General features: G+C 38.1%; 3 protein-coding genes and 2 long non-coding RNA genes across 10 annotated transcripts in view; 4 read left to right on the top strand and 1 right to left on the bottom strand.

Moving 5' to 3' along the window:
- Positions 1 to 141, top strand: part of LOC148869563 (uncharacterized) — a 492-nt gene extending 351 nt beyond the window's left edge. The window contains exon 2 of the long non-coding RNA XR_016106861.1: positions 1 to 141. This exon is cut by the window's left edge and continues 21 nt beyond it. This is a non-coding gene — a long non-coding RNA (uncharacterized LOC148869563).
- A 24,182-nt stretch (positions 142 to 24,323) lies between these two features.
- LOC148869562 (RING/U-box superfamily protein) lies at positions 24,324 to 25,916 on the top strand. Of its 4 annotated transcripts, none has more exons than XM_088971352.1 (4): positions 24,324 to 24,620; positions 24,792 to 25,095; positions 25,229 to 25,344; positions 25,481 to 25,916. In XM_088971352.1, the coding sequence occupies exons 2-4, from the start codon at positions 24,928 to 24,930 to the stop codon at positions 25,782 to 25,784; spliced, it is 588 nt and encodes a 195-aa protein (XP_088827478.1). In that variant the 5' UTR covers positions 24,324 to 24,620; positions 24,792 to 24,927; the 3' UTR covers positions 25,785 to 25,916. The 4 variants fall into 4 exon arrangements, with proteins under 4 accessions (XP_088827478.1, XP_088827477.1, XP_088827476.1 ...); XM_088971351.1 differs by having other exon boundaries at positions 24,324 to 24,626; XM_088971350.1 differs by having other exon boundaries at positions 24,327 to 24,620; positions 25,451 to 25,916.
- A 7,448-nt stretch (positions 25,917 to 33,364) lies between these two features.
- On the top strand, positions 33,365 to 35,766 carry LOC148869561 (uncharacterized). The gene is made up of 5 exons (XM_088973973.1): positions 33,365 to 33,908; positions 33,989 to 34,786; positions 34,888 to 34,967; positions 35,066 to 35,137; positions 35,336 to 35,766. Exons 1-5 carry the CDS (start codon positions 33,579 to 33,581, stop codon positions 35,523 to 35,525), a joined length of 1,470 nt encoding a protein of 489 aa, XP_088830099.1. The 5' UTR covers positions 33,365 to 33,578; the 3' UTR covers positions 35,526 to 35,766.
- Positions 35,767 to 46,091: 10,325 nt separating this feature from the next.
- Positions 46,092 to 49,989, top strand: LOC148869560 (sugar transport protein 7-like). Of its 3 annotated transcripts, none has more exons than XM_088973892.1 (5): positions 46,092 to 46,258; positions 46,521 to 47,290; positions 47,673 to 47,992; positions 48,361 to 48,987; positions 49,280 to 49,989. In XM_088973892.1, the coding sequence occupies exons 2-5, from the start codon at positions 46,912 to 46,914 to the stop codon at positions 49,721 to 49,723; spliced, it is 1,770 nt and encodes a 589-aa protein (XP_088830018.1). In that variant the 5' UTR covers positions 46,092 to 46,258; positions 46,521 to 46,911; the 3' UTR covers positions 49,724 to 49,989. The 3 variants fall into 3 exon arrangements, with proteins under 3 accessions (XP_088830018.1, XP_088830019.1, XP_088830020.1); XM_088973894.1 differs by lacking the exon at positions 46,092 to 46,258 and having other exon boundaries at positions 46,635 to 46,881; positions 46,997 to 47,290; XM_088973893.1 differs by lacking the exon at positions 46,092 to 46,258 and having other exon boundaries at positions 46,473 to 47,290.
- A 1,794-nt stretch (positions 49,990 to 51,783) lies between these two features.
- On the bottom strand, positions 51,784 to 53,649 carry LOC148869559 (uncharacterized). The gene is made up of 3 exons (XR_016108241.1): positions 52,890 to 53,649; positions 52,247 to 52,770; positions 51,784 to 52,178 (listed from the first exon to the last, which is right to left on the bottom strand). It is a non-coding gene; the product is annotated as an uncharacterized LOC148869559 (long non-coding RNA).
- Between the last annotated feature and the right edge of the window lie 10,792 nt (positions 53,650 to 64,441).

Genomic DNA, 64,441 nt, shown 5'->3' with positions numbered 1-64,441 from the left:
TTGAATAATTATGGATTCCATCCGGTAAGGACCATTTACTTACTTTTTATCCTTGATGAGAAAACCAGAGGTCATGATTCTTGCCAAGTGATATTTTTCATCTTCTTTGATTGGTATTAATTTAAATATTCAATTGCACTAGTTATTGCCTCTTTGATTTTTTATATAAGTTAAGATTTTGTGACACCAATCATCATTATCGATCATCTTGACGGGATCGGGTGAGCAATTCTTCCTCAACCAGAAATGAGTAATGGATTTCTACCAAAAACAAGAAAAGAAGAGACAAGAAAAAAGAAAATACAGACCCGGACAAAACGCAAAAATCCACATCCATCTGGAAGTTGTCCTAACATAACCAAACATACCAAATAAGGGATTCTAACCATATGAAAGTTGAAGCATTCACATCATTCTGATATAATAGTTACAAATCAAAGAACTTCACTTGGGTTCATTCTACGGCTAATCTCTGCAAAGGTCCTTCCGAAAGCTCCTTTGTTATTGGCGGTGGTGACAAGAAAGTCTCCAAGAAGTCATGCCAACGGCACAATGGCAGTAAAATGAGGATGAAAAGAGATATTGTAGGGAAAATGTTGTTGAGTTCTCGCTCTCTAAGTCTTGGCCAAAGTTACAGAGAGATACCAATGGAGAAGCAAGAGCGACTTTCAATTGGAAAGTCTTCTGTAGTCGCGGGTATTTTATTTCAGTACCCAAGGGCATCTGATTTCAGTACCCATTTTACAAAAAGGGTAAAATAGGTATTTTAAAAACAAATTATGCATCAATTTGACGTTTAAATGAAATGAGGTTTTTGTTGAACTTTTTAAAAATTTAGGAGAGGTTTTTGTCAAAGTGAAACTAGAAGAAAAATTTTTATGATTGTTTCTGAGGTTTTTGCATTTTATCCTAATAATTAATATATACATTTGTTGGTTTATTGGTCTAAATGGGCTCTACCGTTACTTCCTCTTGTATAGGAAAAGGGTAGAGTCTTGCAAATTGGAATAGGAGCCCTTTTAACCTTTTTCCTTATATGATCTCTTTCTTTTTCTTTTTCTTTTTTTTTTTTTGAAAAGAAAGAGAATTGCTGGATGTATAAGTGGGCTTCAGCTCTTCCCTGTGAAAGATAATTGTTGGTTGATTTGGATTCTTTCCCTTGCTCATTTTTTCATTGTTTATTTTTGTTTTCTTATTGTTATCTTTTGTCTTTGATTAAGTGGCTCATTATATCCGAATAGTAGATAATATTCCAGTTGACATATAATCTAATCCACTAGGTTAGTGGCCCATAATCACAAATCTGATGAGAAAGAGTAGTAAGTGATGGAAGTGTGAAGGATCCAAATTTCCTTAAAGCTCAGTTTGAAAAAAGTACAAATGCAAATATACACAGTATAAATATATACAAAATAATACACAATATAATGTTTTTTCCTTCCAAACTCAGCCTAAATGGAATTGCCATGTGGGTCAGAAAACCAGTTGATGAAATATATACATTTAACTTTTGGGTCACTCTGAATAGATGAGTGGTCTCCATTAACAGCAGCACCTTGGGATACACAAGTCCACACTCTACAGGACGCATGGAAGGGTTTAGGTCCTCTGACTTGCCACCCACTATTAAATGGACCTCATTCAAATCCTTTCCTTCAGTCTATCACTTTCAACATGTATATGCTCTCATAGCATTGGCTTTTTTGAGACTTTTGGGAATTTGGAGATGTAATTGTTTTCTAATCAACCGACCGGAGATAGTTAAAAGTACGTACCCGTGCTTATCTAGTCAGGCAAACTTTGGCCTAATTAATCAAGGTGGAAGACATTCAATGGTTCTCTCTTCTTTAAACATCACGTAGACATGTACCAATTTATTAGGGCATTTGGGCCTCTAGGTGTTGCATAGACTAAAATCCCTTATATATTGTTGCTTTTTAGTGTGGACGAGATTGGTGCAGCATGGTCAGAGTTAGGGTCAGGTTAGCCTAGACCCACCCCTAAAAAAGTTGAATTGGGTTGGTTCAGGTTAAGGTTAAGGTTGAAAAATATGACTTTGTATTCGGTTAGATTTGACGCTTTGAGCAGCCTATCAAAACCATAAATGGCTGAATTTGTAGCTATTTTTTAGGCTGTGAGATCAATCATTTTGTCTCACTTGGAAAATGTTGTATGGGACAAGATTGTCTATTTTAATAATAATTTTTTATGATTAAAATGGTCATTTTAATAATAGTTTTTCACCTAAGAAATAAAATGGGTAATTAACTTCCTGAAAAATGAACGGAACTAAAATCTATATTTTCTTTTTTATGTGAAGGGGTGGAAATTTGAAACCCATTGCATAATATAATTGGGAATTCATGGCCTACCTGCCGATGAATGAAGCAAGCAACCCATGGTTCGGCACCGATTACAAATTCTGAGTCCGGGTGTGAATGATCACTAGAGGTGCAACTTGGGGTCTTGGGCAAGCCTAGCCCTAATTTTTACACAGGCTGGGCTCGGGCCAAAGAAGTCAGGCATTTATTTTTCGGATTGGGCCCGAGCCTAGCCCTTAGGTAGCCCGTAGGAATAAAAATGTCATTATTAGGTTACTTATCAAGTAAGCATGGGCTCAATTAATGTGTAACTTTATCCTTCCTTCTTTCTTTCTTTCTTTTTTTTTTTTTTTTTCTCTTTTTCGTTTTATTATTACTTTTTTTTTTTTATTTTCATGGGCTACATTACTACACAATGGGGTAGCCCTGGGGCTCCACCCCTCATCCCCTAAACCCTTTCCACCCCGATAGCAATGGGAATAGATCTTGCGTCTCGTGATAGCATACCAAATAGGCCCCATAATATATTTGCTTGGAGGAATCAACTCATCAAAACCATTTCAACAAGAATTAAGTGATTATGAAGGATTTGGGGAATCAGTGATTTCTTCAAAACACAATCAGAGATTAAATATTATTCATATTAAATATATTATTATTTATATTATTTATATATATCAATATATAATTAAAATATTATTTATATTTTAAATTTTTATTTATTTAAGTAAATTTGTTTATCAAAAAATATTATTAAGTAAAAAATTTCAGGGATTTGGATCCCTACAGGAAATTGGTCCCCGTCTGGGGATGGAGGACAGCATTTGTCTCCTATGGGGATCAAGTCAAGGATGGGGGTTTATTCAAAAAGCAGGATTGGAAACAAGGAATTTGATTCTGCCCTGAATCTACCTTATTGCCATTCCTGTTCTGATTTGAATAGTTGAATGATTTGCCTTTAGGCATAAAAAAAAGGAATTACCCCAAATAATAAAAATCAGGACTAATTAATTCCTTTATAAAGCCCGCGATGTGAGATATTTCACAAAGACTTGGGGAATGCAACTACTTTTGCTATGTTGTGGTTTCAGTGCTGCATAATAGCACAAAATCAAAGCCTTTGATGTATTGTTTCACTCGCCTTTGAATCAGACGAAGCGCCATTGTGGTGGGTAGGAGTGTCAATGGACCGGTTTTGGGTTGGATCCCATCCAAATCAAAATCAATCTGGATAGAGTGGATGGACCAAAAAAACATGTTGAATTGGACCAATCCAAATTTAATGGTCCAAAGTATTTATTGGATCGGTTTAAACCTAATCCATCCATAATGGATTTATTTTAGATTTGATTGCATTAGCAATATCAGGTCCATTGATAGAAGATAATATAGATATCAATGAACTAGGTTTGGGTTGGAACCAATCTATATTAAAACCAATTTGAATAGATTGAATGATTTAGACATTGAATTGGACCAATTCAAAATAATCCAAAGTATTTATTGAATTTGACTGGACCTGGTACACGTACACCTGTGATGACTCGTATTGAATTCAGATTGGATCAAATCCGGTCCAATTGACACCTCCTAATGGTGAGGTCTTAGCAATACATGGAAGACCATGATTCCTGGTTGTAACCCTGCTCTAAAATCATGTGGAATTAGCTGATGTGGCAAATTTAAAAATTGGATTCCACGAATCAATTCCCCCAGTCGAATATTCTCCGTAAGAAAGCCTATGGCCCATATGCTATTCCTGCGACCATAGAGGATGTAAATACATGTCAATTGACAATAATAACCTTCAATAGTAAGCAAGAGACAACCTACTTCGGCCCTACCTCTGCAACAATGACCATGAGCTGAGCTGGCTATTTTCTCAAAAGCTATGAAATGAGGCCCATTTATACCCCATAGAAAAATAGTGGACAACAGCCAAGGGGCCCATGTCTTTTGGATTCTCTCTCTTGGATGGATAAGGCTAATATGAAAACAGATTGAAGTCACTGACGAGGTTAGTGACTCAATGTGGAGTGAGCAGTTACTACCTATAACTAAAATTATATAATACAATTAATTAAAATACTCGTAGTTTACAAATACAATTGAGATTTTGACACAAAAGAAGAATATGCTAGTGCTTGTGTCCTCATCTCATCTCATGGGATAAAAGTCTTGATTGTTTGGTGGTGTTTAACTTTCACACAAGAGCCGCATAGTTAAGGATTTGATTAGTTCCACACGTCACCCATCATGTCATTTTCATGCTTAATGTTCAATAAGCAAAACCCAATCTCCAGCTTATTATATTTTGCTCTTCACCTCACTCACTCACGGGGGGAAACAATAACGAGAGGATATCAAAAGCTAATATTTTCTTCCACCTTCTTCCCCTAGGCTTTTTTTTTTTTTTTAATGGTTTTCAGACCTCTCTTTTCTTTGCTCAGCTATTTTTGGCCCCTGAAAACTACAAAAGATCAATATGCTGAAGGTTCACTGGTTTGACCATGGTTTAAGTCCTTTTGTAAGATTTCTCTGTATTGCGACTGTAATTAACCCCAGTTAACATTTTATAATGATCGGACTCGGGCATTCGGACGTCCAAATTTTGGAAAAACCCAACACGAACCCGCGCAAGTTACATCCATAGTATCCATCGTTTTCATGGAAATCTTAGCTCTAAGGGGCAGTTTTCTGATTAATTGCTTCATTAATTCTACAATTGCTGATTCATCACACATTACTCTAATACATTAATGATTAACCAAAAACAGTTTCTAAAACCCACAAAATGCGGTTGAAAGGTGAGAACCCAGCTAAAATCTGTAACCAAACAACTTTCATATTCTTTTATTGAAGCACCGAATCCATATATTGTCGAAGCACTAATGCACTATATTGATGTATTTAAGTAATTTTCTTTTTTAAATGCAAACCCAAAACCATAAAAAAAGTTTAAGCTGGGTTTTCAGTATTTACTCTACCAAAAAAATCAAAAATAAAAAGCTGTTTTTTTTTCTTTTTTTCTTTTTTCAGTAAGCATGAAGTGTTAAGCTTCACACCCATAGTTTTCCTGCAAACCAACCATCCGGTATTATAGGGCTTGAAAAAATACTATCCAGTATTATAGTACCTAAAACCCCAGAAGAAAAAAACGCGGTATTCAGATTCCCGAGGAAATGGATGCTTAGCCACTATATTCCTCAAAACGATTCTCCACAGTAACGACATTCAGATTCAGAGTCCACACAAGTCGCTACTGTTTGGTGCCAGACTGCCAGTATACCAGACCGCGCATGCTATACTTCTGCGCCTTACAGGCGTATATTAACAAAGTGCGGTAAAAAATAAAGAAACATGAAGAAGAACAAGGGCGAGCAGAGTTTTACAACGGAACTCTGTACAGACAAAATCCTTCCAATGCAAAGATGAATCATACATCAATGAAGAGCAACAAAGGAAACATGAAAAATCAAATAATAAAGAAAGAAGTCCGAGCTCGAAAACCCCAAATCATTCGTCTTCTTTACTTAACTGCAGGCGGTGATTTCACTCGTTACGACCACAGGCGGCAGCACTGTTTTGGTGGTCGACATGGGCGGTGACGCTGGCAACCTCGCCGAGAAGTTCCTTAGGGGAAATTCATCGGCCTGGGTTTCATCGATTCCCTCATCGAAATTGAGGGAGTAGCTTAACGGGTCGTACCTAAAATCCCCCGAGTGTCTCCGGCCTTTACCGATACGAGAGATGAGATTCCGGCACTTCTCTTTGATTTCGGGTAACTCCTGGGTTCTCGATCGCAGCCAGGACGAGGAGGCTCTGATGAGTCTGGGCTTCTCGTCCGGTTCCAAGGCTTCGCGGCGGCCACTTGGGAAGCAACATGAGAGACAGAGCGATGATCGGAGCTTGTGCTTTAGGGAAGAAGATGAATTGCGATGATCGTCTTCCATACAGCAGACGGAGAGAGACACACAGCAAAGAGGGCAAATGTGAAATTATGGGAAGGGATGACCGGTGGGGGAGACAAATTTATATGTTTGTAATGTAAGTGTGGGAGGGGCAACAACAAAAGTGAAAAAGGACGAATATATTTTTGAGTATCTCGATCCTTCTCCACTCTACCCAGTACCCTAACCCTGGGCTGGTGGTGGGCCTCGCAAAACAAGAAACCAAAAGCCATGGGACGTGGTGGGTGAGGGCGGTTTTGGCGCAGTGAATATGTTTTCGGGCCGCTGGTTCGTTTCTCTCCCCGTGGGTTATTTCGTCATTTACTATAAAACTAACCCTGACAGAATATCAGAATAGTTCGTCACTTTGTACAGGAAAGCGAATTTTCACGCCGTCCATCTCTACCCCATAAATTACCACGAGGTTAGTAACCGTAGATGGTTTGGGGCCCAGCTCATCTTCCAAATGGGATCCATATGTGGGTCCCGAAACTCAAAATACGGGGCTGATAGGAAGCTATGGATGGGCCGTAGGCCCAATTACGGTCAAAAGGGGAAAGAAAGGTCTTTATAGAGTGCAGTCTTTGGAGGTAACAAAATCTCTTGTAATATGCCAGAATCTCGGGGAAAAAAATCTAAACGTTCCAATTTGCGTTTACGCATGTAATAGTACCCTTGGTTTTGCATTTAATAACGGTTTTGCCCTTGTTGGAGTTGCTTGGGCCCCGCTTGGTTTGGACTTTGGAGAAGTGTGTGCTGGGTTGAGCTGATTCTCTATTTATTTTTTCATTTTCGTGTTGTTAGTGGGTGGTTGGTTGGTTGGTTATTGGGAGATGCGGTTCCATGCATGACGTCGAAGAGAACAGGATCCAATGAAGGACCAGGTTTTTAGATGAGCCAAATATCTATTATGGGCCAGTTTTTTTTTTTTTTTTTTTTTATGCGGTAGATGAGATGAGTAGTTTAGATAAGGGTTTCAATAAACCCAGGGAATCTTAAGCGTTTTCTTCTCTCTTCATGGTTGATAAGGCAGGTTTCAGTTCAACAGAATTACAGAAAGCAAAATATTGAGCTAGTCTCCACTATGGAAACAGCGAAGTGAGTTTATTTAATGGACGGACTAGGCTAACTCTTAGTAAAGCTGTTGTAGAAGCCCATTTGACTTGCTTTGTATAATTTTTTTTTCTGGGTAGGTTGACTGGGGAAGAAGCCCAAATGACTTGTTTATTGGATTGGTAAATGGAAATGTGTACGTTTAATGGTAGAAAGAAAAAGCAAATGATATGTTTAAGAAGGGGATCATGGGCCATGGTCCATGGACTTGTCAAACTAGTCGTTTAGACTTCAGACAAAGAGCATGTGAGCCATTGCAAGCCGGTTTGTAGGGACCTTTTTGGATTAGAAAATATAAGCAGAGTTAGGTGTGCACAAAAAGACCAAACACATGGCCATTTTTGGACTATCCAGACAATGCCATCTGGCCATTTGACCGAAGTTTCCGCAAAACGAAGGAAATTGAATGATTTCCAAAAAAACTGATTTTGGAAAATAAATACTTCCAAAAATTGGGTATTAATCCCATTGAATATCACTTTTTTTTTTTTTCAAGAAAAACATTTGTTTTCCTCTCTAATATATGTTTGGCATAGATGCTGCAGATACATCACCTTTTTTCGAGAAAACGGTGTTGTTGATGTGTGGGTTAGAAGTAACGTTTTCTAAGAAAATGATATCTTTTTTTTATTTGCAAACGTTGCTACTAGGTATTGTTTCCTGGAGTAACAGCACCATTGTATGTTTGGTATCAATGCTCCAAGAAATGTTTTCAGCACTGGTACCTATTATCCAGTGCCACGTCATTGACATCTCATGTCCCTATTGGCAGCAATGAACTGCAGTTCCAGGAAATGCCAAATTCGGCATTGCTCTAAGCCACACATTCCTGATTTCTAAGGTGTGGATGTGTGGCTTAGAGCACCGTTTTTTTATGGAAAAATGGTTTTATACAAACAGACATTTTTTAGAGTGCCATTTTTTCCGACGTGGCGATGATGTGTTGCTGTTTTCTGGAGTAATGACATCGATACCAAACAGATGCTTAGTTTTCCGTTTTGCAATCAAAATACTACATGAGATCATGTAGGCTTAATTCGCATCTCAGTAAATCATTTTTACTTTGGTAAATGCTGGAAAATACTCATTTATCAATGATCTTTTATTTTTTATAAAATTGTACAATGACTGTTTTAGACATAAAAAAAGTGAATGTTCAATGTATTAGTAATTTTAGGTACGAATGGGTAAATAAATTATCAAAGTTTTACGAGAATATTATTTGCCTAGTTAACGAGTCACTAGGAAATTTTTCTTTTTTCATTGAATGCACTAATATCTCGAAATACTAATACAAATTTATTTCTTTTCCACTGGACTTATCAACTTACCCGCTCTCACTTTATAAAAAACAAACGATGCTGTAATGTATAAAAGGAAAGAAATAATTTCCCCAAATGTAACATTGTGTCAATTTTTTTTTTTTTTTTCAGATTGAAACCCGGAAAATAAGTTATTTTCATAAACGAATTTATAATTCCACTGAGAATTATTTTTTTTTCCTTTCTTTTGATGTTGTGCAACCAAACACCGCCTGTGAGAAAGACGCCAAATATAGGATAATATCATGTCATGTTATTGCTTTTCATTCTCCTGGACATGGAGTTACTGAGTAAGGAATCCTTGACACTCCTTGTTGATTGACTCTTTCCGTAGGATGGACCCACCAATAGTGTGAACAATGGTGTCTGAATATATTCCTCAACGCCCAATAATGATACGCCATGTCGACCTAAATAGCTAATACGTGGGGACATATTACCACGTTTAAGGAGATGACGTGGTGTTGTCATTGGCCGAATATTACGAATAAACTGTAGATGATTTGAACCGGTATCAATGCGCTGACAACTGACAATTGACAAAACGCCACTAGGCTACGGTTGGGATGAAATTGCACTCATGTCAAAGGAAAGAACTTCATGGAAATGTGCCAACCAGCTGGTTAGTAAATTATGTGGCTGTCATAACCAGAGTCTGAACCGAATCCTGCATTTGAGCCTTGGACAGACGACTGAGCGGCCAGGTCTTTGAGGCCGGTTCTATCCATTTGGTCCAGACAAGGTTGATTTGAAGAAATTTAGGCCTGTTCCTGAAGTGTCCTAAAAGGCTGAGAGAGTTTGTGGCCTCTATTGTAAAGGTCTCAGTTTGTACATTTATCGTGTTAACGAGGGAAAACCGTAGCATCAACAATTTTATCCTGCTACACTGTACATTTTAACTGGGAGTCAGGGATCTTTTGCAAGCAAACCACATTGAGGGTTGATTTGGTTTGTAGTTAGAATTGCCATCAGAGTGAGAATCGAAATTAAAATCCTTTAAAATCGCATTGGAAATGGTCTATTCTGATAATTTGTTTGGTTAAGATGGGAATTAGAATAAGATTTGGAATCAATTGAAATGGGATTTCATTCTCAAAGAAGAGGAAGGAATGACCATTATTTTAAATGAGAGAATGTTATTCCATCAAGAATGGAAATGAAATTCCAATTTCTATTCTAATTCTATACCCTTATTTCCATGAACCAAACAGGCCATTAGTTGTACATTGGGAATATACCTTGTAGAGGTAAAATTTAGAGGAAACTTGGGCGGAATTGAGCCATCATTTTTTGTTAAAATTTGAAGAGTCTTGGCCCGAGAGCCTAGACCTAATGCAAGCAAATTCTGTGAATTGGGCATCTTACCTGCGTCCTTAAAGAATGAAAATCGAGTACCTGGCTCTGCCGAAAAGGGTACCCGCATTGAGCCTAGGCATTAGGATTGGGCCCATTCAATTTTTGACGGACACTCAGCCAGAGCTCATCAGGAATTTTCTTTTGTAGTTTTGGGGTGGGGGGGTGTGGGGGGAGTTAAATAAGAAAATGAGGTAGGGAGTAAAAAAACTAGGGTTTGGGGAAAGATATCGGCTTTCATCAGGGCAAGTCCGTGTCTACATCGTTTCAATTGCCTTTTGTAATTTTGTATTGAAAATATTTTTCTATGAAATAAAGTAAATAAGCAGGAAGATATTCCCGATGTAAGATTGTAAAAGCTGCTCGAATGATTCCAAAGGCATGAAAAAAACATATAAATACAGAAACATTTGCAATGCATGGTTTCAAAGGCTACGAAAAGCATATCAGAATAGGACAAAATCTGAATTTAGTGAAATGATTAAGATATGAATGAATATAGCAAGGCTCAAATGACTGTAAACAAAGTTTAAATACAAAAGAGATATATGGTGGAAGAATTAAGACATATACTCCAACTGATATGAATCTCATCGTTACTTAAAAAAATTATCAATTTGTGGAGGTGTCCGAATTTACAAAACCAATTGCCGAAGACTGCCTTAATGATCAATCGATTTGTCTCTATTCTTCTGTTTTTATTTTTAGTTTCTAGTCGACACAGAATAGGTATCAGTCCATGCATGTCCAATTGTCCACTGATACTCATCGATATTATCAACTGATATGGAATGGACCGATACGGACTGACACAGGTGGAATCTAGTAGCAATACTACACGCCAGCCCATTGAGGTGTATCACATCAATATTCTGAACCTTGACCGTGGAAACAGTGGTTTCAATCTTCAGGTACTGAAGCTTTTAAGTTTTAAAACACTCAGACACTAATGAATGGGTACTTCTCTCCTTTTGTTTATATGTTTTGAGATGAAAAAATGATAAATCAAATCACTGGTTCTTATGTATTTGTTGTTTACTTTAATTTTGATTACTTTAGAAGACAAGATGGGAGAATGTTACGATTTTTTTGTTGGGACTCCCTTATTTTTATTAAGGCTCAGTTTGGAAAGAGTAAGGTTTTGCATTATACATATACTTGTATTTGTATTCCTTCCAAATTAAGCCTACAACTTTCTTCCACACCAACTTCTTTGTTTAGTGGGGTTATTGGAAACTTATTGATGAGATCAGATGTTTTGTTTCTAGTTTGAGCTATATAAATAGTAACTATAATGGAGCGCGCATGATATTGGTAAAGCTGCTCTGTAGGTTTTGGTGTTATACCCCTCCTACTTCGCTGTGGGCCTGTGGCACTTTGTATTTTGGATTTTAGTTAATGGTAGTGTTTATTTATTTATTAAATAAAAAAACAGTGTTAATCTGATAAAGCGATAAACCTGTATTGACCATGGATTGGATTCCGGTTGGAGTGGTTTGGGATCAAGTTCGGATTGAGCCAAACCCGTCGGAACCTAACCCGTTAACATTGATACATATGAAAAAAAGAAAGAAAAAGTATAAAAGAAAAGTAAAATCAAGATATCTACAGCACTCGATTGTTGGCCTTTTTAGGGGTGCTCTATAACATAGATGAGAAATTGGGTAGTGTGTGTGGTGTGGATGAAAACAAATCACACTCCAACAAGGTAGTTGTTCTACACCATGGACAAAAATGTGTGGATTGATCCACACCATACCTCCATGGGTGTTCTACAAGGTGTGGCATATTTCAATTTGCACATTTTATTTTATTTCATGTATCTCAACTACAACATTTGAGATAATCTATGTCGTTAATAATTAAAAAATAATATATTATTTTTGGTAATATACACAATAGAAAAATATTATAAATTGCTAAGGATTTTAATAGTTAATAAAAATAATATTAGTAACAATTACTAATATTAAATAACAAATAATGATATTAATATTAATTAAAAATGAGTAGTAAAATTAATGATAACTGATAGTATTAACAACAATTTTAATAATATTTAATAATAATTAATAATATCAATAACAATTAATATTAATTATTAATATTAACAAAAGTAATATTTGAAGCTCAATAATTAATAAAATAGTATTAATATTAATTAATGAACATGAGTAGCAGTGGCGAGTGGTTCAAATAGAGAAGAGTAATATAGCATGAGAATAAACAAATGATGAACACTTACTAGTTACCATCGACGATCTGATGCAGCAGTGGTTGGAGGAGGAGTGGCGAGTGGTTCAAACTAGGTTTGTAAGTAATACCCAAAAATCCAAGGCTTGATCTAACATCCAATCCAATTATCTCATATTCAAATGATGTATTTAGCCCCATCCAATCCTATTAAAATATGAAACCAATTATTATAATATTTATTAATTTTAATATATAAATTTGATATAATTATATTTAAAATTATAAAAAATATATTCTATATATTATATTATATATGAATTTATATATAATAATCTAGTATGTTATATTTATATTAATTTATTATATATAAAAGTTGAAAAATAAATAAAATTTACTTTGTTGGTATTTTAGAAAATTTATAGCAGAGTCGAATTAAATCCGGATCCAATATGAGTTCATTAGGATTTGAATTCGAATCCAAGCCAATTGGATTTAGATGTAGGTTATCAATAATCGGATTGAATGTGGGTTTTATTGCATACGATCTAAGTCTAATCTGATTACAACCATAGCTCAAATAAAGAAGAATAGCAATGATGAGTAGAGAAGAATAACAACAACAAGCTCACAAAGAAGTGTTGCAACGATAAAAAGAAAAGAAATCTTATACTAGGGTTAAACATCCATGTGAAGTATGGGATCGTTATTCCATATACAAAACGGTGTGGTGTAGATGCTTCCATGAGAAAAACCTGTGGATAAGAAAATGGGTTGTGGTATGGATCAATCCACGAGATAGTGTGGATCAATTCACATTACAGCCAACCCAACGCATGACATAGAGGTGGTGTGGATTGAAACTGAATATATCGTTGCCAATCTACACCTTAATCTCCAAGATAGAGAGCTATTATGATGGTGGGGTTTGACCATCTGACTCCAGGCACAATTGAGAGGGTATGTAGGGGTGTCCATTGGACCAGATTTGGTCCAATCTAATCCAATTCAATATGAGTCCATTACAAATAGACCGGGTCCAATCCAATTTGATGAATATTTTGGATCATTTTAGATAGGTCCAATTTAATATCTGAACCATCCAATCTGTTCAAATTAGTTTTAATTTAGATTTGTTTCAATCCAAACCTGATTCATTGACATTTGTGTTCTTATTTTACATCAATAGATCCAATATTAGTTCAACCTGATCCAATTCAATATAAATTCATTGCAGATGAATTAGGCCCAATCCAATCCAATAACTACTTTGGACCATTAAGTCTAAACTGGCCTAATTCAATAAATACTTTGACAAGCCTTTGCAGTAAGCGACGAAGCATTTTGCGACTGATAAACAAATACAAGCCGTTGAGGCATTTATTTTGAGGGCTACAATTAATTGACAAGCAGGTCTGCGAGGAACAGAGTGGTCCAGGCTGAAGCCTGAGAGTGGATCAGGCCATGCAGCAACGAATGCCTCCAACCTTCCCCCTTATTATAATCTATATGTAGTTTAAATATTAAAAGACAAAAGGAATATTTAGTTGGCCTACATTACAATCCAAACGCAGGATGTTTGATAATTCATGAAGCAGGTGCTGAGAAACAGAATGCAGAAGAGGTTCTACATTAAAAAATATCTCAAATTTGGAATCTTTCCAGAATTCAATTTCACTTTCAGCAGTTATGAAAACACTTACGGTCTAGGCCAGATTGAACGGCTGGGTTTGCTGGGCTGAGGCAAAGTTACTTCTGCTCTGGAAAGTGGTTTGCTTATCTAGTCAATCAGAAGTTTTCTTTTAAAACATACCCTGTTTCTGCCATGTGGGATGATGATGTGGCGAATGCACAGCCATCCGTCAGGGGGACTCTCTTGGGTCATCCATGTATTCAATTCCCAATTACTTCAGCCCTTTGCAATTACTCCTACTTATATATTAGCTATCCAAAATTTCAATTTTTTTTTTTTTTTAGCTTAAAGATTGCAACAGATTTTAATAGTTTGTTTTGGATACATGACAGAGTTTTAGTGGGAAGAAATTTGGCCCATGACAAAAGATAGAGGTTAAGCTCAGTTTTGCTTTTCCTTAATACCTCTTTGTTTGGTATTTCTGCTTCTAATGAAGATACTCCTGATTCAAAAATATACTTCTTGTGCAGTTCAATTGCACTAAAATCAGGGGTTAAAACGGGTCGGATTTGGTTCAGCATTATTAAATTTTGAAGGGGCCAAAGGCCAAAAATCTGAACCCTACATAATTTCCATTTAGGTTAGGTTAGTTTTCAATTGTCTCAAGTGTGGCTTAACTAAACTTTGAATATATTACATAGGGAGACCGGAATCTCCATACACACAGGGAATAGAACAAATGGGATGCGGAACCCTACCCAACCTGTCCCACAAATAATATCCCCATGCTCAGATAATGCTGTATTTACTATTTACGGTAAAAAATCATCAACGGGTCAGGTTTGACATGGCTCGACTTCAAACCCAACCCAACTCGAAACCTGATAAGAGCCGATCTTCTGACATGCCTAATTGGTTATGATAGAGATGTTGATATTCGGCCCGGTTGGTGGTTTGGACATGATTTTAGGCCTGTGGAAGTTTGGCTCCAAAATACTAGGCCCATTTTTTAGGCTGAATCTGCGCATTATCAGATTGTATTATATAATAAAAAATAGATAATATGTTTTCTTTTTTTTTTTCAAGTAATAGTGAAATCTCACAATATTTTTAGGTTTTGAGGTTGTTTAATGCAAAAAAATTGGTTTTATTATTAAGTAAAAAGAAAAAAAAACTTCTTGTCCAATTTCAAGCTAGGCTTTCGACTTTATATGAAGACCAGACTTGGTCTCAAAGTTTAAACACATTTTATTAATATAGAGGCTTTAGAGGCAAAGCCTGGCCCAAACACCACTACTCGGCTTGGCCCATGCGGTTGGACTGATACTTTGTGGCTGTGATGGCCATTTTATATATGCTCGAGCAATTGTGACACCTACTGATCCACTGCTCATTGAATCCATGGCATTTCAAGATGAGCTCGGAGTGAACCATTTACCTCTGGAAGGTGACGCAGAAACGATCACCAAGCTTTTGTTGGGGGAATCAGAACTCCCATTGCTAATTGTAAAAGTATTCTGCGTCATTACTTCTTACTCTCTCTATCTGTATGTGACTCCTGAGTCCTGACTTGTTAAACCATCAACCTATAAAATTAGGCTTGTCTGGGCATGTGCCAAATTGAAAAGTGTACCTTAGATTAAGGATGCAATTGAATCGAGCTTTAATCAAATAGTTTAAGTTTGAGTTTAATTAGGTTTGATTCAAGTTTAATTTGAGTTTTGAATTATGAGATAGGCTTATTCGAATTATATTCAAGTAAATTAATAAAAAGTTCGCTTGAAAACTTATGAACTCTATTAATAAAAAAATTGAATTCATTGAATATTTAATTGAATCGATCTTAAACCAGGAAATAAAATTTAAATCGAAATTTAACTCGAACTCGAATTTAGTGTATTTTAGTCAAACCGAAGTAAGACATAAAAGGGTTCAACTTGAGTAGGATGATTGTACCGCTATCTCATATCAGTTGCACTTGAACACCAACATAATTAGTTTTGAAAATCTCACATTCTCAACCAAATTAGACCGGATTCGGCAGGATTCTAGTAGGGTCCACTCATGTTGCATTTCTACCTCATGTCGATGGTGTTCAGAATGGAATGTTTGGAGAAACAACAATAATGGGGGACTAGCTAGGGGCCTTTCCGGGAATTTTTTAATTGAAACAAAACAGAAAGTGAATCCTCCAACGGCTAGAAATTGCCTAAGTATGAAATAATACGGACCGATCAAAATAATCAATCCTTTTCGCTGGAAAAGAACAAACACCCAGTTTGGACATTTCAAAGCAGGTCTTTATAGATTAGGGCCAACGATTATGTTGTGATGAATTCAAGAAAATAATCTATAAAAAATTGCCAAAATGAGTAGATATTTGTTAGGATTCCCTTTACCTATTTGGGGTTATTCTCTTATGTATCTTAACCAATGAAAGATCATATAACATTTTTGCTTTGTATCCCGATTTCCTCTAATCAATCAATTGCTTTTTTGGAAGGAATGAGTGATTCTTAGTAGGGGGACAAATGGGATCCATCCTATTTTGTTGAATTTGGATATAGAAGATCCGATTCAATATATGTTATATTATTTATTTATTTATAAATATATTATTTGTATTACATTTTTGTAAATTTATTATATATGTATATATAATATCAAAATTGTGGAAAAGATATTTGTATTTTTTGTGCTTCTTTGTTTAAATTGTTATATTTTATTTTTCTTTTAAAAAATTATTTATTTTTTTATAAAAAATCTGATTAGATCAAATTAGATTTAAAGACCCGACGGTCTCATTGGATTCAAAGTCAAGTCCATATTTATGAGATTCGATCGAATCTTCTCTCAAAAGTATCAAATCAGATTCAAATATACCCTGATTCAAATCCAATCTGATCTATTTGAATCCCTAATTCTTAATTCCAACCTTCTCAATGTTCATGCCAATCCCCCAATAGTTTAGATGGTCACTTGGTGTGTCTTAGAAAAAGGGACACAGGATCAAATTCACAAAGCTACCACCCACTACTCTTTACGTACCTAGAGTCTACCCATTGTGAATTGCAACCACACATCTATGAAATGTATGACTGCAATTTATGACGGATAGAGTGTGGGTAGAAAAATTGAGTAAGAAATTTGGGTCCAGAGATACAGGCTCTCCATGGCGGTGGTATGAGCAGTGGGCCTCTCGTGTTCATCCTGCTCTGTACCATGTCTTTCCCACATCATAGATTTTCCCATTCTTTTATTTTGTTTAATGATTGTTTCGAGTGGGACCTACTTGATAGTGGATCCTGAGGTCGGAATTATTTCTCTTAAGGTAGGAATGCCGTCAACCATACTTATGCTAAGCATCCTGGATTTTTTTTTTTTTTTATTAGGAAAAACTATGATGCGGGAAAGACATGGTACATGAAGAGTTTTGACCAATGAAAACTCACCCATCAATTTTGATAAATAACATCAGATTGACCATCACATTTATGATTCTAATTGATTGATCAGAAAATTTTTCCCATATCATAATCTAACTCAAAAAATACAACTAAAATTGATAAGGGATTGATATTGCGTACAAGTGCTGATACACCAATTACCAATGTGGATTGCAGTTATGATTAGGGATTGAGGGCACCCTCATTGTAGCCTCGCTCTTGTAGATTTATTCTGTTGAAAAGTGAAAATCCTTAACGAAGAATTTGATAAGTTTATAGAAAAATCTACGATGCCGGAAGGTATAGTAACAGGAGTTTTGACTAATTAAAATCCATCTGCAAATTTTGATAAATGGTATCGATTAATTGGTGATAAGTTTTTTAAGATTTGATGTCTTGTGATATCGTAGTCAAATCTAAGTTGATATATACAGATGATGCCCGCCAAAGAAAGAAGCTTTGATGCTGCCGTTGACATAAATGTCTTGAAAGGTCATATTCATAAATCTATCTGGCTTCCATCCATATAACCTTTATCCTTGCTATATAGTCTATGATATTTGTGGTTTGAATTATGTGTAGTCCTTTTCTTTACCCATAATCAAGGGGTTTAGGGCCAAAATAACTTGCTGTGCACATTTCAGTATGCATTGAAAATATCTTTAATACTTGTCATGAGGACATGCTCTATGAGGTGCCGATGTGTATTCCTTGCAAATTATTTGAACTAAGAATTGGTTAGATGAGATATAATAAGTAGTTCCATTCAGAAAGGATACCCTTATAAGTAAGGCACAAAGAGCACTTTCTCCATAAAGACGTGGTACAATTGAGTGTTGGGTCCGGTATTTACAACGGGTGCTCCTCCTCCTAACAACGGTCAATTCATTAGGATGTACTGTTGGGATGCATGTGTGAATATATATAAGAAAAGCAAACCGACCCACATACGAGGATTGGCTTACAATCCTCGCATGGATGTTGTGTTTGTATTTGATTTATATAATGAAAATGAAAAAAATGGTTAAACACCTAACGTGAGGTGAAGTAGTATAAAATGTTTATACCTGATCAGTTCAACCAATAGAACATGTTCGAACAGCCTTCCAACTTGATCTTAACACCACACACATCTCATATATAGCATGTTCTGGTTTTATGGTGGACCCCAGTTTCATATAAGAAGGGTTTTAGAACGTGCATTTTTTGTTGGTAGAAGATCCAACTCAATCAAACTGGCTAGATTATGATCGGAAGAGTTCAATCGCCTAAATGGTGCCAAAATGAATAGAAAGGCAATACAAACATGCCCTTAAGCCTTTTGATTTTTTGGGGACTGAAGGTAGGTTATGTACACTATAGTTTCCTGATTTTTGAGACTCTCCTATATGCAAGAATGCGTTGCTGTTGCTAGGGGTGGATTTGAGTCTGGCCAAGCCAAATATCTGATTATTTGAGGTCAACAGTCTCGAGTTCGATTCAAGTTAGAGACTTGAACTTGAATTAAATCAACCCAAAAGCTTCTATGTTCAAACTCGACTCGGCTCAAGCTCAAGTATGTGGGCGTTATAAAGAATAATCGCAAGGATCGTCGTTCAAAAGAATGGTAATTCTCTACCTTTCAATGGAGCAAACTGCCCATATATATACAAATACATCAAGAATAAAAATAGCAAGAATAAAAAATAGTAAGACTAAAAATTAACAACTTCCTAAAAGTTCGTATGCACAAAATGTTTTTAAATATCTTACAATATCTCTATTACTCCCCCTCAAGTTGGAGCATGTAGGTCACGTATGCCCAACTTGCGAAGAAGAAAATCAAACTGTCGTCGGCCAAGTGCCTTTGTCAAAATGTCTGCTAACTGATTATAAGTTCGTACATGAGCAGTCTCAATAGTCCGGTCTTGCAATGCATCATGAACAAAGTGACAATCAATCTTTATATGTTTGGTGTGCTCATGAAACAACGAATTAGCTGCAATATAAATAGCGGCATGACTATCACAATGCAATTTCATAGGTTTGGGATGTTCCACCTCAAGGCCACGTAGAACACTCTTCAACCACTTCAGTTCACACGTCGCGGAAGCCAGGGACCTGTACTCTACTTCTGCAGATGAACGTGAGACAGTATGTTGCTTTTTGGTTTTCCAGGAAATAGGAGACCGTCCAAGCATCACAAAGTACACAATCAAAGAGCGCCGTGTCAAAGGACAACTAGCTTAGTCGGAGTCACAATAAGCATACAATCTGAGATCACTGTTGGTGCTCAAAATGATACCCTAGCCTAGATTCCCTTTGAGGTATCGGACCACCTATAGAGCTGCATCCCAATGTTCTTGTCGTGGTTGTTGCATAAATTGAGCCAATATATGCACAGAATAGCAAAGCTGTGGCCGTGTTATAGTAAGATAGATTAATCTCCCGACTAGACGTCGATATTTTTTTGGGTCATCAACCAACTTCTCGTTGGCCAGTGTGAGTCGATGATTTTGTTCCATGGGCAGATGAGCCGGTTTAGCTCCTGGCAATCCTATTTTTGAAATAATATCTTGTGCATACTTTCGTTGATAGAGATAGATGCCCTCATCTCCTCTGGCATCTTCAATGCCAAGAAAATACTTCAGCATCCCAAGGTCCTTCATGTGAAAGCACGACTCAGATACTGCTTGAATTGATGTATCAGCTCTCCATTGTTTCCTCCCACAACAAGATCGTCCACATACACCAAAACACATAGTGTATCATCTCTCCATACGTCTTCAAGGCCATGCCCAATTTGGCAAACCAGTTTCTGGGTGCCTGTTGTAATCCATATAAAGATTTGCGCAAGCGACATACCTTTCCTGAATGTGTAGATGAGAAACCGGGCGTCAATCACATGTACACCTCTTCTGCCAAGTCACCATGCAAAAAAGCATTATGTACATCCATCTGATGAAGCTCCCACTTTCGTGCTGCCGCTATAGCAAAAAACAACCAAACAATTACCATCTTTGCCACTAGATCGAAAGTCTCATTATAATCTATCCCAACATTCTGATTGTTCCCTAAAATCACCAATCTAGCCTTGTGTCTTTCGATCGTTCCATCTGAGTTATACTTGGTCTTGTACACCCGATCGCTTGCTTCCCGGGGGTCAATGGTTCAAGAGTCCAGGTGCCATTACGCTAAAGAGCTTCAATTTCCTCCTTCATTGCTTGTCTCCAATGTGGCTCACAAATTGCTTCTGAAAATTATGTGGGATCTTTCCCTGCAGTTATAGCTGACAAGAACTGTCTATATCTCAAAGAAAAATTAGTACAAGTCACATAACGTGTAATAGGATAAGACACACCTGAGGAGTGGCATGATGTGACATGATCAGCGAGGGGGTCGTTGATGCACTGCGTTGTGTGGCATACATAGTTCTTCAGCTTCTCAGGAGGATGCCTTTTCCTACATCCTTGACCAAGGTTTTCACCTTCACTGTTACTTTCCAAGTTCATGTCGCCCTCTCTCTGTTCATTAAGAACCATACCACTCCCCCTTGCTTCTGGAGTCAAGTCTTCTTCAGGAGTTGGTTCATCATTCGAAGTATCTGCACTATCTAGCTCATGATCATCAAAGCATTGCACATCATCATTACAAATAAATGGTTGTTCGGTCACACCGGTGCTGAGTGATTCAGAGATAGCAACCTTATAAGGAAAAATATGTTCAGAGAATACAACATCACGAGATACAAAGAACTCATTTGTATCTAAGTCATAGAGTCTCCATCCTTTCTTGCCGAAAGGGTACCCAACGAATATGCACCTTCAACTTCGAGAACCAAACTTGTCTTTGTCACGCCTTTGATAATGAGCATGACATAAACATCCAAAAACACGAATATGTTTGTAAGTTGGTTCCTTCCCAAACAACAATTCACAAGGACTCTTTCCATCAAGTAAAGGACTTGGAGTACGGTTAATCAGATATCCTGCAGTCAACACTCATTCACCCCAAAAACTCACCGGTAAATTTGCCTAAAAATGCAAAGCGTGTGCAACAATCAGGATATGGCGATGCTTGCGTTCCACCCTGCCATTTTGTTGAGGTGTCCCAACACATGATGTTTAGTGAATAATGCCATGAATATCACATTAATTACTCAATGCTACAAATTCTGACCCATTATCAGTCCTTATTACCCCAACCTTACTGTCAAATTGGGTCATTACCATGGCACAAAATTTCACAATGTTAGCACTAACTTCACTATTTTCTGCCATCAAATAAATCCACACTGCCCGTGAGTAATCATCAACGATGGTCAAAAAGTATATAGCACAACATGAAGCAGGAGTATGGTATGGTCCCCAAACATTGCAATGAATCAAGGCAAAAGGTGCAGAAGCTTTATTATGGCTCAAAGGAAACACATCACGGGTTTGTTTAGTTCTTAAACAAATATCACATAACTCACTATGTGTTTCTTGACTAGCAATTTTATTTTTAATAGTAGGAAGTAGACTAACAACTCGTTTTGAGGGGAGTCCCATTCGTTTGTGCCACAGTTCATATGAGTCCATCTTCACCAGTATGCATGCACCAGTCCTTGTCACACAGTGCCAAAGATAGACCCCATCACGCTTCTCACCCACACCAATCACTGTCCTCGAAGTGGGGTCCTGCATTACACATAGTTTGTCAGAAAACATGACTATACATTTTAACTCATCAATAAATTGAGACACAGATATCAAATTGCATTCAAGTTGGGAACATATAAAACATGTTTTAAGATCAATCATTTCCCAAGTTGCACTTCTCCTTCTTGTAACACCATCATATTCTTTCCTTCAGGAAGTCCAACGACACAAGGAGGGATTTCATGCATATTCTTCAATAGCTCCAAATTCCCGGTCATATTGTGAGAGCATCCCGAATCTATCAACCACATTTTCTTACCTATCAATTTCTCTGAAGTGGATTCCTTGTGTGAATTGATCATCGCCATTACTGTTGCCCACTGTTCATCATCAAGTCCGGGAAAACCAACTTTATCGCTGGTCTGGACAGCCGCAACAATGGTATTGAGGCCACAACTTCCTTGTGTTTGGACAACAATGGAAACCGTTGTACCAGACCCTCCTCGACCCCTTCCGGCTCCCATGCCTAGACCTCCTCGTCCTCCATGACCACCAGAGCGACCTCCTTTGCCTTCAAACCACCAATCTAGGTAGCCTACAAGCTGAAAACATTCGAGCACCTCATGTCCAATCTTTCCACAGTGAGAGCACATATTCTCATCCTTGTTCATAGCTTTGGTTCTATTTCCAGTTTGGACAGCAAATCCCACAGCCTCTCCTCGTTCTTCACGTGCTCGAGCCACCATTTTGTGCCGTTCCTCTTGCACAATTATTGCATATATTTGATTCAATGAAGGTAAAGGATTTGTACTTAAAATATTTGACCTAACAGTGCCATAAACTACACTGTTAAGGCCCATGAGAAATTGATGAATTTTCTCCTTTTCCTACTCCAACGCTACCTCAGTCGTCGCTCCACACTTGCATCCACTACACGTGCATTGTGGGTTCTTCACATACCCAGCCAACTCCTCCCACATGGTCTTCATCTTCCCATAATATGCGGATACGGTCATGCCTTCTTGTTTGCAATTGGCAAAGTCACTCTTTAATTGGTGAATTCACAGATCATTTCCAATGGCAAATCGTTCCCGAAGATCCTCCCAAAGTTCCTTTGTTGTTTCCATATAGGAGATCGTAGACCAAAGTCTAGGTTCTATGGTATTGAATATCTATGCTACCAACATGGAATTCACACTATACCAATATTCTAATTCGCTGGAATCATCACCAGGTTTCGTCACATTACCTTCAAGAAAAACCAATTTCTTCTTCGCCTGGAACGCATTCTTCATGGCTTTGGCCCATTCATCATAGTTATCGCCTTTCAAGACGATAGGTGTCACGACCAAGCCGGGGTTGTCCTGCGAACCAAGATAGTAAGAAGATTTCGAATCAGCCATATTGTAAGTATGGCTCTGATACCATAAAGAATAATTGCAAGGATCATTGTTCAAAAGAATGATAATTCTGTGCCTTTCAATGGAGCAAACTGCCCATATATATACAAATACATCAATAATAAAAATAGCAAGACTAAAAAATAGTAAGAATAAAAACTAGCAACTTCCTAAAAGTTCATATGCACAAAATCTTTCTAAATATCTTACAATATCTCTATTACGTTAGACTTGATTAGGCTCGCAAGCCTCGTGAACCAAATTTCATTTATTGGGTTGGGTTCGTTTTCCCAATGAGTTTTTCATGAATCGAACTTATATAACTCATAAAAATCTCAATTCATTTCCACTACTCCTGGTTGCTGCCATGACCGGTAGTGACAGCAACAGGAAATAACTCACATGGACCTGACTGGGTTAGATAAAAATCACCTTCTAGCTTCTAACCAGAACCAGGAAAAATGATTTAAACTTCGAACTCTAGTTGGGTTGCAGAGCTGTCTGAACATTTGGTACATTTGAATGTTGGATTTCTGGTGAATTGGTACATTTGAATGTTGATTCTCTAAACATAGTACTGGGTACCTACGGCCCTATTCTGCAAAAGTTCTCTGGTCACATCTCATGTCCCCAATTTTCCCACCAGTGATAAGATTGAGGAAACTTGACCATCTCATTACTTAGGTCATGTTCTAGTACCTTGGACCGACCAACAAGTATACAATCACTTGCATTTTCCCTTTGTTACGAGACACTCGTATTAATTAATTGACTGACAAAAATCATTCCATATGGTCACTGGTACAACGTCACAAACAACAACACTTTACCTAATTAACAATTAGTGGATCATTTCTCATGGATGAACCTAAAATTAAAATACTACAGGACTAACTTGTGAAGAAGAAGACGAGGATCAGGTCAGTCACGTGGCTCATCTTGTACCTTATACGTGGTTAGTGGCTACAGAACCGGTGGAGGGAGAAAGGTGGAGAGAAGTTTCACTCAAGTCCCATTCTATCCCCACCCCCAGTTTTTTTCTTTCTCACATAAACTAGTCTAAGAAACCGTGGAAAGACTACATTCGATTTGAGGAGGGAAAGGGGATGGAGAAGAAAAAGGGGAAACCGTGGAAAGACTACATTCGATTTGAGGAGGGAAAGGGGATGGAGAAGAAAAAGGGGAAACAGTAAAGTGAAAATGATTGAGGAGCTGCCTTTCCTAGCTTTAATGGCATGGTCCCGCTGTTGTCGGCCAGGATCTCAAATGGGTTCTTGTTGTTTTCTTAATTTATTTCACTATTATTCTGGCTTCAGTGTGTTGATCAGATAGTTGTTAGGAGGAGACGATCTTCTTTTTTTCTTTTTTTGTGTGTGTATATTTTCAAATCGGTATCTTTAGTTGATTGCTGAATCATATCTTCCTTTCTCACTTGTTTCAGATATTCTGGAGGGAGAGAGGCATGCAAGGATCATTTCATCTTGATTGCTTTCTTGCTCATCCATATAAACATATAGTGATGTTAGTTTCCTTTTATCTTAGCTTTGCGTAAATTTCTGTCTGGGTTGTCTGTGCCAATGGCTGGAATGCTTCCTGGTGTTGAGTGTGCTCGGAGGAGGCGATTCCATCAAGGAGGAAGCTGGGCGGAGTCACAGGGCATAGCCGGGAACACTCGGACAAGGCGCCCATCTTTCTGTCTGTACACAAGCAGCCATGAAACCCATCTCGTTTCAAGCTCTTCTAAGGTATTGACTCAGAAGAACCCAACTATCACTTCACAGATTTTTCCTTTTATTTTCCTTTCTTCTTTGGTAGTTGGCTAGAAATTTCAGATGATTTCACAAGGTGCTAACAGAGATGAATTAAACACAACGCTAGCAAATAACCAAATCGAACCAGAACCTTTTAGATGAGAAGCTTGACGGAGTGGCCAGAGAAGCCAAGGAGAGATTGGATGAGAGGCTGAGGTCTCAGAGAAAACCAGAAACAAAAAGGTACAGTAGAAAAGTACTGAAGTCCATCGGTCCATGCATGCTAACTTGTACAATCGGTGGCTTGGTTTGGTTGCTTAGCATGATATAACAGTGACAGCCTCCACAGCCGTGGTTTCCTTTTCTCTGTTGAATGCAGACACAGCAGCGGAGAAAGCTTCAAGTGTGAGGATAATGGTCGCAGTTTACGGTCTGTCATATTTGGAGATTTGCAAACATCACTGTTTGGATCGAAGAGGAGCAGCTCGAAGAAGTTTAGTTGGGCCAAGATGGGTTGGAAGTACTCAAAACAGGATGAGTGCACAGTGTGCTTAGAACAGTTCAAGTCCGGCGAAGCCTTGGTGCAGCTTCCCTGCGGCCATAGGTTCCATTCCAGATGCTTGGTGCCATGGCTGGAGAATAATGGTCATTGCCCATGTTGCAGAATGGGAATCTTATCTTAGTATATATACCATGATTTTCTATGAAGATATTCACCATGGTTATCATCAAATGTCAAGTTTTACATGCATGATACTGGTTAATTATTGCGAAATTAACTAATCACACGATTAATTAGAAGTGTTTGATCTAAATACCATCTGTTAGGCGGCATTTAAGACTTAGTACGGAACTAAATCTCTCTCCTCTTGTTTGTATTCCTTTTAATCCTTTTTCATTGTATACTTGGTTGTCCTCATGAACAGACTATCATCTGGGTGGAGAGAGAGAGAGAGAGAGAGAGAGATCCTGAGGACTGGCTCTGTAACTTAGCAGCCAAAATGACAGAGAGAAGAAAGAATTGGAATGAGTGCTCCTAACAGCTCCAAAGATCACTATCTTCTACGTTCTTCTTGTGTAGGAAAGGCCCCTTTTGAATTATTGAATGTAAGCAAATATAATACAACTATACAAGATATTTTGGAATGGGAATATATATAATGCAACGCTACTGGTATTGGTATAACTGCGATTTTTCTGGATCTTACTGGTTTTTACATCACAAGTGATATACTTCATTGGTTGAAATTTCAATTGGGTTTAACTTAATTATAAGGGATTTCCTCCAGAAAGAGCCCCTTTACTGCAGGCATGGCTCTGGTATTGATTTAAATATGGATACTGATGCTTTGAAATGGGAGTCACTGGAAAGGGCCTAGAAAGGGGTGGTTCAGTAGAGCCTGGTTCAATCAGTTATTCAACCCTTGGTCAAGCCAAGAATTTTGCACCTTTCAGTTGAAACAAAAGAAATAAAAATTGGAATAATGTGAGCTCGTAACTACCATTATAGACCTTTGTCTTCTTGTGTCCTCACATCACCACCTAAAGTCGATGAAAGTGGAAAAAATCTTCTTGTTAATCTTTTAGTGGATGAAGTAATTAATATAATTGTATAGTAATCAACTCATCAACTTCAGTTTCAGCCATTAAGGATTAAACAACCACTCTGACAATAACTTTTTGATTAAGAGGCAAACCAATTATAAGCTATTCAGTTCAGCTATTTGTTTTGTTACCGAAAGTCCCCTCTTGGTGGGTTCAGATTCAGCTATTGCATCATTATCCACGCCCTCACATAGATAGAGATGCGATGGAATCCCTGAAACCTGAATTATTGGGGGTTGCCCATCACAAAGTTTTTGATCTTATCTCCATGATTTACCATCATGGATCTAATTTACTATTCAGGTTAAGCCCATGGATCTAAGATGGATCATGATCCAGGTAAACCACAATCCGGTCTGATTAAGATCCTAAACATGTACTTGTTGGTGGATTTTATTAGTGATATATGGGCTTCTTTTGGTTGCATGAAAAAAGACTGTAAGTAAATGACTCCCTGAAAATTGCTGTTTTGCAGCCGCATTTGGTTGCATTTGTTTCTCAGATCCATCTATTTTGCAGTGCGATTTCACTAGCACTGGTAAAGAATGCATGGGAGTGCAAATTCTAGCTTACTTGAGCTTAGGATTTTACTTCAATTTCTTTGCTTTAGGTTTTGTTTTACTTCATCTGCACTTGATTATTTTTAATCCGAATTGCTTCAGTTAAGCTGTGTATACTCAAACTTAAGGGGCACATCAATGGGGCACTTGAGGCATTCTCTTTTATCTTATTCAGTCTTTTCAAGTTTCAATTTGCACTTTTCTCTTGTGGAAGAAAATTTTATTTATTTTAAGTTGAGCGACCATTCAACCTGGCATCTTGAACAGCTTATTCTACTATTGAATTCTCCTGGTGAATGGATGATAGATCCATTTAATTTCTTGATTTCTATTTAAGCATTGAAACAAATCTGTCCATGGTTCCTGTCCATTCACCAACCTGTCCAATTATATTAGGTGTGAAATGATCGATTCATACATCACTGCTATAACTACAGCTTAATATGTTCTGGCTGCACTAGTAGGGCAGTCTACGTGATCTTTTGGTTGGCCCTGGATTTCAGCAATTGGGCTAGTGGCATAAGATATATAGACTAGTGTACCTTTTGTATAAGCTCAAACAATAAGAAAAGTCGGTCTTTTTTTATTTTTGCTTTTCTTTTTTGCTTATAAAAAGCTAGTGTGCGTTTGCAAATTTAAGAGAGTGTGAGCATGAGGAGGTGGTGAGACTTGAGAGGAAAATAAATATATTAAGGCCCCGTTTGGTTTGCAGGAATAGAAGTTTGGAATAGAACCAAACAGACCCTAATATATTGGAATGCTTATTTGGGCATGAGGCAAGGCAAGTATCCGTATATTAGAGAGAGAGAGAGAGAGGCCAAGAGTCACACCTCAATGTTCACATGGATCTCCTCTCATTTCTCACACATCTGTTTTTAAGCTAGCAAGCTAACCCATGCAAATGCATGGGGTTGAATAGAAATTTGGTTAGGTTTGGGTTGGCACTTAACCCCATCCAATCCATACAATTTATACCCATTTTTATTAGAAAGGGTCAAAAGGGTTTCAAAGATATTTAAGAGGAAATAAGAGATTTAATAGGAAAGGAAAGATATTATAAACATTGACTATTGAAGAGGAGAGGAAGATTTAAGAATGGTTTTATTAGAGAAGAGTTAATGATGGATTTTAATAGCTAGAGAAAATTAAGATATTAGAGGGTTTCTATGATCAGACATGCATGTATAATAAGTTCTCTATGAGTAGACATATGTGAAGGAGAGAAGGGTGGACTCCACATAGAAAGATAAAGCCTTACCTTAGACAGTCTATCCAGTAGGGTGTCCCGAATGCCCTAGACGGAGACCTGAGTCTAGGAGTATTGATCCTTCGTAGGAAGCATCCCTATGACCAAAGCTCGGCTGACGCTGGGGTTGTTGAGGGAGTCACCCTCCTTGACGTTCCAACTAGGGCAGAAGAGCCTACCGCTGCGTGTGGCCAGTGAGATGTTGTCGCGAGGATTGGATGAGGCCCCGACTGTAGAGAGCCTCCAGCAGCACCTTCCACTAGGTGGTCCCTCATTACCAACTTGTTCGCCCTCTAAACTTTAGGGGTTCTGCCGTCCATTTGAGTGTGGCGTCCCTCCTCTCAGCCTTAGCTAGTGCCTTGCCTGAGGCAACTCCTTATCGATAGGCCTCTTTAAAGGCCCCTCGGTTGGGCCCTTCTTGGTTTCGCCCTAGCCGTCTGTATGAGCCTGTCCTTCATGCCACCATCCATTTCTGCAATAGATAAAGATTATGTTAGAAGAAGGACAAAGAAGACAAAGAGATGCCATAACTTGCCAACAATGGGAGTGCCCGTACCGAGGGGGCAAGGTTGAGGCCAGCCCACACCAAGGCTTCATCCGTTATTAAGGGCCCGGTGTGAATCATCCCAGTCAACTATATCTGAGTCATCACGGCTGACTTCTCATTATTGTACAGCCTGATCCTCTTAGCCAATGAGTCCGGCGTCCCCAGTTGGACCTAAAGGATCATCCCTCTAGACAACGAACGAAGAAATATTTCTTCTCCTATTTGTGGATGGACGACAGGTTGTCCACTACTCTACCCCGTCGGCCCTGGAAGTACCATAAACCATCCCCATTGTGATACTTTCTCAAGACGAACAAACATCGGAAGACTTTTAGGGTCACAAACATACCTAAGAGGCAAGCCATCATCAACACAACCACTATGGCCCTAACTGAGTTCAGAGTGAGTTGACTGAGGGAGATATTGTAATAATTGATGATTTTAGGAACAAGAGGAGGCAAAGGGAAACGGAGGCCGTAGTGGAGGTAGTGCTCATGCACACACCCCTCCCCCTGGCGGGCCACCACGACCGGTCACCGACACAAGGGACTCTAACTCTATAGCCCTAGGTATATGGTACATCTCGAAAAGAGCCCTCACTTGCTCTTTACCGAGCTCACTATCAAAGTTGGAGTAGGGGAAATGCATCAGCATCATGCCTTAGCCTTTGGCCTCGATCCGCTCCTCAAGAGTAGGTTCTTCAGCTTCTTCCAGTTCCACCACTTTAGGAAGTGTTGGGGAATTCCTCGTAGCATCGGCCCTAGGCCTCGTGAAGCCACTATTTTCATTAGGAGAATCCCTACCTCGTCAGTTGTCCTCGGCTCCCCCAGGGGTAGTCCTCACCCTCAGTACTTGCATGCTAAGTGCCTGAGGGGAGCTATCGGATTCTTTGTTGTCACTCCCACTACTAGACGAGGAGGAAGAGGAACTGCTAGTGTCACTCATGTCAGGGAGTTCGTAGCACTTAGGTCTAGAGTCTGAGTACGACATGGTTTGAAGAAATGATTCCTTTACCTAATGTCTGAGTGAGGAAAGAAGGCTTAAGGAATCGGTTGGTTGGTAGCCGAGGTCTTTGGGATCACAAGCGAAAATTCAAGGATTGAGTGAATGGTGAGGACTCACTCAGCCAGCATCCCTATTTAAAGGAAAATGTACGGCTCAGATCACTTTAATCTAATGGCCACGGAATCGCCAACCTGACAGCCCAAACCGATGCGTTGCATGTGTCCTCAGCCTCGGGGAAACGAAATGACACCGAAGGAAGCGGATGTCTCACACATGTGCCGACCACGGACTTGTGTTCTCAATCCATCATGATCCACCGATAAGCGAGAAGCAAACAAGGGAGCAGTCGCCAAGAAGAGTTCTCAACAACCGAGGTTGACGCCTTCATGCAACTACATGCTACTCTCTTTGGCCGAAGCCGAGGTCTTCGCCCAACACGCCTTCCGATGCCTCCACACAGCTACATAGTACTCTCTTCGGCCGAGGCGAGGTCTCCCCTCAGCACGCCATCCGACCTTGGACACTATGGTCTCAAGAGTGGGGGCAAGTGATGTAGGTGTATTTAGAAGGCATTGGATTGCGCCATATGACATCGACTAGTTGAAATCCTGGCTGTACATATCTAATTGCCTCCAACCATTCCAAGGCAAGCTTAACTATAAAAGGGGGTGCTCATCTCAAGGTAATGACACATTGGCTCTTTTGCATTCAAAATCCCAAGAGATCTCTCCTTAGCTATTAAGGACGAAGCTCTAAGCCCTCATCTCAGGCCTGGTCCGACCTCTCTTTGAAATTTGGATAACTTGATCATCAGAGTCTCCGCCCATGGGATAACACCCAGGGCCTCTGACGTGTACTCTTCTCCTGCTTATAGGCCGGACCCGTCAGCCTCGGACACGAACGAAATTCCCTTATTGCCCTTAGCCCCAACTTTGGCAGCAACATAATTCATTTAAAAATAGATAACCATATGTGCGAGAAATGAGAGGACATCATGTGAGCTTTGTGGTGAAAAACCCCTCTCTCTCCTACAAACTCTTTCTATTATAGATATAGATTAAATTATTAAAAAAAACCTTCTCAGGCAATTGTCCTAAGAAAGGTTACTCTATTCCTGTAAAGAGTTGCTTATGGATGAAGGTAAGAAGGAAAAGGATCGCTGAATTGGGGGAGAACCTGGTTCTTGCTTTCAGGGTTTGCAGGGCTATTTTAGAAGGGCGGACCAATGGGTTCGGTCATCCATTAGTGTTGCATTTCTCTTGAATTCCACTGATTCCCTCATTATCGTCTGAGTCCTCAAGATGAAGAATCAATGGAGCTTTGATGCAATTTATAAAGACTTGGAGCACACGTCAAGAACAAACTTATCCAAGGAAGGGTTGAGCTTGTGTACCAGCACGTAGCAAATCTAGAAGATGTAGCTCTTAATGTCGGAGAAAGGAAGACTACACTCCATTATAAGGGGTAATCTCGAACAAATTGCAATTCGCTCTCAAAAAACTGCTGAATCAAAACAATTTATAGTTCAATTCTCACGACTCAATTACCGTACGTTATCAATCTACGACTTCATTGCAATAAAACCATCTTATAGTTCTAAATTCCTTTAAACTAAAAGAAATCCAATTTATAGAAAAGATCAACGTACTACATCTTGGTTCATTCACTAAAGTCCAATTTATAGAAAACGTCAACGTACTACATCTTGGTTCATTCACTAAAATCCAATTTATGGAAAAGATCAACGTCATTCACTATATATTTGAAAGGGGACAGAGAAAATGAAGTTTCTGTCGGTCCCCTATCAACTACGGGTGCTCACGATTCGGTTAATCGAATTGTGGGTTTTTTTTTTTTCTTTTTTAATCGAACCGTTATTACCATTTTTTGAAAAGTCGTTAACCGAAATCGAATTAAAACCAATTGATTAATCGGTTGAGTGGTTTGGTTAATCATTGGTTCGGTTTATTGGTTTTTCAGTTTTTTAATTTTTGCAATATACATTTTTTTTAAATAATAAATAATATATCATATATTATAAATATTTATTTATATATATTATGCATATTTATTAATTTATAATATATTAAATATATAGAAACATATGTGAACCGATCAATTCGGTTAATCGTCGGTTTTTTATATTGATTAACCAAAACTGAACCGGTACCTTTGGTTTTTTTGAAACACCAAACCAACAGGTTCAATTAATTGACTTTCCGATTCACTTTTTATCGGTTTATTTGATCGATTCAATTTTTTGATTTTTTTGCTCACCCCTAGTACCGAGTCTAACTGTTGAATTGAATTATAAATATATTTATGGAGTTTCCAAAGTGAATAACTATATCATTTACTACATATCTAAAAGAGTTTATGACTTTAGCCTCTTCATGGAGAGGCCTTGCCTTGGTTTTTTTCTGAATTTATTTATCATGTCTTTTTTTAATTGAGTTTTTCGGTCATACAACTTGTCCTCAAGACATTGTCGCCACCACAGGTACAAGGTCAACTAGAAGATTATAAATACTTTTTTTTTTATAGATTGATTTATAGAAGAATATAAATATATTCATCAATTTTTCATCCATACTATAGAATACCTCATAAATTTACCTTCTCCATCATTTTACTAAGATTTATTTGTAATTTATCCTTTCTTTTAAATGCTGATATTAATTTTCAATTACTTTTTTACCCCCCACATTCATGTTATTTGTCACGCATAAGTTCTACAACGACTAAGGGTTAGATGAATACGGTGGCTGTTCAGTGGGCTGTAAAATCAGTTATAATTTATAAGGTTCCACGTTAATAATAAAATACGGTATTTTCTTCTCACAAAATATGCTTCACACCACATTCTATCTGTATTGGGAATATATCCCCATAAATAAAAAATACAAGTACAGGAGGTCGCTTTAACGCATGAGAAGCAGATCAGGACTCATAAAATACATAGGATGCGCACATTTCACAGTGGGGCCCAATTCCTTTAAAACAGCAGATAACCCGTATCCTGTAGGGATTGGGATCTGCTCATATGGCGCTTCACTCCGTCCTTACATGTATATCTCACCATGCATCGAGAATATTTCTCGTGAATAATAACGTATAAATACGAGAGAGGTGCGTGTGAAATCGGTGTGAGACGCCATGTATGAGGAGCAGATGCAGTCTGTAAACTTTGACTTGATTTTTTGACCCAATTTCTCGGGATCTGCTGTACCTTTTTGCAATGATTGGGCGCACCTTGCACCCGCACATGGCTATAATTGGGCACAAAGCTGGGAGCGTCTAGACGCGGAAGGAAAGCTGCTCAACGGGAAAGCCTACAACGGCTAGTTCATGTTACCGTTGCCGGTCATTATTCAAAAAAATCTGAGTCGAGTGACCTCCTTCCCTAAAAAAAACAAAGAGCAGCTCTGCAACTGCAACACAAATTATATTTTTTCTTTCGTATTCTCTAATCGCCTCATCAATTGACGAAGAGGAATCTTGGATCGGAACGAAAATGTACTACTCGTACACCCCGACTTACTATTCTTCGCTCCACGACACGATTACTACTATCTGCAAGAACATCCTCCCCTTTTCCTTCAAGAAGAAGCGCTTGACTAGTCTTACTGCCGATCAGAAGCTCGCCAAGCAACAGTCGGAAAATCTCAAATGGCAGCAGGAATCATTTCACCGGATTCTAAACCTCATTGGTCTCCACAAGGAAGGAATTGTTCCGGAAAGTGAGGTCTCTGCTTTTCGAATTCACCTCCTTGAAACTCTTATCGCTTCTCCAGCCGATCTAGAACAACCAACAATCATCAGGGACAAGTTGCTTTTCTTGCAGGTAAGACCATATATGAAAATGGGTATCTGATAATTTGCTAGATTTTTAATTGTTTTTTTTTTCCTGTTTTCCTTGTTCAGGAGCTGTTTTACGCTAAATGCATTTCTATGGACGAGTATCACTCTTCGAAGAGACCTCTGTTACAGCGAATGGCTGTTCAAGGAGCTGTGATCGATGCTAGAGATGTAATTGTTGCTGGTTCCTCCGAGAACCCAGTAGAGGAGTGGTCTGTTATCCAATGTAAGGATGAGGAATTCTTGATGGATAAAGACAGACTGCAATCGAAAACCAAGCCCAAGAACAGGACCCCAATGAAACCTATCAAAGGAGCTGCCGTCATGATTGATTTTGGCTCGTCTCATAAACTAGAAAAAAACGAGGGAATGAAGGGGGAAATAAATCCCATTGCAGAATCCTTGGAGCAAGATTTTGGGGCTTTCGAAGAAAACCCATTTTGGGATTTTCCTTCTAAAGAGATGGAAAGCGAGAGCCGGCCCATTCTAATGTCAGAAAGCTCACCACCAATATCAATTATGGCTGAGAAGGAAAGAGGAAGCACAGTGAAAAAGAAACCATTCCGTGCTCTGTTTCAGAGAGAACAGAGAGATGAAAACGCCGGCGATTGGGTACAAGATCAAAACGAGGCAGCATCAAAAATGGAAAAGAAGCAATGGGGATTTAATGGGTTGAAAAAGTGGAAGAGAAGTAATCCAGAGGACGAAACAACTCCTCTGCCTCTTGGAGAAAGATCCGACGACCATCATGCTTCTTCGATCCCTTGCGAACTTATTCATAGTCCAATCGGGGAGGGGCCAACCACCAAATCGATGAAGAAGATCCACTCAGATGGTTCTGCACCAGATTTCTGCATTGACAAGGTACAGAATCGCATAAATCAGTTAATTTCATCTCTTTATTTATTTAAATCATATACTCCAGTGCAACTAATTGTGGTGTTTTGGTCCAAAATTCTATGAAGGCTCTGGGAGAGAACATAAAGAAGGAATTGTCGCGAATCCAAACTGAACTCAACACCAAAAATCCGAACCTTCAATTCTCGTAATTATCGAAGCTACTATTTGAATGTCTTTTCTTCTATACTGATCTAGAATGCTTGTTTTTCATTACGTACTCTTCTGATGCCATGGATTTTACAGGAATAACCAAGTTGAAGCAATTTCAACGCGGCTGCCGGCCGATAAAGCTGAACTGAGGAAGTTCTTCCCCAAGTAAGCTATCTATTTTTAACTTCATTTCCTGTTTGTACAGTAAGTAAAAATGATCCTTAATTTGAAACTTTCATCAAATTCTGATCCATAAGATGATAACCCATTCCAGATGAGATAGATAAGATTTGTTTTCATCTTGAATTTTACAGATTCTGATTTTTCAGATACTTATTCTCTGTATAAATTTGTTCTTTGTAGGTCATGGTGTGATAGACATGGCGACGTTGTTCTAGACGTGGTGAGGAAAGAATTCAAAGATCATGTGGGTGAGATAGAAAGCAAGAGAAATGCTGCCAAAGAGAGGCATGGAGACTCGATGGGATGGGTGACCTTTGAAGACAACAACGAGAACTCTCATCCAAATTTCTTTGCTGCTCACCACCTCTGATTCTTTTATGTAATTATGCGAGTGCAGAGTTGGGGGAATTCTGAAGACAACAATGAGAACTGGCTTCTCAACAAATCTCTTTGCTCACCATTTCTGATTCTTTTATTTAATTACGCAAGTCCAGAGTTGGGGGTCATGATAGCCTCACTAGTTCTGTATGAGGCTCAACCTCCTCCTTTGCTAAATAAATAAATAATATTTTCTTCAGATAAAATAATGAAAGTTTTGGATTTTCTCTCTCTGTGACAAACCTGCCATTTTTGTCTCATCATAGCAAAAAGAGTTTTAAAGGATTTCCCGTTTTTTATAACAAAGGCACGCTCTGGAATTCTTTGCTAGAGTTCTAGGTGATATTACTGATTTTATTTTAGCTCATTCCATGAAGATAACTCTGACGTTACTTGGGGCTGGGAATGAATGACTTGTTGTTTTGTCTTTAAATGAATAAAATAATTCAAGAATAAAACCAACCCAACTTCATTTTTCAGGCCTTCAGCCATTAACAGACCGAGCTCACAAAGCCCTCCACCTCAGCTGTTAAGACTTCAATTTCAAGCAGAACCTCAATATGATTGATCCCAACATCAAAACCAGGCAGTGGGGAGAGAGCAAAGAACTTGAAAAAAGGATCGCGAACAATGTCAGGGTGCAACTCCCCGAGTTCATCGCCACGCAGATACGGTGAAAAACCCATGAACACTTGATCCAACCATGTCTGTACTGTACATACCGCCTTCTCCAATAAGTCTGATCTCATGCTGGTGCATCAGCTTCCGGCTGCCATTAAATTCTGGACAGAATTGGCATGACATGGAGGACAGCAACGGTTTCCCTCCACCGATTCTCTCTCTCCTTCTACCCGCCTTCTTACCGTTTCTACCACCTCTATTGGAGACGGGATCTGCTCCCCGAGTTCATCGCCACACAGATACGGTGAAAAACCCATGAACACTTGATCCAACCATGTCTGTACTGTACATACCGCCTTCTCCAACAAGTCTGATCTCATGCTGGTGCATCAGCTTCCGGCTGCCATTAAATTCTGGACAGAACTGGCATGACATGGAGGACAGCAACGGTTTCCCTCTGCCGATTCTCTCTCTCCTTCTACCCGCCTTCTTACTGTTTCTACCACCTCTATTAGAGACGGGATCTGCTCCTCACACTTGGGCGTTTCACATGCACATCCACCGTGCATTGGGAACATCTCCCATGAATAATAACTTAAAAGTATGGGAGATGTTCCCAATACATGGTATGATGCATGTGTGAAGTGTTAGACAGTTTTGTATGCCCTTAGTTTCAATCAAGATGATGTACTTTATGAGTTTATCGTAAATGAATAAAATTACATTTTTGATTCATATTCCCTTGGTATGTTTTTGTGTAATACCCTTAAACTGGACACTTAATGAAACTCGTGTTAGTTTAGAATATTCACAGCCAGGGGGTCGGTCTGGGGAGACATATCCTGACAAGGCTGACACTGTGGTGCCACCAAGTCGGTTGGGGTGGCCTGTCTTAGTTGCCAGGGTGAGACCCTAGGCACATACAGTATAGGATTAATTGAATCTTTGAACTGGACCAGATTTCTAGTATTGCCCTGGACCTTGGAGATTGGTGGGCAAAACTAGAAAGTTACACCCAACCCCTAGACTCGATTATGATACTAGGTGTCAGATTAGGCTGTCTTTGGTGTACCATTCAGTGAGATCCTTAGCGGGAGTCAAAACCTATGTATGTTGGGACAGTCTGAGAATTCATCTCAGTGGGTGATCATAGTGATTGGATCAGCCCTTTTGTCGGACAAAGGTAATGATTGGGGATGCACTCTCACTAATGGAAACCAAGACTGCCGGCAGCCGATTTCAATCGTTGAGATTTATTTTGCAAAATATATTTTATATGAGATATAAAAGTATATATGTTATGGTTTCTAAATGATTTGCAAAATGCTTTAATTCCCGGGATCCATATAAGCAGAGAGTGCAACACTGTTCCTTGCAGCCGAGGGAGAGGTTCTCTCTTGTCAAGTAGTGTATGATCATTATGGGCTGAGAGGTTGAGTGTAAGACCATTGAGGATAATACCCGATGGGCTAATCTTGCATCTGCCCAAAGTCCCTGGGTGTTACAAGGTGGCTTGGCCCAGGGACTACTTAGGGTAAGTGTTGGGCCCATAGAGCCCATCTGATGGGTTTCAAGGGGTGCACTATCCATAACAGTGTATTCGGCCAGGCCTTGTAACAAAGGCTGAGCTGAACCCATGTGGCTGATGTGTAGATCAATGTTTGGGTCCCACGCCATACAAGGAAGCCCAACTGGGCAGCAGTTTGAAAAGATAAATGAATACATAACCTTAAATGGGCCTTAAGCCCATTTCGAACTGGGCTAATTTGATTAGTCACTTAAGGGGCAAATTATGAGATGGATCAGTTGATAGGATTGGGCCCAGACCCTGTCCATTTAGAGAGTCCAAGATCTAAATCTCATTTAGATGTAGAAACCTCCTAATTAAATTAGGAGATGGTTGATCTAATCTGCAGATAAGATAAGGGTTATCCCTTATCTTAAAGGAAGAGGGGGCTTCCTTTAGACATGCAAGACACACATCCTTGTCTTCAGTGCTGAGATTACCAGAAGAGAGAATTCTGCACCCTGCAAATACTCTCTTGCCGCCTCCTTCCTGCAGCTGCTACCTACAACAGTTCGATCTCCAATTCTTGGGAGAAATCAAGATTGGATCTTGACACCAATCTTTTTTGGTGGGAGTTATATTCACAAGCCGTCCAGTTGATTCTTGCGAAGGGTCAAGTTCTTTTGGAAGAACACTGCCGATTCTGCTCCACCTTGCACTGCGCCATCTTTAGTGGGAGTAGATTTTGGATCCTTCCTTGGGTGTGAACACCTCCATTGGGAGATACTACTTCTATGTATCAAGTATTATCTCTCCCTACTCCTTTTGGTTTAGATCTGGTTCAGTTTATGATTCAAGAATGATCATTGAAAATATGATTTTCTAAATGAGGAATTTGATTCCCAGTTGAAGGGAGAGATTTTTTTTTAAAATTTGCCCCCTTATTCCGCAATCTTTGGGCGTCCATGTGATGGATTTCCTATCCCTTCAGTGCCCTCTTTGAGGAGAAAATCCCGTTTCCCTCTATTGGTGGTCTTTGTTGGATTGTCCTCCTCATGAGGTGGGACCCACAAATTGAATAAAAACAAAATGAAGAAAAAGTTGAAAAGAAAAAAAAGGGGAAATAAGGAAAGGGTCTTTTTGTATTCTTTAACTTGTCTTGCAAGCTAATACGTCTTTTGGTGTCCAACGAATTGGGAGAGTTCAATATCCACTCTAACAACTCTCTAGCAAATATCAAAGAAAAGGAAAAGGGGCTTTGAGAAGAAAGGTTTGGAAAAAAAGAGATTTACAAGGACTGAAACAAAGAAGATAAACCCATTTTCAACATCTCTTCTTATTTCCATTGCTGTACTTCCACCTTTGGTGAGAGATTTCTTATTTGCTATCTATTCTATTGAATCTTTCTGTTGTGGGAATCCAAGAGCCTTCTTAATATTCATCGTTTAATTGTAACTAGATAGAAAAACATTGTATTCCATTACTATTATTGATAGTGGAGGGTTTGGATTTCGGTACCGTGATTTTTACCTTCACATTGCAGGGTTTTCCATGTAAATCTTGGTATCTACCACTGTTGTTTGTTTTGTGTTTTGACTGTTTGATTCATTATTACATATCTGCTATTTATTGGTTAAGATATCTCTTATTTGCACAAGGAAAATATAGGGGTTATTCCCAATGGTCTTCTCTTTCCCTCAATCTCTTTGTCCTCTCTCTTTCCTTCTTAAAATTAATTCATAGGAAGCAAAATTAGTCATCAAAACAACTTCTTAAAATTAATTCATAGGACAACAAATGGTGCCCCAAATTTCTGGACGTAAATAGTGTGATTGCTTCTGAAAAAGAAAATAAAAGAGGCAAAAGGTCAAACATTCTGGGGCTCCAAGAAAAGCTGAGCTCAGAGTACTCAAAAAAAATATTAAGGAAGTCGAGATCGGAGGCTTGGCATACAACATATATACATTGGGGGTCCAAGAAAAGAGGCAAAAAGTCAGACATTTCAGGGCTCATATACCCCCACACCTTCCACACTAGCATTAGTTCTACTGTCTTCACTACCTCTAACCACATCGATCTTGTCCTCGTCCTCCTCAGAGTCAGACTCTTGATTGACCTAACCCATCATCTCATTGGTGCATGCCAACAAATTTAACTTGTTGAGGTCAAACTTCGGGCACACCAAGGCCACTAGCATTTGACACAGCTTGAATCCCTAATGACAGGTGTCGAACCCGAATTCCTCCCTTTCCTTCAAGAAGTCGGGTGAAGTCTTGAATTCTTCAATTGCACGGACCTCGGCATAATGGACGTTATCAAGAAACTTGGACTGTTGTTCAGTGAGGTTGGCCTCCTTCACTTGTAACTTTTGGTCCTTGCGCCCAAGCTCCTCAGTTAACTTCTCAACCTCCCTCGTCAAGTCCGCATTATGACCCCGCTCAACCATGAGCTCATCCTTCAGGTCGCTGATGAGACAGATAGCCAATTCAATTCGGGGCCTATACTCCCCTGCTTCCTCCTCAGTAGCCTAGGCCCTAGCCAAACTACCCTCAGCCTGCCTAAGCAAAGAATGCAACAAAGTGTTTGCCTACAAAAGATATAAAGGGAAATAAGTCCAGAATGGAAGTCATAATGAATGCAACGGGATGGTCGGAAACATACCACCATGAGGCAACGCATAAGCTTTCCCCTGAGCTCACTGGGATGTGACTCATGAAGCCTCGCGACCTCTTCAGGAAAGACGGTCTCCTTGCTCTTCACTAGGGTGGTCCAAAAGTCCATGATGGTGTGCCTCTCCTCGGGATTGGTATCGGCATTCGTGCCACCAGATGCCCTAGTCTCAGGTGGTAAAAGGGGCTCTTTGGATGTATGGGCGCTCTTGGGCTCTAGCGAGGTCCTTTCTAACTGGTCACTCTAGATTAGGTCAATTACCGGTACAATCTCAACAGTTCACATGGCGGTCTCTGGAGTAGCAACCTAAGGTTCCTCTTAGTGATCCACCTTCCTCTTCTTTCTCTTCATGGCTTGGAATAGCCCGGAAGTTGGCATGCCTGACATGTCTCCTACACAAGAAATTCAGGGGTGAGCCAAACTATAAAAAGAAAAAAAAGTAAAGAAGGAAAAGAAAATGCCCAAACCTAAGGTGATGACCAACCTAGAGGACTCAGTTCGGCCTGGATTAGCTTCTTCTCGGCCAAGTACTCGCTTATCATAGATTTCCGGTCCACTAGGACATAAACTCTTGCATGCATTTGCTCACTTAGAGTTTCCTCCATGGAGTCCCTTACTCCCTCTCTCCAGGTCGTTAGGAATGGCCATCCACTACTTTGGTCAATGAAGAAATACTTCCTCTTTTGGCCGATACCTTGGAGGGGAAGCCGTTTAGTAAGTTACACTAAGGTTGGTAGGATAGGTAATAACTATACATCCCATGAGTGCTAATAGTGTTGGGATATATATGGCATAGTTTGGCAAATGTTGGCAAAGGTCTTAACATCTAAGGGGAAGCCAACGTGGTGACAGAACGAGATGGTGCTGACTAGGGTCCTAATAGTGTTGGGATGAAGTTGATTTAAGGTAATGTAGTAATAGTTCAATACCTCAAGAAGAAGCGGATGAAGGGGGGAACCGAAGATCCACTTTCAAGTCAACCTCAAAGACAACAACCTCCATCATCTCTGTCCTCCTACGAGTACCCCTCAAGAGGAAGAGAGTAGGGGTAACCGTTGGTACTATCGGTTTTTGGAAAACCGTAACCAAAACCGAACTAATGCCAATCAGTTAACCGATTGATCATTGGTTTGGTTCATCAGTTTTTAAATAATAAATGATATATCATATATAATAAACATATATTTATATATAATGCAAATTTTTAATTTATAATATATATAAAATATATAATATACATATATATATGTATGTATAAAATATATCAAAATATATGTATACTAGTTGGTTAAGTTAACCTCCGGTTTCCTATATTGGTTAATTGAAACCAAACCAGTACCTTCGATTTTTTTAAAACACCAACCCGATCGATTTGGTTAATTGATTTTTTGGTTCGGTGTCTGTCGATTTTGTCAATCGGTTATATTTTTGTTTTTTTTTTGCTCACCCCTAGGAGAGAGTATCTGGACTGATTTGGAATCTTATAACAAGTTGTGAGCTCATAGACATTGTCGGTAGAGAGCTCGGAGGGTTCAAACTAGTCCAGTGCTTTAGCCCAATGTGAAGACGAGGCCCTTTTATGAGAATCATGCTAATCTTGAGTCAAGGTCCCTTCCTCAGACTTTCTACCAGACATTGTAAATGAAACAGAGCTAAGGAAAATGACTAACATAAAATGAATAGACCAACCTCGCCGATAATACTGATCATTTCGGTAATGCCGAGCTCTGCGATCTCACCAGGAACTCCAAAAACAGGGATGAGAAAATGGGCATCGAGTGTTCTATTTATAGACAGATGAACTGAACTATAGACAGTCGAGATCAGTTGGATCCAACGGATCGCAAGGGTGTGGCGGTGCGTATTCCTAGTCCAAATCTGTTTAGCACATTTTTGACATCCAACAACTTAATAGTTCTGTGGCATTTGCACATCCCTAGTATGCTACCTTGTGCTTAGGCCAGATTGACCGAACTAACTCGATCCCGAACCACTGGTCGAACCACAAATGAGGATGGAGAACAAACCAAATCATCTCAGGTTAAAACTATTCCTTCTAAAGACTGACCACCCCAGACTTAGGAGTGGGGGCAATTGATGAGTGATAATTTGGTCCTCCAATGACATCATGACACGTGGCACCATAGAATAGTTGGGTGATACCTCGATACCATGTAAGCAGACCACTTCGGACACTTAACAACTACATCAGTGACCTCGGCACCGCCTCGGTAGGTCAACATGCGAACAACTAGACAAGACCTCAGGTCGATGTAAGAGGTGACCTGCTTCCACCAAACTTCCCTGGCCCCAGTTAATGATTTGTCTCACGTGTCGAGCAACCTAACCCTTAAGTGGTCAATCGCTATCGAATTCCCTAAGATTACGATACCACGTTGGAAGAACTGGCTATCACCCCGCCCGTTTTGGACAAGATTGGATAAACATTATCTGCTTGCATAGAGTCCATCTCCAGGCGTGAAACCACCTCCAAACTAGATCAGCCGGAGATCCCGAATGCATTTTGTGAGGTTCACAGCAACCCGCCTATATAAGGGCTTCACCTCCAACCTTAGAAGGTACACGCGTTTTATCTCTAAAGCACTCTAGTTCTCTTGCATTTTTGCAATCACTTTCCCAGCTTGCCGACTTAAGCATCGGAGTGCCCACCTCATGTAAAGCAACCCAGACGCTCTAATCTCTCTCTCTTGCAGCTTGACCAAGCAACCTACTCAATACAACATCTAAGCTATCTGCCAACAAGGAGCACCACATCGCACATCATCAAAATTAAATGTTTCTTTCATTGCCAAAAGAACTTTTTGTGTTAGTTTTGAGTGAAATCAATGTTGAATTATTTGTTCCTTTTGTAGTTACTGCTTGTTCTTTTTATTTTTAAAATGAAAATTAAGATGGTTCTTTTCTTTTTTTTTTTTTTACATTTGTCTACCCTCTAATCCACCGACCATGTGTTGTAGGGTTGTGAAATTCAGCAAAAAGAAGCAATGGTGAATAAGACCTAGTGATTGAATAGGAGGAATGGGTGTGGAACGCTAAGACTAGGTGTAAATCGGGTCATGCCACCAAGGCCCGGCCTGACTTTGGACCATTCCGGCACAACACAACACGACACGACGACACATAGGTCGTGCCAAGCTTGACATGATGGTTTGGGTCATGTTGGACCTAGGGTTTGAAGTCCATGGGCCGGTATGGCACGACATAATTGTGCTGCCATGTTGCCCGCGGCCCACAGGCCGACATGATCCAGCCAGTAGTACGACACACGCATGGCCCGTCATGGGCCAGCATGGCATGACCCGTGCATCCGTAGCAGGCCACACTCGGCCCACCTGAGAACCAGTTGTTGGGGATCCCCCCCCCCAATGGTTAGTTTCAGCATTTTGGGGTTTTATTATAGAAATACCCTTCAACAACTATAAACAGCTATATGGGGAGTATTTATGTATTTTGGTTAGGGGGGATAAAAATAACAAAAATGCCCCCCAACAAATATATAACAACTAGCTTAGGGGAATTTAGGGTAAAGTGATAAATAATTTTACAATGACCAAAATACCCCTCCCAACAACAAAAAAAAAACTAGTTTTTAAGGTATTTTGGGCAATTGAATTATTTTTAATTCCTATAAATTGCTCTATCCTTCACCATTTTCATCACACTAATTCAACAATTCTCTTAATTTCTTCTCTAGTTTTCATACTCTTCAAGTTTCATCTCTCATACATTCTCTGAACTCTGATTAACTGATTCTCCAATTCTCAATTTTGTTGAGATTTCAACAAGAAATAGGTTTGCTCAACCAGCTCAAGTATCTCAAGTTAGCAATTTGGGAGGCTTGGACTCTTGGAGTTGAAAGGCTTCAACCATTGAAATCAAGTTGTATTTCGAACCGGCAATCTAGGTAAGTCCAATTAAATTAATTTTTATTTTTTTAGAATTTAAAAAAATGGTCGGCTCCTTCCGAAACAAATACCCCAACATGTTCAGCGTCGACGATATTCAATTGCATCATGATAATGTTAGCACCAGTATGGATGCTATTGATATTGATGGAACATCCACCCCTAGTATTGATACTAGCGGAAAGAAAAAGAGAGCCTCTAAGTTGATTAGCCTGATTTGGAAAATATTTGAAGTAAAGGAGGTTGAGGGGAAGGGAAAAAAAGTTATTTGCCAAAATATGCAAGAAATACTTTAGCTTTTGTAGCAAGGGTGGCACTGGCCATTTGAAAAGACATTTGCTCACCTATGAGAAAGAAGAAGAAGAAGAAGAAGAAGAAGAAGAAGAAGAAGAAGAAGAGGAGAGAAACAACACAAACACAAATTAGGTGGGGGCTTGGTACATTTGAAAAAAAAATGTGGCAAGAATTAGCAAAATACATTGTACATGTTGAACAACCATTTTTGTTAGCTAAAGATACTAAAATTGAAAAATGGTTACATAATTTTGTAAATCCACAATTTAAAAAAGTTTGTAGGAATAGTATTAGATCATATGCTTTAAAATTTTTTTATTTATATAAACAAAATTTAATTTATACGTTATCTAGTCTTATTTCTAAAGTTGCAGTTACTTCTGATGTTTGGACTTCTAAATTTAACATAAGTTATATTTGTCTTACCAGTCATTTCATTGATGAAAATTGGGTTTTAAATAAAAGAATTTTAAGTTTTACTAGGTTTGAATAGCCACATACTGGTGGAGTGACCATTCAAAAAATTATCTAGTTTTCACCGCCATGGCACGTGATCTACTATCCCCCTGGTGTTTATAATTCCATCGGACTTGTTTTAGTGCAGGTACTAGGGTGTTGGACGACAAGAGAAGTTGTATGAATGATGAAAGTATAAAGATGTGCATATGCTTTAAAGATTGACCGGATGGTGAAGACAGATTACAAGACAAAGGAAGGCATGACACTACACCCAATATTTCACCTGAAACAGATGATAAAAGTCATGAACAATAGGAGAAAAATTAGAAAACGATGAAGCCAATATTTTTTGTATACTCACTCAATAGTTGTATAGCATTTTTTCAAATTATTGTAAATTTTGTTTAATTTTATTTAATTTATTTGCTAGTTTTTAACATGTAATTTTGTATTTTCAATTTGTAACTATGTTGTACTTTTTATATTTTATTAATTTATTCTACTTTCCAATTTTCATATTTCATTTATCCATCCTAGTATCTAACCATTGTCTGCTTTGTATTTGTATCATTCAAATTTATAAGAAATAAAATTCCTATTTTTCTTCTAATTTGTTATTCCATTCTTATTTGGTTAAGTATTTTTTTTCATTTATTTGTTAGATTTCTCATTTCTTACCTTTTTGAATAATTCCCAAAGCCCAAATGAAAGTTAAATATTTTAGTTTTACACTTTTACTTAGCAAAGAAATAAAAAAAAAGCAAAAATGTCAAAAAAAAAAAACAATAACAAAAAAACAAAAAACAAAAACAGGTGAAAAGCCAAATAGGCCCGGTTTAACCCATGCCCCTGTGGCCCAAACCCGTGATACGGTATGGCACGGCATGGCACGAGCCCGCATGGGCTTGGGCCATGGGCCATGCCGAGCTGACCCCAAGTTATCCCAAGGGAGGGCAGCATGGCCTGCGGGCCGGCCCAATTTGTACCTCTAGCTGAGACCTCGGTGATTGGACCTTTTTTTCTTCTCTCCTTTCTTTTTGTTATCTAATGCTACTGGTGACGAACAGGGGGTGTACCAGTCAGAGTGGTGGTGGCAGGAATTGAGCCCAAGCCTTCGGCCCCAACTTTATACTGTTTCATGGTTAGGCTTTGGATCTGTTCCATTCAAATTTTTGCAAAATTTGAGCCCAAGCCTGGCCATGAACAGATCTTCCGGTGGAAACCAAGGGACGGTGCCGGTGATGACAGGTTGTCTATTTCTCCATGAAAACATGAAGAAGATAACCCTGTTTTCCACCCAAAATTGTTTCTCACGACTGGGCAGTTTGGGAAAAGCCCAAATACTAATATACACAACACATACAAAATCAAAGTTTTACAGTGAAGATATTTGTATTTGCACTCTTTCCAAACTGTGATCACCTATAAATTTCAAAATAAAAAAAAAAAAAAAGAAAAACCCAACTCATATGGACGATGTTGATGTGTTGTGGTATGGTTGGAATTGCAGGAAATGAGAGTAGGCTAAACCAATAAACCCATCAAATGTTACGGTCCCAACTCCCACCTAATTCGGATTAGCTGAACGCGATGTGTAATGTCGTGTAGCTCAGGTACCAGCAGTGTCCATCCTTCTTTCTCTGCTACTGAGATGCTTTGAGATGGAAACCCACACACGATTCCATGTAAAGTCAAAGGCCGATGCCGTGGAGCCGTTTGATAAACAACTGAACTGATTGGGCTGCTGAATTAATAATTGCTTTGGTTTTCAGTGAAAGAGTTGTTTTTGGTGATGGAATGGAGTAGGAGTTTGGATTCTGGAAACTACAATTTCAGTTTCAGATAAGTGCTACTGCTACCGAAATATTTGTGTATGGCTTCGAAAATTTCCATTCCAATAAATGAGACACGTGCATGCAGGCTTGTGGAATTGGTTTTCTATTCCCAGTTGTTTTCTCTCTTTTACAATTCTTCATCCTTTATCAGGAATTCAGGACTTGGACTTGGATGTGGATCGGTGGCTTAAATTCGATATTATCAATGACAGCTCACTTGAGGTTGCTAAGTCAAGAGGAGACTCTAATATCTTTCAGTCTTACGAGTTTCTGAGCTTACTCACACACACAGCCGAGAAGATGGCCGGTGGGTCGTTTGCTCCGGTAGGTGTGGCCAAGGAAAGGGCACAGCAGTACCAGGGGAAGGTCACCTCGTTTGTGGTCGTTACCTGCATAATTGCTGCCACTGGGGGATCAATCTTCGGTTATGACATCGGAATTTCAGGTTTCCCCATCTTTTCTCTTTCTGGGTTTCAATTACTTTTCCAAATAATTAGTTCTCTTTTCTGATGATCATGATCTTGAGAGCATATCAATCAATAGCCAAAACCAAAAAGATCAACCACAAAAAGGTGAGACCTTGGGACTAATCAGAAGAACAAAAAGAAGGAAACAGAATATTCCAGTCATAATTTACTAATCGAAGTATATATGGGAATGTGAAGGTGTGATGAATCAGTAATTGGTTTTTCTGGGTAACAGAAATGAACACAAAATCTCATAATTAGGCTCTTGTTTTGCTGTATCTTTGATTAAATACCTTTTTTCCAAAGAAAAAAAAATTCAAAAGAGGCGCCTACTTATGTTGTTAATTGGATAATTAACAGGAGGGGTTACATCTATGGATCCATTCCTACAAAAATTCTTCCCAGCTGTCTATCACAAAAAAAGACACATCCACGAGAACAATTACTGCAAGTATAACAACCAAGGTCTTGCCGCATTTACCTCTTCTCTTTATCTTGCTGGTCTGGTTGCATCTCTTGGAGCTTCTCCTGTCACCAGGAAGTATGGACGCAGAATAAGTATAATCTATGGTGGGCTTAGCTTCCTTGTTGGAGCCACTCTTAATGCTTCTGCAGAGAACCTGGCAATGCTGATCTTGGGTCGGATCATGCTTGGGGTTGGGATTGGATTCGGAAATCAGGTATTATTGTTTTTCTCAAATATATTTCCTGCAAGTTTGGAGAATCAGACAAATTCTACTGAAAAGACTAAGAGTTCACTGAATTTTTATCAAAATTGTTGTTTTCTGATTTCTGAACTTCTAGTATAGAAAATTCTACCAAGCCCCTTGTATGTTTGCCATTGTTTTGTATAGAACCATACATAATTTAATTTCCTGCATTGTCAAGAATATCTACATTGGATTTCTTATATGATTAGAAAATGAAATTATCCAAGCTCGAGATCAATAGTTAGAAAATTAGTACTGGCATCTTACGTCCCTTATTGTCCCACTTTCCTTTAAATGTTCCATGATATCTGATTTGCCTATTGCATGGTTGTTTTAAGGCAGTCCCACTGTATTTATCAGAAATGGCTCCAGTGCATATCCGAGGAGGGCTTAACATGATGTTTCAGTTGGCAACAACTCTTGGAATCTTTACTGCAAACATGGTCAATTATGGAACAGAGAAGATCAAACCATGGGGATGGAGGCTATCCCTGGGCCTAGCTGCAGTACCAGCACTATTAATGACAGTAGGAGGAATTCTTCTTCCAGATACACCAAATAGCCTAATCGAACGTGGATTTAAAGACAAGGGAAGACAAGTTCTGGAGAAGATCAGAGGTACCCATAATGTTAATGCAGAGTTGCAAGACATGATCGATGCAAGTGAATTTGCAAATGCAATCAAACATCCATTTAGAAACATCCTTGAGACGAGGAATAGACCGCAATTGGTGATGGCAATCTTTATGCCAACTTTTCAAATTTTGACAGGAATAAACTCAATTCTCTTTTATGCACCAGTACTGTTCCAGAGCATGGGGTTTGGTGGGGATGCTTCTCTATACTCCTCTGTCTTGACTGGAGCAGTTCTTGTTTTATCAACTTTTATTTCTATTGCAACCGTTGATAGATGGGGCCGGAGAATTCTACTAATCAGTGGTGGAATACAAATGATTTTATGTCAGGTAGCAATTCAATAAACCCTCAGTTTCCCATTTTGATAATAACCTAGTACTACAACTTGATTCCTTTACTCACAGCTATGAATGACTCCTGGGTCATTACTCTGTTTCTGCAATAAATAATTTCTATTTTTTGGCAAAACATATTCAGAAAGGATAGAAGGTGACGCCATATATACAGTAAAAACTACATAGTTTATTTTCTCATATCAAGCCAGAAGTTAAAAGTATTTTGATTGCTCAGTTTTAATTAAAATAGGCATTTTGTTACTCACTAGCTTTGCATTTCATACAGGTAATAGTTGCCATAATCTTGGGCCTTAAATTTGACAGCAGCGCAGAACTCTCAAAAGGCATCTCGATATTGGTGGTGGTTGTTATCTGCCTTTTTGTCATGGCCTTTGGGTGGTCATGGGGAGGACTTGGCTGGACTGTTCCAAGTGAGATATTCTCTTTAGAAACCAGATCAGCTGGGCAGAGCATTACTGTGGCTGTCAACCTTTTCTTCACTTTCGTAATTGCCCAGTCTTTCCTTTTCCTCCTTTGTGCTTTCAAGTTTGGAATCTTCCTGTTCTTCGCAGGATGGATTATTATCATGACGATCTATGTTTATGTCTTTCTACCGGAAACCAAAGGAGTTCCAATTGAAGAAATGACACTCATGTGGAGAAAGCATTGGTTCTGGAAAAGAATACTGCCTAAAGAGTATGATGAGAGCAGTAGCAGACAACCAAATTAATGGAGTTGGGACAACCAGAAGATGCAAATGTTTTAGAACCTGTCTCTTGAAAACACAGTAAGCTTTTAAGAAGGGAAGGATTTGAAAAGTCTGTTTTCAGATTAAATGTATATGAGTTGGTTATCTATTGATTTCTAATCTCATCTCAGTTGACCTGAAATAGCCCATAAACTAGCTTTGATGTACACTTGGTTTAGGATTTATATGCAAGACCTGATAGTCATGTTGCCCATATGATCTAATGGTATGGAGAATAACTTTTTGAAGATTTGGCATGCTACTACTCACATCTAATGAAAACTCAGATAAATGTTACTAATATTAAATGGAATGCTATGCTCTCTACAACATATATTTGAAGACATAATATGACAAACTTTAACATAGCCCAGCTAAGTTTTGGAGGGAGAGTATTGTAGTAAATAGTGGAAATGGTCCATACAAAAAAGTTGAAATGGTCAATACAACTCTGTCCATACAAAATAGTTGAAATGGTCCATACAAAATAGTTGGCATGCTTTGACTACACTTTTGACCGGGGGGATATAAGTAGTGTAGATTTTTAATATTTTTTACTATTTTATTTTAATAATTTCAAGGTTCTTTCCAACTATTTTTTGGTAAATAAGGAAAACAAAGGCTACCCAACCCAGGGGTAGCCCTCCCCAAAGATCACACAAACAGATGTACTTGAAAAACCAACCTAAACTACCAGAACTAAAACCCAACAGACTCATAACATGCCCCTGATTCACTAGCCAATCCACAGTAAAATTAGTTTCTCTAAACACATTAACATACCACACATTAAGCCTAACCATTGTACAAATAGCATAACAGTCTTATACAATAATCTTGCTCTAAGAAGTAAAAAGTGTTAAAAGAATATAGAACAGATGCATGGAGGTTGTGATCACATTTCAATGTGCATGCATATGCCCTAGACATGCATGTCTATGTATAAAATGGACATAAGTGCAGGCATGTAGCCACACATGCAACCATCTTTGATCCATGTATTAATAATCATTAGGCAAGAAACCAAACAATACTAAAACAGTAAAACCATCTACCATTAGTTATACGGGGAAAAATCAAAAAATGAAAGAAACAAAAAATTATACATCAAAAATCAAAAATAAAAATGAAAGAAGCAAAAAATAAAAAATAGCATAACGGTCTTATTCAATAATCAGTTGAACTAGATTTCTTGTTACTTCCCTCATTACTGAGAGCTTCCCTTCTCTTGGAGCTCTTCTTCAAAATTTCAGTCATTGAACCTGTAAGAGACATGGCAGGGCTCACTCTGATGAATTTGTTGAACCTTTGACAGATTTGCATGTGAGCACGTAGAGCTTCCCATATAATATGCCGTGTTGTACCGATACTTTCAGAGTACTCTCTGACAGCCTCTGAACACAGCCCACACACCCACCTTCCACAGAATCGGGCCCTGACTTGTGGGATGTAGGCACGAGTGCAATCACTATTGGATGCTCGCACCCGCGTGGTTCATGAAGGACGGCTTTAGTTTGATGCGCTAACCGTTGATCATCATTCGGCTTTGGTTTGGTGTCATCAACGCACAATTCAAAATTAAGGATCACCATTCAAAGTGCCTTTCTTTAAATCCACTTTCTCTCTTAGTCCATACGACAATGTGCTCATATGCACCTCAAATCTTTTCCACCAAAGTTAGAGTGACCCCATTTCCCAACGGCTTCTCACATCGTTGCTGATAATGGTGGCCTGAGAGGGGACCCTTAGATCCATGTACTTGGATATATCCATTTCGGATGATATGTCCGATACCGCCTTTTGTATCAGGTCTAAGGATATCCTCCTTGTCCTGGTTCTGGGCGCCATTGTTGGTTTCTTTTGCTGCTCTTATTTCTCGTCCCTGTGCATCTTTTGGGAGTTTGTGGACGGTTTTATAGGAAAGATATTTTGGTGGTGTAACGTTTGATTAAAATGTCTGCTCAGTAAATGCCGTCGTTGATGTATAGATTTGTGGATGACTGCACTTACTGAGCGGGTGGTTTTAGAACTCGAATAAGATCAAACCGATCAACGAACAATAAATAAGACTGAAATTACCATAAAACAAGACTTATAATAAGAACATTAATGTCGTAGTTCAGACTAAAAGAGAGTTCCACAAAGTTAACATATTAACTTAAACCAACAAGAGAGATTTCCTACGATTTTCATCATACACCCTTAGGATTGGGTGCAACTCTTGCTCCTGCTCTCATCGTCATGGTTCTCGTTCAAACTCCCGCTCCTGCTCTCATTGTCATGGTTCTCGTTCAAACTCCTGCTCCTGCTTTCATCGTCTTCGTTCTCGTTCAAATTTTCTTGGTTGCCGTACTCTCCGCGATTGAGAACGATATCATGGGGAAGAAAATAAAATCCATTACTGCATTCCCCGTCGTCCTCCGGGCATTCACCAATACTATAAAAAATGAACTATTATGAATCAGTTAAATAAAAGAATTTTGAAGGAAACAAAAAAAGGAATACCTATCTTGTCGTTGTAAATTTTCTGTATCTTTCAGCAACATTCGCCCAACGTTTGCTCAGGCTTCAAAAAATGGAATATAGTGGTCTTTCATTTTGAGTTGAAGTTCAGATAAATCTGTAACAAGCTCTTTCTTGATTTCTTTCATCAGTTGTTGGAGTGCCTTCGCCGTTTTACTTTGTCGTCTGGAACTAGAAGCCATAATTACTCACCTTTAAAATTTTACTGAGAACAAGTAATGTTGTTGAAGCATTGTTCCCCTTAAATAATGGAGGAACGAAGCGGATTGCATGATTGCTGCACCGATCGTATGACTACAAATATGGAAAGACATCTCAATCTTTCTTTTCTTCGCCGCCAGAAATGCTTGACTGAACTGTATACTGTGGTAGGATGTGCGTGTGTAAGAGCAGATCCTGTCTCGCAGTGAGATAAGACTGGCCACCACTCCCACTCACTTCGGGTTCAGTGCGTTTTCGAGTCTATCAATATTTTTACATGTCAAGGGTTGTTGAATTGTATTAACCTACAACCGATAGAAAAAGTAATACTTTCAACTAAATAAAAATATTTCTTTTCAAATAAAAGTAGGTGTAAAAAGTAAAAACAGAAATGCATTTTGGCAATGGCGAGATTTCTTCTCACCTTGCCCTCTTTTTTCCAAGACCTCCGAGTTTTATCTTTCACCAGTGTGCGAGATCTGTCTGATGCTGCCTGTAACTTGTCCTACCTCCAGGGCAACAATATAGAATTTGCGTCTGTCTATAAAGACAAGAGGGGCAAAAACGAAGTGGAGATCGGGGAAGAGGCATTAGTTGGAAGCTTCGTACTGTGTATCACTCTTTGATTTGATACAGAGAGGAGAGAGCTCTGTACTGCGTTGTTTGTATGGTAGGCAGTTAGTGTCTTGGTGGATCTAGACCGTTCTCTTCTGTGGACACTGTGGGATGACGTATATCTTGTGCGAACGCAGCATCATTCGATGCGATGAGCGGCACTTTCCACACGAGATTTCTGATCACCTTTTTTGCTTATATTTTTCGATTATTTCTTCTTCTTCTCCTACCGGTTGGAAAATTTGGGATTTTTGCCATTTTACTAGGTGTTAGACGAATGTTCATGAATCTCATTTAAATGAGGAACAAATTAGAGCTTCATTGCGAGAAAATCTAGTATTTGTAGTGAGAGATCGATAGGGGTTATGGAAGCTAGGGGTTTATGGTTTAGGCATCAACAGGGTGCGGGCTTTAGCGATGAGCCGATGAGATTTAGGGTTTGTAGTGAAGAAAGTAGGGTTTTCTGTTGAGGAATTTAGGCAAAGTGGGTGATGTTGATGGAGCAGATGACGATGTTGGGGTTTCAGGATTGGGAGATGAATTGGAGTTTGGAACTCAGTAATTAAGGCAAAAAAATCCAGATTCTAATTTTAATCTATATATTGAGAAAATACAGCTTAGAATTTTGTCAGTAATAGCTTAAATACAGTTTCTGAAGGTTAATAATGGTTGGTTTAGGGAAAATGTCTGAATCTGATAACGGGGAGGGTTTAGAATTTTTTGTCAATAATAACTTTTTATTTTAAAAATTGTATAACTTAACAATTTTTATTTTTATTTGTCATTTATAAAACTACAATCGGTTGATTGACCACCGAAAGACGTGTCAAAATTTTTTAAATAAGGAGTAAATCCTCCGATGGAAGAGGGGTAAAGAAGGAGCAGATCCGGTCTCGGTAAAGAACGATAGGTGAATGTACGAGGGGTAGGTGACTGAGCGATAGGTAAAGAACAATAGTCAATGTATGTACGGGGTTAGCTGGACTGATCCGTAAAAATCCCTTAATTTTATTAATGGGTACTGAATAAAAAATTGATTAATTTTCTTAAGTGTTAATTGGTTGGTAATTTAATCATCAAAATTTGCTCCTAAATGAGAGTACTCAAACAATATAAATCTATACTATCTATATCATGTTCCGGTTATAATTATAATTATTTTTAGTAGATATTAAAAATATAATTGTAATTATATTTATTATGTGATAATAATCGAAACATTAATTAATTTATATCAATTGATAAGTCTAGAAACTAATTTTCAGAAAATTTAATATTTATTAATAATAGTTCTAAAATCTTTATCTATATCTATTATATATTAAAATTAATATTTATTTTAATTCTACTAATAATGTTTTTGTGATAAATATATTTTCAATAATTATTTGAGATTAAACTATTGTTATTTAAATTTCTGAAATTATATTTTTCTTATAATATATTGATTAATATTTATTGGAGATTAAACTATAATCAAAAAATTGCATTTCGATTTCCCGTGCATCATCGAACAGATTCCCACTAGTATATATATTAAAATTGGTCTTGCCATGTTAGCACCTCTATCCTTTCTACCCCACCCTTTCCTAATTTCTCAGAATTTTGATTCATGGTTTTGAATCAATTGACCAAGGAATGGTCAAATATCTTATTTCTTTTCACCCTAAAATCGCTCTTGGGACAAAAACCGATGATTAGGGTCAATGATCTACTGACCCTAGCTGTTGAACCATTGACAAGTCGGCCCAAATAATGGATGATCAGACTATTTGAGCCTTCAATCCAGTTTTTAAAACATTGCTTGTATTCTAAGCGGACCATATGATGTAATGTGATAGCCTACCATTTGATAACATAATTATGCCCAAACCCATCAAATAAATAATGTCATTTTAATAAAAGATGTTTAAAAAAATTAAATCACGATTAATTCTAACCATTAATCCATCTTTTCTAAATTAGTAAATCAATAAAAAAATATGACTAAAAGAAAATCAACAAAATTTAATAAAAAATAATAAAAATCAAATTAGATTTATTTAACAAAAATGATAAAAATTAATAAAAAATCCATTTAAATTCAATTTAGAATAATAAAACTTAGCAACAATTTATCTAACCATAATAAAAATAATAAATATTATTAGAAAAATTAATGCAAGTTTATCTAACAATAATAAACCAAAAGTAATGTTTGGGTCGGAATTAGTTTGGTTTTCCCCAATTGAAACTGTAATAAGGTCCTTCGAATTGGATTTTGTTTAAAAAGAAAAATGGCAATATATTAAGTTGAAACACACATGACAACAATAGATGATCATACCTTAAGGGGATGTTTGGAACCATAGCCATTTTCTAAAAAATGATGTCACGTTGGATCCATATAGGCATTTCAACAAACGCCCATATATATGATTGTTTGGTTCATGCGTTTTTTGAAAAAAACACTTGAACCATGGGCATGCCTCGTAAATCGGGACCCTACCGATGCATGAAGTGTCAAATTTGGCGTTTCATGCATCAGTGAATGGTTGCCCCCAACGATTCACTGATTGACAATTACATGTATCATATGTGGTGCTTACCTGTCGCACATACATGAAAAACGGTGAGGAAAATCATCTTACCAAACAGCATAGTGCTGCTCACCGCCTAAGTAGCAGAAGCACTCCCAAACAAAATTAAAGCATTTTTTTTTTGTGAATAACAAGTCTTGGAAGCATGGGCATTTTTTTTTGAAAATCGGACCCAAAAAACACCATGCTTCCAAACACCATCTAAATCAACTATGAAACCAATACAAAGCAAATAAAAAAAATATTTGAAGTATAATAACCTACTTGAATGCTAAGAAAAATAATAATTAAATTACGGATTTAATTTGCAAAGGGGAAAAACTTGTGTATTGAAAAACAAAAACAGGGAAAATTTAACACAACAAAACATGAAGCAAATGTAAGAGAAGAAAATAAATTACAGGATGGAAAAGAAAAAAGAAACATATATTCCAAGACAAGAAAAAATAAATAATGTAAGTGAAACAAATCTTTTTTCCAAAACTATGGCCATTCTCATTTTTACTTTAAGGTAATATATAGATAGATATAATTCCAATTTCAGAGCACAAGCTTGTGAATACCTCCGGTACTTATTAGTTATTATTCACGGGAGATGTTCCCAATTCACGGTGGATGTGCCTGTGAGGTGCCCATTTGTGAGGAGCAGATCCCATCATCTTCAAATACCAGGTAAAGTACTTATTGTCTTCTTTTATGTATAAAAAAAAAAGAGGAAAATTTCCTAAACAATACCTTGAACTTTGGGGGTTGTGTGAAGTTAGTCCCCAAATTTCAAAACGTGTCTATGTAGCACCATGAACTTTCAAATTGTGTCTAATAGGTCAACGTCATTGATTGGTCGTTAGTCAACACCATCACGTCATATATTTTTTTTTAACTATTTTGTCTGAGTGTTAGAATAAGGAAAGGGAAGAAGGGCTACAAAACTGGACACTATTCAATTGTTGAAGCTCCCACTCCCCTTTTGAAGCTCCCCAATTCAATGATCAACAGTAATCGGACGATCACATGTCCAGTTTCATAACCCTTCTTCCCCTTTCCTTCTTTTAACACTTAGATGAAATGGGTAAAATTGTTAGAAAAATATCATAAAGGGTAATTTTTTCACTTTAAAATTATTTAATGCACACCCAATGTCATGTGACGGTGTTGACTGACGGTCAACTAACAATAGAGATTTATTAGGCACAATTTGAAAGTTCATGGTACTACAAGACACATTTTGAAGTTCAAGGACCGACTTAACACAACCATCAAAGTACAAGGTATTATTTAGGAATTTTCTCTAAAAAAAGTACATCTTAGACGAACGTCACAGCCCCATCCCACCGTGTATTAGGAACATTTCCCCATGAATAACAATACAAATGACAGAGGATGTTCCCAATACACTATGGATGGGGTTGTGAGATCCGTGCGAGATGCACTTTGTGAGGATTAGATCTGAACTCTTCCACCGAGGAATTGGGATCTGCTCCTCATAGAGCACATACCGTGCATTGGGAACATCTCCCCATGAATAACAATAGAAATGACGGAGGATGTTTCCAATGAGTCTCGATCTACTCCTCACATAGCACGCCTCACGCCGACCTCATAGCATGTCCTGGTCCCACATTGTGAACATCTCCCATATTTGTATTTATTATTCATAGGAAGATGTTCCCAATGCAGGGCGAGACGTAGCTGTTGAGGCATACTTTGTGAGGAATAGATTCCAATTCATTCCCAATACACAATGGGATGGGCTGTGAAGTCCATTTGAGGTGTACTCTATGAGGAGTAGATCCAAATTCTTCCACCAAAGAATTGGGATCTACACCTCATCTCACACAGACGTCACAAACCCATCCCACCGTGTATTAGAAACATCTCTCCTAAATAACATACAGCGGGATTCTAACAGGAGTCCCTTGGAAAGTATAACTAGCTACGAATTGTGTTTCATTCACCTCCATGTTTCTCACAACCTGACCCTTGGAAAGTACTTCCCTCCAGGCCCTCCACCACATGACGCTTGTCGTGCTGGGCCATGCCAACCCATCACCTCTCCTAAAGTTTTTGTTTGTTGTTGCAACTTTCCTTCAAGTTGGATAATAACAATCACCTTCCCTGACTTAATGCTCCCTTTGTTAGAATCCTCTAAATATTGTATTAAAATGTCCAAAATAGTATTTTCACATGAATTGTTGCTAAAATCCTTCCGGTCTCTTTTATGAAATTGCATGATTTATTTTCTAAATTTTCCATTCACATCAACAAGGTAAAGCTGCAACCTTGAATTTTCTTTTTTTTCTTTTTTGTTTATAAAGTATGTATTATTTCATTTTTATGCAGAAACAAGCCTTGATTATGGTTTTGATAACTTAACCGGACTGGATGGTCGGATCATTTGTCCTAGGAACCGGTCATGAGTCCGGCTTTGGTTTTGAACCCCTAACTGTTTTGCTCAAGGTTGGACCAAACTGTCAGACTATTTGACCCAAGAGCCGGTGTCCAAAATGTTTCTATCTTCGGTCCAGTTTTGAAAACCATTGCTTCAATAGTAATTGCATAGGCATTTTGGACATTTTTGTGCTACTTACTAGAGGATTCTAATGGGTCTACTTGTAATTGTGTCAAAATACTCAGACGAGGTGATTGCAATTACCAAACTTTGGGGGAGGTTTCAACAATAATGAGAAACTTTAGGGGAGGTTTCAGCAATTCACCTTTTATTTTAAGTGAAAAAGCCAAACCAAACAAAGAACTAAGGTAATGTTTGGGTGTTTATAAAAAGTACCTATTCGAAATAAGTGCTTATTTGGGTGGAGGCCATACCATTAAGCACTTATTGGTGTTTGGGAAATAAGCCTAAAATAAGTGCTTATTTTCAAAATAAGGTCTTATTTTTTAAGCCCAATTTCAAGGTTTTTTTAAGGCCTTATATAATAATTTTTTCTTCCAAAATTTTTACTAGCTGAATTTTAAAATACCACTTATAAAATTAAGATTTTGTAATTATTTTAATTTATTTAAAGTCAATCAAAATGTCATTTAAAAATAATAAAAATAATAACAATTATTAAAATTACTACAAAACAATATTAAATGAAAAATACAATTATTAAAAAATTAAATATTAACAATAAATTTAAATATTTTTAGCTAATTAACAACAAATTTTAATTATTAATTTATCAATGACGAAAGACCTCTGCTAGAAACCTTAACGGTTTAAGGATAAAATTCTTCAACTGATTAATCTCAAGAAGCAATTGAAGATTCCAACTCTCACACTAATGCCCATAACCCATTACACCCACATACATACATGACTTATCATGACACTCTCTCACTACTAACTGCCCCATAACAAAAAACAAAACAAAGTAATAACAACTTTTTAATGTGGATCCATGTGGTCCCTATTCCATACATGGCCCAATAAAGTACTAACCAAACCCACTAACAATTAACTTTCCTAAAATACTTGGGCCCACTAATGGGGCATGTAACACCACGTAAGCAGCCCTCTCCTCTCCCCAACCTATTCAAAGCGCTCATGATACTTTATGGGTATTCCAATGCCTTGACATGCCTGACTTTCCAGGCCACTTTCAAGGGAGCCACTCGTCGGTGGTTTTCCAACTTCGCGCCTCAGTCGATCAGCTTGTGAGAGTGGTTTGCCAACTTGTTTTTTGCTCACTTCATCAGCAGCAGACGATGCTAAAATAGTGTAGTCTTGCTGATGTCCATCAAGTAGAAGCTGGGTGAGAATTTGTGGTCCTACATCGACTACTTTAAGGAGGAGCTTGAAGTCTGAGACCTCGACCCCATAGTCTCCATGCACACCACCATTAGCAGACTTCTCGTCCGAGCCTTCTTCTGCACCAGACCCCCCTTTTTGCTCTTTGTACTAGCTTGACCATCGGAGTTTCCGACTCAAGTCCACACCCGAGGCCTCTGACACCTCATTTCTTGCCGAACATGTTCTCCATCTCATCTCGGACACCCCGTATGCACGCCTAAGGACCCAGTCCTTGGCTATCAACCCACGGCCTCTTCGGTCCTCCTTAGGAGACTATCTACTTCGGCCACTTAGACCTCGGCCACCTCCGTCCTCAGAACCCAAAACCTAGTGTTTTGGTTCCACCCCGGATCTCAGGAGTGAATTTACAGTGTTGCCCTCGGCCAATGCGAGAGACAACACACATAATTTTCATATTTTATACTGATAAAAAGCAATGGTGAAAGATACATCAATGACTTTAAGTGCTCTTCTGAACATTTTGGAATATGAATTCCTTGTCTATGGAAATTACCATACCATCTTCACATTCATAAATATATATTTTTCCAATATCCAGTTTTACAATGGAAATGATCAGTCATAGAGACTAGTAACTCAAAACTTATCCATCATACTTATAGTATTGCCCTTTCGGCTGTATAGAACTTAGGTACAGGATGACGTGGACAAGACACAAAGTATGGCAGTATCCCATGTATGTGCCAAAAGGTACGCCATAAACCATCTGCAATAGTATGCAGGAAGTCTTCTAAAGCAAGATACTCATCCTCATTTAGATCATCAGAAGGATACAATGAGTAAGGCTTACGAAAGAGCTGCTGAAATAGGATCCCTTCTGATGCATAAATTGTTTCCCCTCCTCAATGCCTGAAGATGTCCTCTCTAGAACCCAATCTTCAATTTCTTGGGCAAATGCAACATCAGAAAGTTTCCTTGCATAGTCTTTTAGACCCCTGAACACTCTTCTGAAAGTGGGAAAATACTTGCTTGAAGTTGAAACCTCAGGCCTTCTATCAGGTGAAATACCTGAATAGCATGGTGTTCATAACTGTTAATTGATAATCTCATTAACCATCCCATACATAAACTAGTGGATTTAGTAGCTATGGTGTACATGCGTAAAACTTGCTGTGAATTACAGAATATAGTATTTTCATGGCCAAAGAAGATAAGAGGATATGACCAACTGCCACTAAACCCCCAATACTTGTACCAGCATTTACATCAAAATAGTCAAAATATCTTTGAATCCTCTCTATCAAGAACCTGTAAATAGGGTGTACCATCAAAGGCTGGCTGGAGCTTATCAAGGGAATATCAACAGTATAATCAAATTCCCTTGCATTAGTGGAGTTGGAGGACTTTTCTTCCTTGGAAGTAGGGGCAATTAAGGTTTTGCCCGGATGCTGTCTCTGATAATTTTCTTGAGTTCTTCGCTGCAATCCCTTGAAGAATCATCAAAAGAGAGTTGTCTCTGATAATCATCAGTAAGATTTGCTTAGGTTCAGATCATGCAACCTGGATCAGATTCAAATTTAATCCAAGTCTACTTTATATTTCCTTAAAACAAATAAAAAGCTAAAAAATGACAGAAAAGTTAATTGCTTTTTTAACTTTGTATGTTTGGGTTATTCCAGCTATCAGTTTGTATCAAAGGAGTTGGTCTGTTGCAGAGGCTGAAGAGTCAGAATTGGAAATTTGTGAAATTTTATGTGTTTCTGTATTTTTTACACTAAGGGTAATTTGGCTAAAGTTAATACATAAAAGAAAGTATTATACTTATTATGTGCCTTTGTAGTTCTTGTTTCTATCTCACTGTGGAATATTTTCATAGTATTGACAACTTGGAAAATAAAATTAATAAACAAACTGAATGGGATTCCAAATCTTGCTTTCTCAGCAAACACTAAACATTAACGTAAAAGTGCAAAAACTAGTTTCCATCATTAATATAAACATTGTAAGTTTATGACACCAAGATCTGGCTCCAATTTCTGAATGACCTTAAGCCATAAATCATTCAAAACAAAGACAAGTCAACCGATATCTGCAAATAAAGATTCCCAAACCTCCCTCCTCCCAACGCATACATATACACATGTAAGCGCGTGCATGCGTACCCACAAATCAAAGAGAGTAAAAACAACTTCACCTTCACATGATAACATAATTAAACTTATAAAGTTAAAAGATATGAATCTATAATTGCAAAACTAGTCTTCGTACAAGGACACCAAGTAGAATTAACCCATAATTTCCACATAAACATTTATTTTACTGAACAAGGGTCAACGTATCCAACCACATGTTGATCTGAGCTGACTCTTATCCAAAGTTAAACATATTTAATAGTGAGTTATCTGCCTGCTTATTTATAAGACATTTGTTAATGAACTGGAATGGCCAATATTTACCTTGCATAATACATTCCATTACCCACCTACAAGACTATTTTGGTTAAGGGTTTTATAACATACCATCAAGGATGTTACAGAAAACCCCATCTATGAAGCTGAAACGTGTCAGAGACCGCCTGTCATTGATGAAGATTCTATGGTTCTACTGGAATTTCAGGAACATCTATATACATATATAGATGGATAAGGAGGAGGATGGAGGGAGGCGAGAGAAAGAGAGAGAGAGAGAGACAATTGTTTGTCTACCAACTTATTTAGATTATTCTCCACCACACCAAAATGATATATTGCCAAATTTTTTTAGTAAATTTGATTCATAAGATAACCTCATGACAAATATAATTATAAGATTATTGTAAAATATGTTTGTATTTATTGCACTAGTCGAAGCTTCAGCCTCTTCTACACCTCGTACTAACTTGACCATTGAAGTTTCCGCCTCAAATTCCCACCTGAGGCCTCTGACATTTCTTGCCTTGCAGAATACCAAGAACTGTTAAGGACCTTCAGCCCTCGGCTTCTACATGAGCCTGTTAAACTATTCTATTAAATCACTTCTTACAAGTGCCATAGATGCTTACATCTTAGTTAAGAACAGTTTCCCATTGAACCATTTTATGTGGTTCATATTTTGCATGGACAAAAACAATTTCATCGATTCATTAAACAATACGAAGGACTCATTCTAAAAATGGTTAAAGTGAATCTTGTATCAATAAGCTATATTGGTAAACCACAATGGATTAGTTTAACTTTACTAGGCATTAAATTAGAATAAACTAGCTAGTAGGAAATAATATGATAATTTGTGCCTTCCATGTGATTTACCCCAAACCAATTTTCCACATATTGTTTTGACCCTCTCCAAAAGAATCTTGTCCATTGGAGTTCTTATATGACATATCTACAAAGAACATTGACAATATAAAATCTATATCTTATGGGGCTTACTTCGAAAAAATCAAAATATCTTGACCTAGAAAAACATGCCATATACTTCAATAGAAAAATACCACAGTCATTATTCCTATAAACACATTAAAAAGTGATGGTAAGCTCATTCACAAATGAATGAAAGAAATTTAGTGCATTAGATTCACTAATGATAGTGATAGGTAAACATACCCTTCTAGTTGTAGAGCCCACACATTACCCTCAAATTTTCACTGTCTAGTATCAGTAATGTGAGCTTATAGTAGAGATATATAAAGGTCACACTACATAATTTGAAAAATTGAAACAAGGAATCAATACTCATTGGAAAATATACTTGTGCCAGACAAGAAAGAACTAACAAAAACTAGAGAAAAATACCATGCTTGCAGCGAAGGCTCTATGCGTGGAGGATTTCATTGAGTCATTTACACGAATATTCTTCTCACACACATCAATGATGACAAGTTTCCAATGTGAGCTACCATTAATTGGGATAAAAATCTTATCATACTTACCACTATTTAAGGGTTCAAACCATTTATTTATTTCTAGTGTCCTTTTCTAATTAGCATAACCCTGTATTATAAGTAATGGTGTTAATTTGTTATTTAGATGGACTACATTTAAAAAATCATAATAATAGATAAGACAAGAACAAACCTGTGCTAATGTAGACACGTAATGAAAAGAATACTTATTACGGCGCCTCGACTATAGTAGCATCTATGACTTATGGAATACCATAAATGAAATTGTTTTCAAGCAATTGGCACACATATTTGGTATGGATAAGATCAAGAAATAATTTCACCATATTTACCTCTTCATATAGCCATCATTCGATATCAAACAAAGTGGTAAGATAAAACTAACTCAAGTGCAAAGAGTCAGTTTTCCATATGCATGTGTCATTGCAATTACATCACAAGTAAAGGAATAGTTGGATGAAATAAATAAGAAAATTTTAAGAAATGCTAGAAAAATATTACTCTCTGTTGTCACCGTGCAGAAACTTCTCAATCACTTCAAGTTCCATTGAAGCAAAGTGTTGTTTGTGTGGGTAAGACCTCCATAGTAATGGACCATTGATTTTCTACATTAGAAAAATTGGTTAAAAATATTCAACCACTAATCAAGGAATTATGGCAAGTATAAATATCATGATACAAATGTCAATATCAATATGGTAAAAGTAGAAAAAATGTGTTGTGTTACATGCCTTGGGCATCGTTGCCCTACCCGCTATTGTAAATTCCTTATCAACTTGCTCACTTGCTCACTTGGGGCTAGGGCACCAAAGGCATATAACACAAGATGACTATGTTGTCTTTCATCCTTACTCCTAAGTTGATATATCTTCAAGTTTAGACTTGGAGCATAAATGATCTCACATGATAGATTGCTACTTTTAGTGACCGAGCTATTTGGGGAGTTAGGGCACACATCATCAGTGGGTTAATCTAACACATGATCAAGTTTAGGCCCTATCTCCATGTTACCATTAGAAGCTAGAAGCTCTCATAGTCGCAAATCTTCTTGAATATGTCTCATCTATTCTTCTAATTGATCATATTGTTTTTCATTAATATGTACTCATTGACCTGCATCTTTATATCTTGAAACTCTATGGACT

Source organism: Nelumbo lutea, chromosome 2, assembly GCF_056320005.1.
Source record: "Nelumbo lutea isolate HS-2025 chromosome 2, American lotus-T2T, whole genome shotgun sequence".
NCBI lineage: Eukaryota > Viridiplantae > Streptophyta > Magnoliopsida > Proteales > Nelumbonaceae > Nelumbo > Nelumbo lutea.
This window is presented reverse-complemented; position numbering and strand designations above follow the sequence as displayed.

Excerpts from the sequence above, each read along its gene's own strand:
- LOC148869562 (XM_088971350.1), top strand. The coding sequence starts at position 24,928 with ATGGCTGGAATGCTTCCTGGTGTTGAGTGTGCTCGGAGGAGGCGATTC. Across the intron at positions 25,096-25,228 it reads TCGTTTCAAGCTCTTCTAAG|CAAATAACCAAATCGAACCA; the intron begins GTATTGACTCAG and ends ACACAACGCTAG. Across the intron at positions 25,345-25,450 it reads AGAAAACCAGAAACAAAAAG|CCGTGGTTTCCTTTTCTCTG; the intron begins GTACAGTAGAAA and ends CAGCCTCCACAG.
- LOC148869560 (XM_088973892.1), top strand. The coding sequence starts at position 46,912 with ATGAGACACGTGCATGCAGGCTTGTGGAATTGGTTTTCTATTCCCAGT. Across the intron at positions 47,291-47,672 it reads TTATGACATCGGAATTTCAG|GAGGGGTTACATCTATGGAT; the intron begins GTTTCCCCATCT and ends GATAATTAACAG. Across the intron at positions 47,993-48,360 it reads GGATTGGATTCGGAAATCAG|GCAGTCCCACTGTATTTATC; the intron begins GTATTATTGTTT and ends GGTTGTTTTAAG.
- LOC148869561 (XM_088973973.1), top strand. The coding sequence starts at position 33,579 with ATGTACTACTCGTACACCCCGACTTACTATTCTTCGCTCCACGACACG. Across the intron at positions 33,909-33,988 it reads ACAAGTTGCTTTTCTTGCAG|GAGCTGTTTTACGCTAAATG; the intron begins GTAAGACCATAT and ends TTCCTTGTTCAG. Across the intron at positions 34,787-34,887 it reads CAGATTTCTGCATTGACAAG|GCTCTGGGAGAGAACATAAA; the intron begins GTACAGAATCGC and ends AATTCTATGAAG.